The 72,089-nt window shown below is 46.0% G+C and overlaps 2 protein-coding genes, 1 long non-coding RNA gene and 1 pseudogene across 5 annotated transcripts; 2 read left to right on the forward strand and 2 right to left on the reverse strand.

The window, feature by feature from the left end:
• Positions 1-9,530: 9,530 nt before the first annotated feature.
• LOC123110308 (SEC1 family transport protein SLY1) lies at positions 9,531-11,954 on the forward strand. Its single transcript, XM_044530793.1, has 2 exons — positions 9,531-9,704; positions 9,798-11,954. Exons 1-2 carry the CDS (start codon positions 9,674-9,676, stop codon positions 11,627-11,629), a joined length of 1,863 nt encoding a protein of 620 aa, XP_044386728.1. The 5' UTR covers positions 9,531-9,673; the 3' UTR covers positions 11,630-11,954.
• A 2,051-nt stretch (positions 11,955-14,005) lies between these two features.
• LOC123110309 (disease resistance protein RGA5) lies at positions 14,006-18,578 on the reverse strand. Of its 3 annotated transcripts, none has more exons than XM_044530796.1 (5): positions 18,364-18,578; positions 17,800-17,941; positions 16,945-17,602; positions 16,480-16,636; positions 14,006-14,786 (listed from the first exon to the last, which is right to left on the reverse strand). In XM_044530796.1, the coding sequence occupies exons 2-4, from the start codon at positions 17,922-17,924 to the stop codon at positions 16,616-16,618; spliced, it is 804 nt and encodes a 267-aa protein (XP_044386731.1). In that variant the 5' UTR covers positions 17,925-17,941; positions 18,364-18,578; the 3' UTR covers positions 14,006-14,786; positions 16,480-16,615. The 3 variants fall into 3 exon arrangements, with proteins under 3 accessions (XP_044386731.1, XP_044386729.1, XP_044386730.1); XM_044530794.1 differs by having other exon boundaries at positions 17,800-18,151; XM_044530795.1 differs by lacking the exon at positions 18,364-18,578 and having other exon boundaries at positions 16,945-17,108; positions 17,208-17,602; positions 17,800-18,233.
• On the reverse strand, positions 18,258-21,628 carry LOC123114611 (disease resistance protein Pik-2-like; annotated as a pseudogene).
• A 5,585-nt stretch (positions 21,629-27,213) lies between these two features.
• LOC123110311 (uncharacterized) lies at positions 27,214-30,438 on the forward strand. Its single transcript, XR_006453289.1, has 2 exons — positions 27,214-29,858; positions 29,971-30,438. It is a non-coding gene; the product is annotated as an uncharacterized lncRNA (long non-coding RNA).
• The last annotated feature ends 41,651 nt before the right edge of the window (positions 30,439-72,089 follow it).

The following is a 72,089-nucleotide window of genomic DNA, read 5'->3' on the forward strand; positions in this document are numbered from 1 at the left end:
TTATGAAATTTGGCAGATGGATGTCAAAACTGCATTCCTGAATGGATTTCTGGAAGAAGAGTTGTATATGATGCAACCGGAAGGTTTTGTAGATCCAAAGGGAGCTAACAAAGTGTGCAAGCTCCAGCGATCCATTTATGGACTGGTGCAAGAATCTCGGAGTTGGAATATACGCTTTGATAAGTTGATCAAAGCATATAGTTATTGTACAGACTTACAGTGAAGCCTGTATTTACAAGAAAGTGAGTGGGAGCACTACAACATTTCTGATAAGTATATGTGAATGACATATTGTTGATCGGAAATAATGTAGAATTATTCTGCAAAGCATGAAAGGATACTTGAATAAAAGTTTTTCAAAGAAAGACCTTGGTGAAGCTGCTTACACATTGAGCATCAAGATCTATATAGATAGATGAAGACGCTTGATAAGATTTTTTCAATGAATACATACCTTGATAAATTTTTGAAATGGAACAGTCAAAGAAGGAGTTCTTGCCTGTGTTACAAGGTGTTAAGTTGAGTAAGACTCAAAGCCCGACCACGGCAGAAAATAGAAAGAGAATGAAAGTCATTCCCTATGCCTCAATCATAGGTTCTATAAAGTATGCCATGCTGTATACCAGATCTATTGTATGCCATACCACTGAGTTTGGCAAGGGAGTACAATAGTGATCTAGGAGTAGATCACTGGAGAGCGGTCAAAATTGTCCTTAGTGGAATAAGGATATGTTTCTCGATTATGGAAAAAGGTTCGTCGTAAAAGGTTACGCCGATGCAAGTTTGACACTAATCTAGATGACTCTAAGTCTTGATCTAGATACATATTGAAAGTGGGAGCAATTAGCTAGAGTAGCTCCGTGCAGAGCATTGTAGACATAGAATTCGCAAAATACTTACGGATCTGTATATGACATACCCGTTGACTAAGATTCTCTCACAAGCAAAACATGATCACACCTTAGTACTCCTTGGGTGTTAATCACATAGCGATGTGAACTAGATTACTGAATCTAGTAAACCCTTTGGGTGTTGGTCACATAGCGATGTGAACTATGGGTGTTAATCACATGGTGATGTGAACTATTGCTGTTAAATCACATGGCGATGTGAACTAGATTATTGACTCTAGTGCAAGTGGGAGACTGAAGGAAATATGCCCTAGAGGCAATAATAAAGTTATTATTTATTTCCTTATATCATGATAAATGTTTATTATTTATGCTAGAATTGTATTAACCGGAAACATAATACATGTGTGAATACATAGACAAACAGAGTGTCACTAGTATGCCTCTACTTGACTAGCTCGTTAATCAAAGATGGTTATGTTTCCTGACCATGAACAATGAGTTGTTATTTGATTAACGAGGTCACATCATTAGTTGAATGATCTGATTGACATGACCCATTCCATTAGCTTAGCACCTGATCGTTTAGTATGTTGTTATTGCTTTCTTCATGACTTATACATGTTCCTATGACTATGAGATTATGCAACTCCCGTTTGCCGGAGGAACACTTTGGGTGCTACCAAACGTCACAACGTAACTGGGTGATTATAAAGGAGCATTACAGGTGTCTCCAAAGGTAGATGTTGGGTTGGCGTATTTCGAGATTAGGATTTGTCACTCCGATTATCGGAGAGGTATCTCTGGGCCCTCTCGGTAATGCACATCACATAAGCCTTGCAAGCACTGCAACTAATATGTTAGTTGTGAGATGATGTATTACGGAACGAGTAAAGAGACTTGCCGGTAACGAGATTGAACTAGGTATTGGATACCGACGATCGAATCTCGGGCAAGTAACATACCGATGATAAAGGGAACAACGTATGTTGTTATGCGGTCTGACCGATAAAGATCTTCGTAGAATATGTAGGAGCCAATATGGGCATCCAGGTCCCGCTATTGGTTATTGACCAGAGACGTGTCTCGGTCATGTCTACATTGTTCTCGAACCCGTAGGGTCCGCACGCTTAAGGTTACGATGACAGTTATATTATGAGTTTATGCATTTTGATGTACCGAAGGTTGTTCGGAATCCCGGATGTGATCACGGACATGACGAGGAGTCTTGAAATGGTCGAGACATAAAGATTGATATATTGGAAGTCTATGTTTGGACATCGGAAGTGTTCCGGGTGAAATCGGGATTTTACCGGGTTACCGGGAGGTTACCGGAACCCCCCGGGAGCCATATGGGCCATCATGGGCCTTAGTGGAAAGGAGAAAGGGGCAGCCCAAGGGGGCTGCGCGCCTCCCCCCTTCCCCTAGTCCTATTAGGACTAGGAGAGGTGGCCGGCCACCCCTCTCCCTCTTTCCCCCTTGGGAATCCTAGTTGGAATAGGATTGGGGGGGGAGTCCTACTCCCGGTAGGAGTAGGACTCCTCCTGCGCCTCTCCCTCTTGGCCGGCGCACCCTCCCCCCTTGGCTCCTTTATATACGGAGGCAGGGGCACCTCTAAACACACAAGTTGACACAAGTTGATCCCCGTGATCGTTCCTTAGCCGTGTGCGGTGCCCCCCTCCACCATATTCCACCTCGGTCATATTGTTGCAGTGCTTAGGCGAAGCCCTGCGACGGTAGAACATCAAGATCGTCACCACGCCGTCGTGCTGACGGAACTCATCCCCGACACTTTGCTGGATCGGAGTCCGGGGATCGTCATCGAGCTGAACGTGTGCTCGAACTCGGAGGTGCCGTAGTTTCGGTGCTTGATCGGTTGGATCGTGAAGACGTACGACTACTTCCTCTACGTCGTGTCATCGCTTCCGCAGTCGGTCTGCGTTGGGTACGTAGACCACACTCTCCCCTCGTTGCTATGCATCACATGATCTTGCGTGTGCGTAGGAAAATTTTTGAAATTACTACGAAACCCAACACTTGAGTAGGTGAAGGCTCCACTTGAGTGGAGCATTGTCCTTCTCCTTCGGCCACAAGGGGTTCCTCAATGGGTAGAATATGACCAATACCCATTCTTCTTATGGCTTGGGGAGGAATTTCATCACCTACATCACAAGTACCACTTTGCTCCACTTGGGAGCCGTTATTTTTGTCAAACTCCACATTACACGTCTCCTCAATGAGTCCGGTGGACTTGTTGAGAACACGGTAAGCATGAGAGTTTGTAGCATAACCAACAAATATGCCCTCATAAGCTCTAGCCTCGAATTTAGACAAACGAACACCTTTCTTGAGAATGAAACACTTCCACCCGAACACCCGGAAGTACTTGAGATTGGGCTTGTTGCCGGTGAGTATCTCATAAGGAGTCTTGTTCAAGCCTTTGCGAAGATAGAGCCGATTGGATGCATGACATGCTGTGTTGATGGCTTCGGCCCAAAAGTTGTATGGAGACTTGAACTCCGCCATCATGGTCCTTGCCGCATCCATCAACGTCCGGTTCTTCCTCTCCGCAACACCATTTTGTTGAGGGGTATATGGTGCAGCGTATTGATGCTTGATCCCCTCATCACTAAGAAACTCATCCAAGGTGTAGTTCTTGAACTCGGTACCGTTGTCACTTCTTATTGTCAAGATCTTTGCATTATGTTGACGTTGAGCTTCATTTGCAAAGTCGATGACGGTTTGTTGAGTCTCACTCTTCCTCTTGAAGAAGTATACCCAAGTGTATCTTGAATAATCATCCACAATCACCAAGCAATACTTTCTACCTCCAAGACTATCAAATGATGGAGGCCCAAAGAGATCCATGTGAAGGAGCTCCAAGGGTCTCTTCGAGTAGATGATGGTCGTGGGAGGGTGAGCCTTCTCATGGAGCTTTCCTTCAATACAAGCACTGCAAGCACGATCTTTGGCAAAACTAACATTTGTTAGTCCACGAACATGGTCCCCCTTGAGAAGACTTTGCAAAGATCTCATATTGACGTGGGCTAAACGACGATGCCAAAGCCATCCCACGTCAACTTTAGCCATTAGGCATGTCGCGGGCTTAGTGGGTCGCTCCGAAAAGTTAATCACATAGAGACCATTCTCGACATGCCCAACAAAGGCTACTTTAAGAGTCTTGCTCCACAAGAGGGCCATGGTATCAATGTCAAAGAAGGTAGCAAAACCCATGAGTGCAAGTTGACAAACAGAAAGCAAATTGTATGCAACGGACTCAACAAGCATGACTTTCTCGATCGTTAGATCATGAGAAATGACAACCTTGCCAAGACCCAATACCTTAGAATGTGAGGCATCACCCCACTCGACATTGGTGGGCATAGATGGAATCTTTTGCACGTCCACCACCAAGTCCTTGCTCCCGGTCATATGATTTGTTGCTCCACTATCGAGCAACCATGATCCTCCACCGGAAGCAAACACCTACAAGAGATCAATGCTTGGTTTTAGGTACCCATTTAGTAATGGGTCCTTTGATGTTAGTAACAAGGGTCTTAGGAACCCAAATAGACCACTCAATGTACTCATAAGGAGAACCAACAAATTTAGCATAAACGTGTCCATCACTAGCACGGCACAACACATATGATGGGTTAAAGTCGCCGGCCTTGTTGAAGGAGGGGAGGTGTTGTTGCCCTTTTTGACATCAACACCCTTCACATTGTTCTTCTTCTCCTTAGGAACACCCTCTCCCTCTTTCACAAAGGTTTGCTTGAGAGGGGGAGGTCGTTTGGTCTTGTCGTTATTCTTCTTGTTCTTGGACTTGGGTGCGAATCCAATTCCTTCCTTGGCCACAACTTCCTTTTGATTGCTCAAAAGGTCGTTGAGGTTCTTCTCACCTTGAATGCATGTCACAAGGCCTTTCTCAAGTTGATCCTTCAATTTAGCATTCTTCTCCACAAGATGCACATGCTCACAACACGGGTTAGTAGCATATGCATTATCAATTAATACCATATGAGGAAAGGTGGCCTTCTCCTTGGTTAGATTAACTTGGAGTTGAGAATGAGACTCCTTGAGGTTAGCACGAGCACCCTTCAAGACCTTATGGGCCTTGTCAAGCACATCAAACTCCTCCTTGAGTCTAGCATGATCAACCCCAAGTTTAGCCTTCTCGGAAGTTAGCACACGAGACACAACAAGAGCATGGTCAAGATCCTTCTTTAACTTGGCATGGTCATCGTTTTGTGACTCCTCAAGAGTCAAACGATGCCCACGCTCTTCCTCAAGAGCATTAGAGAGATCCAATATCTCATTGGCATAGTCACGACTATGACCTTCCATCTTAGAGATGGTTTCTTCGTGAGCCTCGATCATGTCATTGGCCTCACCAAGTTGTTCCAAGAGAGCAACAAAGTGCTTCTTGGATTTGCCCTTGAGCTTACTCATAAAAGACTCAAATTCATTCACTTCCTCATTAGACCCATCATGTTCATCAATGCAATCCTCCAACGAGGGATTAGTAATGATGGTGGTTTTGATGTTGGGGGTTACCTTGTTGGAAGCTTTAGCCATGAGGCACTTGGAGGTGATGTTCTCGTTGGGTGAATCAAAGAGAGATACCCGAGGAGTGGTAGCAATGGCAACGGACGCCATGGCCATTGCTTCTCCATTTTCATCATCATCGTCATCCTCATGGTATTCTTCTTGAACCACCAACCCACGAGTAGGAGTCTTCTTGGTGAAGTTGTTCTTGTTGGGGAAGGACTTGGCTTTGTCTTTTCGGATGAACTTGCCACCATTATCTTCCCGCTTCTCGTAAGGACAATCCGCAACGAAATGGCTCACATTGCCACAGTTGAAGCAAGTTCTAACTCGTTGCTTGCCCTTGAAGCCACTTGAGTTGTTCTTATTGAAGTTGGGTCTTGTATTCTTCTTGCTCCAAAATTGTCTTGAAGCAAGAGCCATGTGCTCATGATAATCATATTTGGTGTCTTCGGGGTTGCTCTCCTCATCTTACTATTCTTCCTCTTCTTCCACACTAACCTTGGCCTTCAAAGCAAGGTTGGGCTTCTTTGCCCTTTGGGAACTAAGCACCGCATTGTCGGCGGTCTTGTCCAAAATGCTCATTGCAACGAACTCATCCAACACTTCACTCGAGGTCATGGAGTGGAAGTTTGGTCTTTGACGAATGACGGAGGACATGACCTTGTTGTAGGGCATCATGGCCTTGAGGAACTTGCGCTTGATCCAATTGTCATCTGTGTCCTTGCTCCCATGATCTCGGAGTGAGACTGTGAGTTTGGTCACTCTTCAAAAGAACTCACGAGGTTCTTCATCTTCTTCCATTGCAAACTCATCGGCTTCATCTTGTACCACTTCATAGTTGGAGCGTTGAATGCTAGCACTTCCTCGATAGAGAGACACAATGCATTGCCATGCGTCTTTGGCCATGGCATGAGGTCGAAGATGAGGGAGATCTTCGGGAAGGATTGCATCTTGGATGATGAAGAGAGCACTCTCATTGAATTGATTATCCACGGCCTCTCGAGGGGTGAAGTTGCTTGGGTCATGTGGATAGAAACCTTCTTCAATGATTCTCCAAAGATTAGTATTCACATGTTTTAAATGACGCTTGAAACGATACACCCAAGAATCAAAATCCTCATTTTTCACAATCTTAGGAGGAGGACCGGCATGATTTACATGAGTAGAGGGAATAGGTCCTCCATAAATTGGCGGTTCCACATGGGCAAAGATGCCGGTGCCATTTCTACCACTAGTGGAAGGACTCTTTTCACTATTAGCTTCCCCCTTGTCGGAGGTAGCATCACCTTGTTAGTGGGATCACCCACTTTCATCGGCGAGGTGGATAGTTTAAGTCCTTCGAGAAATTTAGTAAACATGCTTTCAACCTTGGTCGTCATGGAGTGTTTCAATGTGTCTAGAGCCACATTGAATTCCTCACGAGAGACCGAGGTTCCCCCATCGGCCGTAGACGAGATAGGATTCACACCGGAGTGCTCCTCCGCACCGTCTGCGGTGTCAACCATACTCTTCGGACGGCAAAGTCCTTAATAAAGAGACGAGGCTCTGATACCAATTGAAAGGATCGATATAGTTGACTAGAGGGGGGGGGGAATAGGGAACTAACAATTTTTAAGCTTTTCTTTATCAATTTAAACTTTGCAACAAAATAGGTTGTCTAGATATGCAACTATGTGAGCAACCTATATGATGCAATAACAACTAGCACATAAGCAAGCAAGGGATAGAACACAAGTAGGCTTGCAAAAGCAAAGGCACGAAATAACCAAGAGTGGAGCCGGTGGAGACGAGGATGTGTTACAAAAGTTCCTTCCTTTTAAAGGGAAGAACGTCTTCGTTAGAGCGGTGTGGAGGCACAATGCTCCCCAAGAAGCCACTAGGGCCACCGTATTCTCCTCACGCCCTCACACAATGCGAGATGCTGTGAATCCACTATTGGTGCCCTTGAAGGCGGCGGCCGAACCTTTATAAACAAGGTTGGGGCAATCTCCACAACTTAATTGGAGGCTCCCAACGACACCACGAAGCTTCACCACAATGGACTATGGCTCCAAGGTGACCTCAACCGTCTAGGGTGCTCAAACACCCAAGAGTAACAAGATCCGCTAGGGATTAGTGGGGGAAATCAAATTTCTTGGTGGAAGTGTAGATCGGGGCCTTCTCAACCAATCCCGAGCAAATCAACAAGTTTGATTGGCTAGGGAGAGAGATCGGGCGAAAATGGAGCTTGGAGCAATAATGAAGCTTTTGGGGGAAGAGGTGGGTCAACTTTGGGGAAGAAGACACCTTTATATAGTGGGGGAAACAATCCAACCGTTATCCCCCCCAAACAGCCACGCACAGAGCGGTACTACCACTTGGGCAGGACGGTACTACCGCTGACAAGCGGTACTACTGCTCCCTCCCAGCGGTACTGCCGCGCTGACGAGGGATGCAGGGTCCTGGCCCCAGAGCGGTACTACCGCGGAAGTATTGGCGGTACTACCGCCTGGAGCGGTACTACCGCCACTACTGCCGCTACTAGTACCGTAAAACCCGACACGAAAAACAGCGGTCTCGAGTCGAGGCGGTAGTAGCCCGAAACCACTGCGGTACTACGACCGAAGACCGCTCGAGGAGCGGTACTACCGCTTGACATGATTCGGCGGTGCTACCGCTGAGGACCGCGGTACTACCGCTGGGACAGGACAGGGCAGGCACAGATAGGAAAGGAAGCTCCAATGAAGCGGAAAGGAACATCGGGTGTGATAAGGATGTGCACGTGTTGATTCCACCCTAGCCTTACCAAAGCGGATCCCCTCTTGATAGTACGGTGACTCCTACGAAACTAGTCCACCAACAGAGAAACGAAGGAGCTACACCGTCTTGAATAAAACACCGAGGGGAGGTAATCGTCTCGTGCCAAATGATGAATCTCTGAAAGAACTCAACGCACACGATTAGTCCGCAAAAGCATTGTCATCAATCATCAAAACATCTTGGGGATAAATATGCCCTTACAACAGTGAAGGTTGAACATCCACCTTGAGCAAATAGCTACACTTCTCCACAACTAAACAATGGACTATACATTGAATTGTCAGTTTGGCGTAAAGAAGTATCACTGATTGTCTTAGCGGTACCAGGCCGCCGAAGGCTAACCCCGCGGGTGGAGCATATTAGTCAAACTCATGGCCCATTCATGAGCCTTACTAGAGATTACACTATCTCATAGAATGTGGCCAGCACTAGGGCTCATATAGGTGTGTTCTTTCAAAGATTACTCTTTATGATAGCATATAGCATCATGCTTATACAAACCTCAGAAGACATTAAGACAAAATCAGCCTGCCAAACAACTCTCGAGAGTACTATATTTTCAACGAAGTGGGTTAGTAAGGTTACTCTCATCAGTTAGCCAGTAGCTTGTCTTCCTAATTCTACTTCATGGGATCTCTGATCACATAGGTTGAGTTACGACATGGCAACTCAGGTGGGTCTCATACCCATCTCATTCAGATTTTTTAAATATATATCTTTAAGAAATCACAAAAATGTATACCCTGATTTAGATATTTCAGTTTTATGACCCCGTCGTCCATGTGTAGATTGCTTCGTTCTTCCGTAGGCTGAAGAGGATCACTCCGTCCAGCGCGTGACCGGAGATACCTTTTCCATCGCCTATGGACCGAGAAGTAGCCGGTCTGGGCCGAAGAGCCGTCTTCGCTGGGCAGTCAGCCGAAGAGATGACTTTCGGCTACGTCAAGACCGAAGTAGTCTTTGCTCAACACACGGACAAAGAATTCGGGATACAGGGCCGCGACCGTCCTCTTCCACCCGATGCTTGCTCATTTCTTCGCGATTTTCGTCTGGCCGCCTCCATTTCGCGACTCAAGATTCTCGTTGCCAACACCATTGAAGAATGATGTTGTAGGTAGTGTTGGAGGATGCCTTTTCAGGTTGGTTCCATTTTAGGTTGAATTTGCTGGTTTGAACTTGGAATGAAGTTGTATGGCTAAACCGTGTTTGTATTCGTCTGGTCAATCACTTAGACTGCTGGCGAGCTCCTTCATGACTACGTTTGCTGTGGTTTCATTCAACAAAATAGGTGGATTTCTCAGAAACAAAAAGAGCTACGAGGCTGCCATGTGGACCCAAAATGAGGTGGCAGCCCACAAAACAATCTCACTCGCCAAACTGCTGGTAGTTCTCTTCTCTGTCCCCGACTTCCCTCCCCTCCCCTCCCCTCCCAGATCCGATCTCCGCCGGCGGTCGCCCGCCGGAGCACCGCCATGGCGCTCAGCCTCCGCAAGAAGCAGCTCGGTAAGCTCCGAAGCATCCCGCGGCGCTCCCCCCTGCCTCATCTCCACCGGTGGCCGTCCCCTGATTGACAACTCTGTTGCGTCTCTGATCCAGATTTGATCACGCGGATGCTCCACCTGAACCAGCAGCAGCCGTCGCCGGACGGCGGCGGCGGGGAGGGCGATGAGGAGGCCTACAAGATCCTGGTGATGGACGGGCCCTGCATCTCGCTCCTCTCGCCGGTGCTCCGCGTCGGCGACCTCCGCAAGCACGGCGTCACCCTCCACCTCAACATCGACAAGGCGCGCCAGCAGGTCGCCGACGCGCCCGCGGTCTACCTCGTCCGCCCCACGCCCGCCAACGCCGACCGCATCGCCGCCGACGCCGCCGCGGGGCTCTACGCCTCCTTCCACGTCAACTTCTCCACCTCCCTCCCGAGGCCCGTCCTCGACCGCCTCGCCGCCGCCACCGCCGCGTCCCGCTCCGCGCACCGCGTCGCCCGCGTCGCCGACCAGTACCTCGACTTCGTCTGCCTCGAGGACGGCCTCTTCTCGCTCGCCCAGCCGCGCGCCTACGTCGCCCTCAACGACCCGGCCGCCGCCGACTCGGACATCACCTCGCTCGTCGAGGCCGTCGCGCTCGGCCTCTTCTGCGTCGTCGCCACGCTCGGCGCCGTGCCCATCATCAGGTGCGCCCGCGGCGGGCCGGCCGAGATGGTCGCCGCCGCGCTGGACGCCCGCCTTCGAGATCACCTCCTGGCCAAGCCAAACCTGTTCACGGAGGCTGCATCCAGTGCCGCCTCGTCGTTCCAGCGCCCGGTCCTCTGCCTGTTTGACAGGAATTTCGAGCTGTCCGTGGGGATACAGCACGATTGGAGCTACCGCCCCTTGGTCCACGACGTGCTGAGCTTCAAGCTGAACAAGCTGAAGTTGCCAACAGAGAAGTATGATCTGGATGACTCGGACCCGTTTTGGGTGGCGAACAGCTGGTCGCCATTCCCCAAAGTGGCCGAGGAGATAGAAGCGCAGCTCGCCAAGTACAAGCAGGATGTGGACGAGGTGAACCAGCGCACGGGTGGTGGTCGGGATGGGGTTGAGTTTGATGGAACAGATCTTATTGGCAACACCAAGCACCTCATGAATGCGGTGAACTCACTCCCGGAGCTGACCGAACGGAAGAAGATGATCGATAAACACACGAATATTGCAACTGCGTTGCTCGGGCACATCAAGGAGAGGTCTCTGGATGGATACTATGAGTGCGAGAATGATATGCTCGTGAATGGTACTGTGGATCGGAACATGCTGCTGAGTCTCCTTAGAGGGAAGGGCACCAAGGAGGACAAGCTCCGGCTGGCCGTCACGTACCTGCTATCCTTTGAGGCACCACCGGCATCTGAACTTGAGCAGGTTGAGGCTGCGCTGCGGGAGTCAGAAGTAGACATGTCTGCATTCCAGTATGTGAAGAGGATAAAGTCGTTGAACACGCAATTTGCTGCCGCGTCAAGCACAGCAAGCAGGAGCAACATTGTTGATTGGGCTGAGAAGCTTTACGGACAGTCCATTAGTGCCGTGACAGCAGGCGTGAAGAATCTCTTATCAGATGGGAGGCAGCTGGCTCTTACCAGGACTGTCGAAGCCCTCATGGAAGGGAAACCAAACCCAGAGGTGGACAACTACCTCTTGTTTGATCCACGGGCCCCTAGATCAGGAACTGGTGGGCAGTTTAGAGGACCCTTCAGAGAAGCAATTGTTTTCATGATTGGTGGTGGAAATTACATCGAGTATAGGAGCTTAGTTGAGCTAGGGCAGCGCTCACAGCCTTCAAAGCATGTCATATATGGAGCAACGGAGATTCTCAATGGGGTGGAGTTTATTCAGCAGCTCGCAGAATTGGGACAGAAAGCGGGATTAGGTGGTGGCAGCAGCAACCTACCACCACAGTAAATATGCTCTTACCAGATGTTTTGATGCTAAGGTGGGATTGAAGCTTCACAGGTTGCAGTAAATAGTCTCTTGCCGACACTTTATGCTAAGGAGTGATCCAGGCTGCATAGACTAATGTGTAATGGTATCAAATTTCTCTGTTGTCGGGTTTATGGTGCTGCTTTGAATGAGTTATCAATACAAAGATTTCTTGCCAGAGTTCCAACTGTTCCAGAAGTCCATGTATGCTCGTTTCTTTTTGTTTCTTTTTTTTCTTTTGGCCCCTTTTGAGAAATGTTAGTGGAATCTTGTTTGAACACCCCTACAATCAGTTCATGGAATCTTAGAACACCTGTTCTCATATTTTTGATAAATTGAGTTTGTTAGCGTTTCTTATGAATATCAGTCAAATTGTTACGTATAGCCATGCTGGAGTACATATCCTTCTGGTCTTATGCAGCTTACACGAATTCCTTCTTGGAACAATATGCATGGTTCACCATTCTGGGGATTTCTGTGTGCCTGTGGCAATAGTAACATATGAATACAAGTTGCTAACGGAGCAGAAGCGCATATTACTTAAAAGAATGTTGCAATGAATTAGTTGCCCCAGAATAGTAAGGCATTAACAATTGTATGTTTCAGGTGAGTTGTGGTGATGTGTGCAGTGCAAATGTACAATATATCTTCTTCTGTGGAGTTAAGGGATTAGCATGTAATGACACATTTTGTGAGGATGTCATCCCTCAGCATGCTATTTTGCTGCATATTTTTAGCTTCTTTGTTTTCAGAACCCTATTACGCTGATTTTACAGATATTCCAGGAGAAAGTGCTAGAAAGATCATCTTATTTTGTGCACAACCTCTGGAATCCAACTCATGGTATGTAAATGAGGGACCACGAGAAATCCTCACTACGGGGATATCTAACTGAAGGACTACATAATATAGGGTCTGTTTCAGTTGTAATTGTGACTGCAAATTGTATGGAAACACATGAATTAGTTCTGTTCTCCGAATGATAATATTACTGAAAGAGCATGTTCCTTCCTGGCTGTTGGCTGATACACCATGCAGACTTCTTTGGTTTTGATCGGCGGATGGTTCTCATGTGGTTGCTGATACACCATATGCTGAAGTGGCGGAAGTCATGAAAATGTGCACGCTACTGTTACTACCGGTCTCTGGTGTCATTCCCTTTGTCATGCCTGAGGGTCAGGTCATGCAGGTTCGTTTCTTCTCTCCCCCTCTTGCTGTCAAGTTCACAGTGCTATATGTACATTCTGATTAAAGTACTTTGTGCTTGTAATATGCATACATCTTGTAAATACAAGCTGAAATGGCTGTCTTTGTGCAGGCGAGTGGCCTGATAGCAAGGTTGGATCTTGATGACCCACCTTCTGTAGGAGGGCTGAACCATTTCATGGCACCTTTCCAAAACTTGGACCTCCTACTGCTATTTCTGGCAAAGTTCACCAAAGTTTTGCTGCAAGTGTGAATTCTGCGCACATTATCCTTGCAGGATATGAACATAATATCAATCATGTAAGGCATATCAAACTTTCAGGATGCAGTTGTTCTTCCACTTTTATTTCCCTTGTCTATCTCGTTGCCACTGTCCTCGTCTACAGAGAGGAACTAACCTCTTAATTTGTGACAAAATACACCATCTTTCTTCAATCGATAGGTTCCTGACTGTACCTTTCTTTCAGGTTGTACCAGATTTGCTAAACTGCCTAGACAACCCTGAGCTCCCTCTTCTACAGTGGCAAGAACTCATGTCCGTTTGGGCAAACCAGACTCCTGAAAGATCTTACGAATGAGGTGATTAAGTATCCTAGTTTCCTTTTACATGTCATTACTCGTTTTTCCCTTTGGTTGCATATCAAATCGGTAACTAATTTGCCTGTACTCAGTTGGATAGTAAGTACAAGGAGTATGAGTTGAATGCTGGCTTCCAGAAGAGCAAGGATTTCCCTGCCAAGTTGCCAAGGGGAGTCATTGAGGTCAGTTTGAGACTGTTACTTGGCATCCCTTTCTTTTTATTTGCCATATGTTGTTTCCTTAGAATTGCAGGCAAATCTTGCATAAAGCGAAAATAAACAGGGGGTGATGCTGGTTGCGTACTTGTCTCCATCTCGACGGTGCATCTCTTATGCCTTGTTGTCTATGACACTGATCTTTACCATTGCTATTTTTGATTCATATCTTGTATTCAGTTCTTGTTTTGATTTGGTGCTGCTCCCGCTCCAGTATATTGTTGACATTCAAGAGAACTTGAACTGTTTTTGTCTAGCAAACAATTTTTGAATGAGGTGCGTAAGCCGCTACCGACTTCGACCGTAGTTGTATTGTTAACTTAGATTTAGTAAACGTCAAAGTAGCATGCAGCAAGAAATAAATGGAGTAATTGTAGTTGTTTTACAAACACACCAGTACTGGGTAGTTCTTAAACTTGAGATTTCTGAGGCACACTTCTATTGCTGTGTGTCCATCAATTCTTCATTCAAACGATCATAATCGCGAACACAAACAATACATAACATTTTCGCATGACGAGGAGATTGATCACACATTTGCAGCGACCTAATTAAATATATGGAAACGAACAATAGCTATGCAGAGGCAGGTGGCACCATGACATCCAATTCTTTTGCTTCTTTCATGAGGGACACGATACTACACCTGACAAGCTTCGATGTGGTTCCAAAACTGTTGGAGGCAGTGCTGAAAACCACAGTGTAGTTGAGTTTTGGAATGTTCGGAGCACTAGAGAGTCCATCTATCAAACTCTTAAGATCCATCTGTTTGATGAACCTGCCGCCACTGTGTTCCATCATTGAGATAACCATCTTTGTGACAGACTTTAACTATGACAAATTTTTGACTGTTTGTGGTCACATGTTTCAGTACCATCTCCTTGATCTTGTTTAAGAAGCTAGATAACCGCAGGTCGCGCCTGGACCTAATTTGTTGACTATCCCACAAAGGGACAAGGATGACAACATTGCGTTTTCCTCCTCGTCCTGCTCATTACTTCCCGGATAAGAGGAGGAAGAAGAGCTAACTCCTTTGCCCTGGCTACTATCAAACTGGTTTTCTATGTTAGTTTCTGGTTTGACAATTTCGTCTTTCCTGTATGTGTTTCATCTCCACAACAAAGAATTGCTCTGATCCTCTGCAACAGCAATGAATTAAACATCCATAATTAGTCTAACGAGAAAGAAATCAAAATTCAAGCCAGGGATATTCATGTATTGACAAAAGGGATTACCCCTGAGATTCATTGCACAATAATTCATTTCTTGGAGATGCTCGAGTATGAGTTTCTGCTTCTGTGCACATCTTGTTTTTATCATGTACTTCTATGAAAAACATCACCATTTCCTACTTGTATGACGACCAACGTTTACGAGTCGAAGAGTCGACGAGTCGTTCCAAGGTTAAGACTCATAGACTAGTCTAGACTAGTGCGAGACTAGTCGACATGGTACTGTAGCACTGAACTTACAGTACATAACTAATAATACCTAGTAGTAGTATGTAGTATTACACTATATAAGTATACAAGTACAGTATACAATACAATCACCGGTGTTGTAGACATTGTAGCTCAGACCTCAGGACCTGGAAATTGAAACACACTCAGTCTAGCAGCACCAGCAACCAGCAGCAAGCAGGGCAGCACCAGCAACCAGCAGCAAGCAGGGCAGCACCAACAGCAAGCAGAGCAGCACGAGCAGTCCTCCAGCAACGAGGCAGAGCAACACCAGCAGCAAGCCAAGAAGAAAGAGGAGGAGAGGAAAGAAAGGATTAGGTCTCGTCTCACGTGGGATGAGCCATCGTATTTATACTCCCCCAGTTTTTTGAGTCGTTCGACTCGAACATGTCGACTAGTCCAGACTAGTCGTCGACTAGTCGATGACTGGCTCGACTCATATTTGTAGTCTACACGAGAAACCGAGTCAACAGCCACTTTGCGACTCATAGACTAGTCGAGCGACTAGTCTAGACTAGTCGTTCGACTCGTAATCGTTGATGACAACTATGGCATCGTCTGTTTCAAAAAAACATACTATGGCATCGTCCGTTTAAAAAAACAAACAAACTATGGCATCACTAATTCCGCCCTGACATAGCATCCACAATGCTCCTCCGGCATATGCTCTGATAGAGAGACTTTCTAATAGAGACTTTCTATCACGAGTGAGTACACCGGCAAGTCATGTATGTTAGTCATAAATTACAATTTTTGGCGTCATATTGTTGTGTTGTCATGGACGATATAAGTGTTGCTTGAGCGTACCTATTTAGTTCATGTTTCATATTTTTGTTAGCAAATGACATCTTGTTAACTGCAATTTAGAAGTTTTTATGTTTTTCTACACCCTTCTGTTATATACTTCATATTTGTATTTTTTTATGTAAGAACCAAGAACAACTTTACATTTGCTTTGTATTACTTTAGTTATCTTTGTAGCACATATCATGCATTTCTTTTTACAATGTTCCTGCAACTAGTTGGGTATGTTCTAGTGATTATTAAATGTCTAGTTAGATTAGGTAACGGCTCGAATACTCGGTTAATTTGTTGGCATGGACAGTAAGCAACTCGTGGGCCACAAAATTAGGAATTATTGGGAATACTCTCATGTACAAAGAGGTAAAAGGAGGTTTAGTTGGGAGTACACATGATCTTAAACAAACCGAAGTTTGGTTTCAACCGGAACCATGTCCCAAGGCATATTTTCCGTGTGGTGGTGTGGATGCGCATCTACTACGAGTTGGGGGTGTTACTCAAAAGAGAAAATGGACGACCAACAGATATAAAACATAATATGATGGAGAGGGAGGGATTACTTGGTAGGTACCTGTAGGGACAACATGGCCATCTTTTTTGGAAGGGAATGCCATTTGGTGTACTTTATTTAACTTGAGTATTGCTATGGGGATCACCACCCACATTACAATATATTTTGAATCATAGACAACCACTTGATCATTAATTCATGCACCCTCCGATTGCAGCTGAGAAACCAAAAGAATTAAAGTTAACACCCTCGATGTGAAGAGATTGACGGCAGATGCAAAATCCTAACTAGGATGAATACCTGTCTACATCAGAATCCAGATTTAGGCTGTGCTTGGCATTGAGGTGAATTGTGATAATCCAGATTATCCAATGAACTTTTGTTCGAATTTAGTGTTTGTTTGACTCATTTAAGCCTATTTATGTAGTTTTTTCACAACAGACTATAAAATAAGCACAACACAACACAAGACAGTTCTGGAACTACAAACTGAACATTTGTCGTAAAAATCTAGCAAGCATATACCTTGTCACAATCAATCTCTACTGGCATGATCATACTTCTATTTATTAGCTCATTGACATAACTCTCGCCAACCTCAAATAAACTCTTCCCTTGTTCTTCATGATGGATAAGACCTTCAGCTATCCACCTCCAAATCAATCTCTCTATCTCAATCTCGCAGTCTTCTGGAAATATACTTAAATATAAGAAACAACTCTTTAGATGGGGAGGCATATCATAATAGCTAAATGATAATATCTTCTTCATGTCCTCCACAACATCACCTCCAATAAGTCCATGCCCAATAGACTCGAGCAAATTGCACCATTGATCCTTTGACTTCATCTGTTGATTACTAGCCAGTAGACTAGCGATAGCAATAACGGCTAATGGTACCCCGCCACATTTCCTCAAGATATCTATGGACACTTCTTCCAACTCAACGGGACATCCATGCTCATTCTGAAATATTCTTCTATAGAAGAGCCTCTGGGAGTTTCTATCGGAAAGAGGTTTCATTCTATGAATTATGTCAACACCAGAAGAGCAGCATGCTTCAGAGACATTGATGCTGCGAGTTGTTGTGATTATTCGACTACCAAGATTGTTGCTAGATAAAGCACACTTGATAATATCCCATATTTTCTCATCCCATATGTCATCAACTACGATGAGGTACCTGTATCAATTTTGTGAAGCGTTAGTGGGTAAGTCAATCAAGATACAACTAAGTTTGGAAGGAAACAAGGAAACCAAATAATAATCGAAATATCAGCAGGGTGCTAATTAAGAAGATGACTGCACAAGAAAAAAAGAAGACGTATATTTAAAGTGAAACATGATCTACATGCAAAAGAGAGGAAGATATAGATGTACCTCTTGTGCTCAAGAAACTCACGGAGTTTGTCAATGAGCAGCTTTTCATCCCTTGATGTGCTATGTATTTCTTCAAACTTGTGCTCGTCAAGTCCATAGAGCATGTCCTTGAAAATTTTCTTCATGTCGGGAGTTCGAGACACTGAAACAAAAGCCCAGCAATCAAACTGAGTTTTGATCTTCTCATACACTGCTCTTACAAGGGTTGTCTTGCCCAGTCCGCCTAGCCCGACGACAGAAATTGTCTTCAGTTGTTGCTTTGACCCCTCGCCACCTTCTGCTAACCTATAAATCAGCGCGTCCCTTTCCTCTTCCATGCCAACAAGCTCGGTTATATCTTTGTACATGTTCACTAGGCGAGGGTCAATGTTAGCACCAGCGTCGGTGCTATGGATATCGAGCTTGTACTCCCTCCGGCCGGAAATACTTGTCATCAAAATGAATAAAAGGGGATGTATCTAGATGTATTTTAGTTCTAGATACATCCCTTTTTGTCCATTTTGATGACAAGTATTTTCGGACGGAGGGAATATCGAGCTTGAGCTATGGATATCGAGCTTGTACCTTTCACGGAGATCGGTCAACTCCTTGGCGAGATCTTGAGCTTCTTGGATGGCGTTGGAGATCTGATGAAGAGCCTTGCCACTACGGAACAGCTTGGAGACCTTCTTGACGAACTTCTTGACTCTGTTCTTCATGTTGGTCGGCTGCTCGAGGTCATGGCCGTCCTCTACGCGCACCATGAAGGCATCAACGGCGTCCTCCATGCCATAGCACAGGTCGCGCACCTTGCCCGCCCACACCTTGACCTTCGCGTGAAGCTGGTTGGGCGGCACCTCGCCCACCTTGATGAGGACGGCGTGCATCAACGCCAGCTCCATCTCAAGGGACGGCGTTTCTCCAGGTTGAATTCTCCAGTAAGCAGCTCACTGAGCTTCCGGAGGAGTGGCCTAATCGCTGGCTTCACCTACAAGCCGGTCGTAGAGCCAGAATAGTATGTATGCCGATGGGATTGGGAGCACAGAAGGAAGGCACCTTGGGCGATTGGTATCGATGAGAACCTAATCAAACGTTGAAAATATATAAATTAACCATCCATGTTGGGTTTCGTGGAGCAATGTACAGCTTAGTTAGCAATGCAACTAATCTCGTTTTAACAAATACTACTAGTAGACTAGTATGAGACTAATGAAATAGCATTATTGGCTAGGCTAGCCAACTAATCTCACCTGCCAAAACGCGACGGATGCATGCACCTCAAAGTCAAATCTCAACCCCAGAGCGACATAGCCAATTTTTCTTTATCAAAACACATTCATTTCAAAATTATGTCGGTTGTTTACCAAGCCTTCCATGATCTCAAGCAATAAGTTCCTCCTGACTGTATACCTTTCTTTCAGGTTGTACTCCCTCCGTTCGGAATTACTTGTCTCGGAAATGGTTGTATCTAGAACTAAAATACATCTAGATACATCCATTTCTACGACAAGTAATTCTGAACGGAGGGAGTACAAGATAAAGTAAACTGCCTAGACAGCCCTGATCAGCTCCCTTTTCTACAGTGGCAAGAACTCATGTCCGTTTGGGCAAACCAGACTCCTGAAAGATCTTACGAATGAGGTGATTAAGTATCCTAGTTTCCTTTTACATGTCATTACTCGTTTTTCCCTTTGGTTGCATATCAAATCGGTAACTAATTTGCCTGTACTCAGTTGGATAGTAAGTACAAGGAGTATGAGTTGAATGCTGGCTTCCAGAAGAGCAAGGATTTCCCTGCCAAGTTGCCAAGGGGAGTCATTGAGGTCAGTTTGAGACTGTTACTTGGCATCCCTTTCTTTCTACTCCCTCCATTCGGAATTACTTGTCTTGAAAATGGACGTATTAAGACGTATTTTAGTTTTAGATACATCCATTTTTGAGATAAGTAATTCCAAACAGAGGGAGTAGTATTTGTCATGTTGTTTCCTTAGAAAACCATCATTGCAGGAAAATCTTGCACAAAGAAAATAAAATAAATAGGGGGTGCTGCTGGTTGTGCACTTGTCTCCATCTCGACGGCGAATCTCTTATGCCTTGTTGTCTATGACCCTGACCTTCACCGTTGTTATTTTTGGTTCATATCTTGTATTCATTTTTTTGTTTCGATTCGGTGCTGCTCCCACAATATGTCCAGTATATTGTTGACATTCAAGAGAACTTCAACTGTTTTTGTCGAGCAAACAATTTTTGAATGAGGTGCGTAAGCCGCTACTGACTTTGACCCTAGTTGTACTCTTAACTTAGATTTAGAAAAAGAGATGTCAGCCAATATATATATAAATAAATAAACGTCGAAGTAGCATGCATCAAGAAATAAACGGAGTAATTGTAGTTGTTTTACAAACACGCCAATACTGGGTAGTTCTTGAACTTGAGATTTCGGAGGCACACTTCTATTGCTGGGTGTCCATCAATTCTTCATTCAAACGACAATTATCACGAACACAAACAATATATAACATTTTCTCACGGCAAGGAGATTCATCACACATTTGCAGTGACCTAATTAAATGTACGCAAATGAACAAAAGCTACCAAGTGAATGAAAATAAACGAGGAGTTTTAGCCGAATCTAAAATCAACCAATCACGGCACCATTATACGAAAATCGCTCCAAAAATCCTAGAGAAACCTAGCGAGTCTTTTTCCTGAGCCCTTGCTTCGCCTTTTTCTCTCTCTCCTGCCGGCTGCCCTAGTGAGTCTTTTTCCCGAGCCCTTGTTCCGGTTTTTTCTCTCTCCCGCCAGTCATCTTGATCGACATTTTCTTTTTGGTTTCCCGATCTAATCTTGGTCGGTTTGCGTTGCCCGCCGCCGCCGCCCTACTCTGACATCGGCGCGACACTCAACCTCTCCTCCGACCCGGCGGCCACACGCGCCGAGGCGGCCCGTCAGGACCAGCCTCCGTCCACGCGTCGGCCCGCCATCGCCCTACGCCGGCCGTCGCCGCCCTGCTCCGACCGGACTCCTGCATCGCCCCGACCCAACGGTCTCACGCGATGCGGCGGCACATCACAGCCGTCGTTCGCACATCGGCCCGCCTGTCGATCCATGCCGTCCATCGCCACCCGCCACGGTCGCGTCTGCTTGGCGGTCCTACAATGTGCCTCGCCAGCCTCATCCCCGGTTGCGTCAGGCTCATCGGCTGCCTCGAGCTCGGGCGCTGCTGCTCCGTTGGTCGCTCGGGCCTCGCAGCCCGGGTGCAGGTGCGGCTTTGGTAGCCCGGGTGCCGGTGCTGACGCACTCATCCGCATGTCATCCCACGCGTTCCGTCATCGCTGGTTTCATCTTAGACTCCGTCGCCACCCCGCCTCAACTGAGTGGCGTCCCCGACCTCGCGCGCAATCGGCTTGATCACCCGCTCGCCGCCGCGATCCGTCCCATCTACGCCGCGCGACCGACCTGGCCCGTCGATTGCGCGCGCCTCCGCAGGTCCCGTGAAGATCGTCACAAGTACAACACGCCTCTCCACCGATCGAGCATCGGGTTGCCGCTGCATCGCCCCGTCGGGCCGTAGCGCCACCGCCCCGTGGTTCTCCTCGCGGTTGCATTGACTCGCGCGTCGCGGCTGCATCGCCCCTTCGGGCCGTAGTGCCGCGATATGCGCCCCCCCGCCGCCCCGAGGCCGTCCCCGCGGTTGCACTGACCCGCGCTCCGCCGCTGCACCGCCCCTTCGGGTTGTAGCACCGCGGCCTGCGGTACCCGCCATCGCCCCGACCTGCCCGCCGCCGCTGCATTGCCCATTCAGGCCGTAGCGCCGCGGCCCGCGGTCCCCTCCGCCGTCACGGCGCATCGACCTTCCATGGTATGCGTCGCGCCATCTCCCTCGGCGAGGGAACGCCACCGTCCACACCGGTCTTCATCACGCTGTTGGGTTCCTCGCCTACTTCGAGCAGCGCCACCGCATTCCTAACCTAGCCGCCGCCGCCGCCAGTCCACCCCCTTCGTCTTCGTCCAGCACCAGCCTGTCGCCAGCGTCGCCGTCATCTTCCTCGACCACTTCGTCTACTCCGACCACCGTTGGTGACATCGGCCTCATGCCGATCGGTGCCACAACCTGAAGGAAATATGCCCTAGAGGCAATAATAAAGTTGTTATTTTATATTTCCTTATTCATGATAAATGTTTATTATTTATGCTAGAATTGTATTAACCGGAAGCTTGATACATGTGTGAATACATAGACAAAACACCGTGTCCCTAGAATGCCTCTACTAGACTAGCTCGTTGATCAAAGATGATTAAGTTTCCTAGCCATGGACATGTGTTGTCATTTGATGAATGGGATCACATCATTAGGAGAATGATGTGATGGACAAGACCCATCCGTTAGCTTAGCATAATGATCGTTTAGTTTTATTGCTACTATTTTCTTCATGTCAAATACATATTCCTCTGACTATGAGATTATGCAACTCCCGGACACCGGAGGAATGCCTTGTTTGCTATCAAGCGTCATAACGTAACTGAGTGATTATAAAGATGCTCTACAGGTATCTTCGAAGGTGTTTGTTGGGTTGGCATAGATCGAGATTAGGATTTGTCATTCCGAGTATCGGAGAGGTATCTCTCAGCCCTCTCGGTAATGCACATCATATGAAGCCTTGCAAGCAATGTGACTAATGAGTTAGTTGCGGGATGATGCATTACAGAACGAGTAAAGAGACTTGTCAGTAACGAGATTGAACTAGGTATGGAGATACCGATGATCGAATCTCGAGCAAGTAACATACCGATGACAAAGGGAATAACATATGTTGACATTGCGGTTCGACCGATAAAGATCTTCGTAGAATATGTGGGAACCAATAGGAGCATCCAGGTTTCGCTATTGGTTATTGACTGGAGAAATGTCTCGGTCATGTCTACATAGTTCTCGAACCCGTAGGGTCCACACGCTTAACGTTCGATGACGATATGTATTATATAAGTTGTGTGTTTTGGTGACCGAAGGTTGTTCGGAGTCTCGGATGAGATCACGGACATGACGAGGAGTCTCGAAATGGTCGAGAGGTAAAGATTGATATATTGGAAGGTGGTATTCGGACACCGGAAGGGTTCCGAAGTGTATCGGGTACAAACCGGAGTACCGGAGGGGTTACCGGAATCCCCCGATGGAAGATATGGGCCATATGGGCCATAGGAGGGAGGCTAACCAGCCCACAAGGGGCTGGTGCGCCCCCACAAGGGAGGAGGCCGAATTGGACTAGGAAAGAGGGCGCCACCCCCTTTCCTTCTCCCTCTCCCTCTCTTTCCCTCTTCCCCTCCATTGGAAAGGAAGGGGGGGGGGGGGGGCGCCATAGGGCCGGCCCTCTCCCCTCTCCTCCTTTATATACGGGGGCAGGGGGCACCCCAAAGCACACCAATTGTTTAGCAGTGCGGTGCCCCCCTCCACCGTTTACTTCTCCGGTTATATTGTCGTAGTGCTTAGGCGAAGCCATGCGCGGATCACATCACCAACACCATCACCACGTCATCGTGCTGACGAAACTCATTGACTCCTTCGTACCTCTACTGGATCAAGAGTTCGAGGGACGTCATCGAGCTGAATGTGTGCAGAAATCAGAGGTGCCGTACATTCGGTACTTGATCAGTTGATTCGAGAAGACGTTCGACTACATCAACCGCGTTAAGTTAACGCTTCCGCTTTTGGTCTACGAGGGTACGTGGAGACACTCTCCCCTCTCGTTGATATGCATCTCCTAGATAGATCTTGTGTGAGCGTAGGAATTTTTTAAAAATTGCAGGCTACGTTTCCCAACACAACCATCGTCGAGTCTCCTTCTCTGCTGGCCCCTCTGAATCCTCGACATGGCGTACAGCTCATGCAGGTCCCTCGTCTATGCATGCTCGGTGCTGGCAACACCGATGCGTGCCTTCGTCCACGACATGTCCCCGGGCCTGACAAGCCTGGTGTGGTGCTTCGTCAATTTCGTCTTCGACCGTCTTCGCATGCCTGGTGCTAGCAACACCGACACGTGCCTTCGTCTATGATGTGTCCCTGGGTTTGGCACACCCGGTGCGACGCCTCATCAACACCATCCTCCTTCCGGCGCACCACTATCTCGACACCACTGCGCCCATGACTAACTCGGCGCCTACTTGCCCCCGCGGCTCCACGGTGACTCCCTTGACACCGGGTACCCCGACCCCGACATCGACCACGACTCTCTTCGCACGGCTACCTCGACCACGGCTACACCACCCTTGATATCGGCACAAAGGGCTATCATCCGCTTGAGCAACTCGTCGGCTTCCTCTACAGTCAATGCGTCCGCGACGCGACACCGTCCACGACACTCCCTCCACGGCTGCTATTCTCTCCAGTCTAGCCATCCGCGATGCTCCTGTTGTCTGCGACGCTACCGCTACGACTGCATGGGGGTGTTAGAGATATATTTGGGTTACCTGTATTTGGTAGTCTAGGATTTGTAATCCTTCTCCTACCTTATCTCTAGGAGAGGCTTCTCGCCATTCAAGTCTTGTACTTAATATATACTTGCCCTCGAGGCTCAACAATTCATCATATTCCGCAACAATCCCTCTCTCTCTCCCTTCTAACACCATCGAACGACCATTGCCGCCGCCGGACCAAGCAACCGACACGCGCTGTCGTTGTTCTGGTATTGAACTGGTTTGACCTTATCGACAACAACCAAGAAGTCTTCGTGCATGTGCCCCTGAAGGGCAGTGTCCTAGAGCAGCAATCGTCACCGTTGAAACTTCGAATCGATATGAAGGAACCTGACACTAAATCTCATCCTCGCGTATGCACGGCGAGAAAACTGACCTCGTCGTCCGAGGAGCAAGCTAAAAGAAATCTACGTGAGAGGTTCGTCTAATTCATCCTGACGTACAAAGTTTAGGAGGATCGAAGCCAGGAAGATTAACTAAAGAAGAAGCACGTCATTCATGCGAGTGCTGTCCCTGTGAGGACTAAAACACTACCTATCCGCTAGCCGGAGTCAAGGCCCCAGGATTCCTCTCCGTGCCATCATCCAACGGAGCGATATTCAAGGAAAGATGAATTCATGGGTTTGCAAACAGATATCGAGAACGTGGTTGTTTTGAGGGAGTTGGAGGCAGGAAATGGGAGTTTCAGCGAAGGGGGACTTAACATCCGTTAATTGGTTAGAGGGCATGGGATTTTAGATGGGAAGGGGAAAGGGAGTTGCCCTATTAAATTCCCACGCTTCTCTTCCCAAGGGACCTCGGGTAATTTACGTGAGGAAAGGGAATTGGCCGCCCAGATCTCATGATAGAGTTGTTATGTGTTTTACTCTCATGACAAAACCCACAAAACAAACTTGGGAAGATAGTCTTCCTGTCAAACTCCCACTAGTAATTCCATCTCACACCAAACAATGGATTGGGATTAATAATCAACTTCCCAAATCAAACCCTTTATCAAATTCCCTCCTCCAAATTCCCATTCCCTTTACCTGAAGTTGCCAAGTGGAAAATACATTCTCCATCCGTTCCTAAATATAAGGGTTTTTATAAATTTCAATAAGAACTACATAAGCGATAAATCACGAGTGGACATGGTGCCACGCGAGGATGTAATCCTGTCCATCAGCTCTCACGTGATTCGTGCAGTTTTAATACACAAAGCTTGTATACTAATATCTCTTGACCGTATACAGGTAGTATAATTTTCTTTTCCGCTCTGAGCGCATTTAGTTTTGTCAGTCTGGATGGGTACCTGCAACATGCATTGAGTTACTCTCCATTTATGTGCTACCAGCTTCAGGCGATAGGGAAAAGTATTAGATGCTATCACACATTACATGCTACCATGCACCCATTTTTCAAAATTCATTTTTAAACGTTTCACAAAATTCCAAAAAAATTGTGAGTGTTCAAATGGCATGTGTCTACAATCTGTAAAAAGGTCGAATCAAAATTTGGAACACACATTGAGAAACAAAAAAGACAAATTTAGTATGAATAGTGCCACAAAAAGACAAAAGCCAGAATGAAAATATTTACGTACGGATTTTGTCCTTTTTGTTTCCCCATGTGTATTTCAAAATTTTGACTTGAACTTTTAACAGGTTGTCGACATATGTCTTATGAACACTCATAATTATTTTCATAATTTTTTGAAACATCTAAATATGTTTTTTGAAAAATTGTATCATGGGAACACCTAATGTGTGGGAGCATAGGATATCCTCCCCTGCGAGAGGAGGAGATGGGTAGGAGTGGCAGTTGTGAAAATAATCCAAAAACTATGTCAGAGACCAGACGTATGCTGGCCTTTCGGCAACAATGATGATACCTGGCCCACATCCCAGTGATCCCACCATAATGATGTTGATTATGGCTCATTATCAAAATCCACACTAGCAGATGTATCACGTTCATGTTAATTTGCTAGTATTATTTGCATCCTTATCATGTTCCTTTAGTAGTAATGAAGACCACAATGTTGCTGCTCCTAAATGTAATACTAGTTTCTTGCAATCCAGTTTTTAAAGCACGGCATATATAGATATTTGTGTTAACATTTTTTATTTCAAGAAAGACTAGTAACTAAATTGTCTTAGACCCCTAACACCATGTATATGACATTTGAAAAAAATAAAACATCATATATATGTCGAACCTTACCGTCTCCACTAGGGGAGGCACTATCACAATCCCGAAAAAAAGTTATCTAGAGTAAGAAAAAGTATTCTGTTTCCGTTCGCCCTACAGTGGCATATGAAATGGATGACGGAAGAAATTTAGCAACACTTTTCCCACAGGATCTCTTGCAAGAACAAGTACTATGGACAACTTAAAAAAAAGTACTATGAACAACGGTTAACCAAAGAAAAAGAAACGAGTCGTTAACCCATGCGGTTTAATTACCAACATTCAAGGTGTGCAGGAAAACCACTGGGCATTAAAGATGCGCATCACCTCACATTGATCTCTCAAGTACCAGCTTCAATTAAGATGCCCAACCACCAGCTCATATACCCGTATTTGCTGAATTAACGTAGCATAGCGTTGGCGTATTCATTTAACCGCTATATAAAGTGTTAATCACATAGCATGCATGGACTGCCCAGATTACATCCTCGCGTAGCACCATGTCCCAAAAATCCGCGTCCCTACATAAGGATGTATACAGACATATTTTAGAGTGTAGATTCACTCATTTTGCTCTGTATGTAGTCTGCATTAGAATATTTAAAAAGACTTATTTATGAACAGATGGAGTAGTTTCTAGACTAAATTAAAGTTTTTTAGACTAAAATTAAAATTAAACACGTTTGATCTATACAAATGACAATGTTAAAATATTAATTTATTTGGAACGGTGGAAGTATATATCTCTCCCTAATCTCTCCTTATCTTTCCCTCTTTCCCTACTAATAAAGCACGGAGTGCTTCTGGTCGTACGTCACGGCAGTTTTGCAGAAAAGCCCTTGTGTTTTTAGATATTCAAGCCGCAGTCCTGACGAGAAGTCCCGAACCGGTACGAGCGAGAGAGAAAAAAACGTACCCGCACAACCCACAACCCAACCTCCCAATCCCATCTCCACCTCCAGCGCTCCTCCACCCCCGCCGCCGCCGCCGGCGGCCCCTGCCGCGCGCCGCCGACCCCCTCCTTGCGGCCAACTCCGCCGGGGCGCTACCCCTACCCCAAGTGCCCCACCCCGCGGCCTTCCACCGCCGACGACACACGACGCCGCGCTGTTGCCGGCTCCCCCTCCCCTGCTACCACGGTGCTGCCGGGACTCCTCCCCGTTGCTTCGACCTCGGCGTTGGTTCCCCCAAACCCGCCGGTTTCGCCACCGGCCACAACTTCCTGGCGCACTCCACCAACCGACAGACCAGTTCGCCCGCCTCCCATGGCTAACATCGCTGCTACCCCAGTGTCGCTTCCCACCCCAGGGGCTCATCTCCTCCACCTGCGCGCCACTCCCCGACCTTCCCTTTTCGCGCCGTATGCGTCCTCCCGCTTCACTGCCTAGCATGTGCCAGGTCCAATCTGGACGAACAGGACAACATAGCCAGCCATATGCGCCCCTCCAATCTGAACGGCTTGCTCTGCATGATGCCACTTGCTTGCTGTGTGTGGGGTATATTTTTGTTGTACTCTTAATTTGCTGTTGATGTCATATGCTACAGATTCATGTTTTTTATGAGATACTTGGAATACGTAAGAGTACTGATATAGTAGAAACAAAGCACGTACAATTAGCAATACAGAAGCCGCAAAATGTTTAAGGGGAGTTGAATGTCAAAAACCACAACCCTGCTACTCTGATAGTTTTCAGGCTCACATTTTATGGGAAATTATTCAGTTTGTCACTTTGTTATGGGATATAATGTCTAACATATCATAATGTTTTGGTGGAAACGGTGGTAGTTTCTAACCTCTTTCAGTGTTTAAACTATTTTCCTGATGACTGAATGAAGTTGAAACTTTGACAACGGATGTAGCAGGGTTAACAGAAAACATGATGCACGATTGAATTAAACATGCAGGGTTCAATACGCATCTCTAATTATTCTTATGTTTATTATTTTTAATAATCTACCACTTCTGGCATCCTGTCGGTGAGTCTTCTTTTGGCCTGCGAACCATAGTCATTGTAGCTTTGCTCCAGTTTGCCAATGTATAGCTGAATATGAGCCATCTACTTGCTGGAAGTGGTCACGTATGGGGTAACTTTTAGTGGCAGGGTGAAGTAATGGTACTGGCATTTGTATTACTGAAAGTACAGTACATACTTTGTGTTATTTTGCATGCTCTCTATGTGTTCTCGTCTTGGCAGGGGATGCTTGGTGATGACTCCTTAAATGCTCTGAGTAATAATTGAGAATACATAGACAATGTCAAATTGAAGTGTGATATTTGTATGTCATATTTACTCCACAATAACTTTTTATGTGTTTTTCTCATTCTTTTTACATAGACGTAATGATTTCTTTATGCCGCAATGTTACTTATGTCATTTGGATTTGGACATGCCGCAGTGTTACTTCGATCTCTGGATGGTTGGTGGCCACCTTAATTAGAATCATTAGGGGTAATGTAGTTGCAATGCAGTATCTATGTGTGGGCTACCGGATGGAGTTGCAACAGCTGTGGTCAAAAGCCGGATGTTTTGGAGATGCCATGTTTGATTAATTAATTAATCATCTTTTGTGGTGCCATTAGTTCTGATCCTGGGCTAGGAGGATTTAATATTCTTAATCATGCTTTCATGCAAATTGACCCAGTTCGTCCGTTGATTGATTACTGGACTCTGAGTTGCATTGCTTATTTTGGTAAGTGAGAACGTATGACTGTAATTCTGCATACATCATCATGCTATTTCCTCCTAATTTATATATGAAGATTAAGTGTCCTTTTTTACCTAAAATTTACTTGAATATTTAACTGAGAATTACTTCATTGTGTGTCATGCCTATCTTATTCCATCCACATGATCTATGGACCACAGATATAGTTCTCAATCCAAGGAGAGTCCGAAAACTAATAATTTGTGCCTTGAATAACGAATGTAATTTTTTTGTTCTAATCTTGAAACTTTGGCTAATGTGATAATATTGGTGTCACGGTGGTCTTCATAGTTGTAGTGAGTACAATCTAACAGAAGCAAAAGTCTCTATTGATTGTTGTAGGAGATCCAGAAAGCGGAGCATTGGGGCACTCTGATTTTTAAGAAGCTCCATGCACGTATTAAGGCCAGTAAATTCAATTTGTTTCTCATCTGCTTCTCTATGGTCTGTTGTCCTTATTCGATCTGTTATTCAGGTATGTGTTGTTAACGCTCCTAATTTTGGGAGAATCAGAAAAAAAATAAGTTTTGCAAGTTACGTCATATTTCCATGTTTTAGTATGAGATTTAGATATATTGTTTCTCCGGTTCCATATTCATTATATGTTTTTCTCCTATAATTGGCCTGCTTATTTACACAAGTCTGAATTCCTAAAGGTTCAAGAGTATTTCAATGTTGCTAAAGAAAGATACAAGGATCAGTGCCGTAACATTGTTGAAAGACAATCAGACACAGTATGCTTTTAACTTGCCATTTCCTTACTGACTAAACCTGAGTACATGACTATTTTCAGTTTTCTAATTCATTGGAGCTGTGCTAATCTCCTCACTCCTTGCCCTGATGTAGGACACCATGCAGCAGCACTGCACCCTGCAGTTCATGCTCTGCTCACCATGACCTGCCTCCTCATCATCAGACATACTCATGTGTACTAGGATCTCCTCACCATCAAAGTTCATGTGTCCTCTAGATCAAGCCTATGCATGTGAGCTGAAGAATTGTTTGCCTGTTCACAATTGGTGATTGAAGGGTGGCCGGTGACTTCCATAATTTTCTTGTAGTTGTTTGTTGGATAATCTTTAAAATTAGGATTGTAGAGAACTTTACATTACTGTAAAACTTCGTCTTCTTGGTGTTGATGCTTACATATTCCATTATGCTAACTCAACAACACTTTTAGCAGAAATTGGTTGTTTATGCAGACACGCGGTGTAGTAAAATTGAAGATTTAGCTCCCGCATTGCATACTTATGCTATGTTGTAGTAATCTTCTATCCATGAATTATATATAGCAGACTGTATGTTCAGCCTCCACGTTCATTTCTTTGATCTCCTCAGGTTTCGCAGAGGATTTAGTTGTACATATGTGCCAATATACCTATGTGAGCCTCCCTGAATTATGTCGATATCTATGAAACTTTGTTGTTCTTCCTCGCCAAGATGTCTATTATAATTTTGGTATATACTTCATATATACGGTGTGATCTATGCTTGGAAATAAGGGTAAAAGGTCAACAGATCAAAGCCTAAGTCCAAATTATGCTACTCCCTCTAATCTATATTACTTGTGTTCTCTAATAAAGGAATTCTGCAATGCATTCCGCTGGAGTTAATAAGCTAATAAAAGGCAATCAACCCCATTTAGTACTGATATTTCATGTCGCATGAACTTTTTAGCTTCTCATTATTTTTGTGCAATTTTTCCTTCAAAAAATGTTCGCGATTTTGTACAAAATATTTTCTTACTCAAAAAATGTTCACATTTTTGAAACCAAATGTTTGGGAAATCAAAAAATGTTCACATTTTTGAAACCAAATGTTTGGGAAATCAAAAAATGTTCATGATTCTTTAAAAAGTTTGTGTATTCAAAAATGTTCATGAAATTGAACAAAAATTTGCCAACTAAAAAAATGTTCATGAATGTAAAAATATCCTACAAATGAAAAAACTGTTCATGACTTACAAAATAGTTTATTCATTCGTAAAATGTTCGCGGATTCAAAAAATAATCATGCATTTAAAAAAATGTTCATTAAATCAAAAAAATGTTCGTAAATTTAAAAAAATCGTCCACCAATTGGGCCAAAAATGTTCGTCGGTTCTAGAAATGTGCGCCGATTCAAGTAAAATCTATAAAAAGATGTTCACCATTTTTTAAAAATGTTTGCAAATAGTATAAACTGTTCATGAATTCAAAAAATGTTCAAAAATTTGAAAAATTTGAAAAAAAATGTCCACGATTTCAAATATATGCACAAGTTTTAAAAAAGGTTCATGATTTTGAAAATTGTTCATAATTTCATGAAATTGAGAGTGATAGTATATCACGGTGATGTCGCAAAATGTGGTCACGGCCGTTGAATATTATGATTTTTTTCTTCCCGTTGCAACGCACGGGCCCTTTTGCTAGTAATAATAATAATAATAATCTCTCCCTAATAATAATAAAGCATGGATTGGGTCTCCGGGTTCACCGTCATGGCATTTTTACACAATAGTCCTTATACTTTTTGATAATGAACCCGCAGTTCTATTAATCTGGTACCCACAAAAAAAAACGGTTCGTTGAAAAAGAAAACGTACGCATCTGCCTCCTCCTCGACCCTGGTATGTGCCCAAGCCTCCCACGCCGCCGCCACCGCACGTCATCCCGCTCGCCGCCACCGCACGTCAGCTCGCTCACTGCCCACGCCCGCCGCGGCCGCACCTCAGCCCGCTCGCCCCCCATGCCGGCGCGGCCGCTCGCCATTCCCCGCCGCAACCCAGCCACCTCTGTCGCTGCTGCTAGCCGATGCGCCACAATATAACTTTTTGCGATGCACTCCTACCTGTAGCCCATCTCAAACCATCGAAACAGTCCAAGGATATTGCAACAGCTGCCGGCTGCTATAAAACCAAGCCACTGTTCGTGCACATCCCACTCTCTCTAATACTACATGGATTTATACAATGGCAGAAGTACTATTCTGATTCTTTAATTTTGGGACGCTCTGTTCATGAGCTTGTGTCCACATAGTGTTTGATTTTATGCATATGAGGGAATGTACTACATTTTTTCTGGTTTCCCTTTGGTGTATGTTTGATTATATATGTTTCGGTTGACAGTTGTTATTGCCTCTGATTTGTCTTCTGGTTACTTCGTTCATGTTTTCAGTTGTAGTGACATCCGGTTCAAAGTTGCTATAGGGGTTGTCTGGGTACGTTTCAGTTTTTAGCAAACGGATTTTAGGAGAAATTATATGAAAACGAGCTTCAGTAAACTTATTGTAAATCTTTGTTTGGATAGAAAATTGTTTTTGCAAAACCATGTTTGGGTTAGATCCATTGATCAGAATGAATTGGATAAGAGACTCAGCCCTCACTGCAGTCTCGGGAGGCAAACACAAGAGCACTCACCCAGCAAGACCTGGAAGCCATGCATGGCCTTCCTCCAAGCTTAGCTGCCTCCCGAAGCTCAACATGTCATGCTGCTTCAACAAATCGTCCCAGCCTCCGTTCAAAGTTCACTTTGCTACTGCTAATGGGAAGCATTCAGCCCTCCTGCACTCGCATGGTGTTGTTTGCGCTCGACGCGTGCATCGTCAACGACACCGGAGGAGTCTGCAGCGCCGGCCCTGCGGGCGCCGGCTCTCGGAAGCACTGTCCCATCGAGTGGCGCTATCTTCCGTGGGTGCATGCCATGCCGCAAGGTGGACCACGCCGTGTGCATCGCATGGCGGAGAAGCGCATTGCAGCTAATCTACGGCGCCACGAGGAGCTATTGGCTGCTGTAGCAGTGTCACGCTAGAGCAAGAGGTTGGACACTAATGATTCTGAGGTACTGTTGTGACCTGCTGTATCGGTTTACACACGACCGCATGTCTAATCTGTTCACGGACATCCTTGCAGAGGACATGCACAAGCTCGCTGACGGCAATGCAGCAAAGTGGTGTTTGTCATACGAAGGCTCCATCCTGCAGTAGGGGTGCTCCGAATGACAAAGGCAACAAGCTATATGGGCATGTGTGCAGTTAAAGAGTAGAGGCGTAGGATTATAGCTAAACAAGTATTCCCTCTTATATTTCAGTTTTTTTCAAACATATGTTGAGATCTATTGCTCAATGAGAAAGGTAGAACCAGTGTAAGATTTTGAGCTGCAATATTAGAAAGGTGAAATTTCATTTAGTCCTAAAAAAATATTGACTGTTCTTTCACAGGACAATCTACCCGCAAATGCATCAACATTCATATGAGGAACAAATGCACTGGCATATCATGTGCAGGGGAAGACATGCGGTATTATGGCAGTTCTTTTTATTTGTTTCTTTCAATGTTGGATAATGTCTACACCACTTATTCATAATTGGTACAGGTAACTTCAGCACATATCACAATGGATGGCAAGTATATGTATAAGCTGAGATTGTTTCCAATCTGTTGTAAATGCGTTGCTATTTGTTTAGTCAGTCTAATTTTCTAACCATTGTAAAAATGCTCAGTTTCCTAGCTCAAATGATGTTGAAGCTGAAAAGCAACAACAGGTAGGATGCATGGTCTGAATTTTTGCACCGAGATTTAAATGAATCACAACTCATATGATGCACAATGTTACTGAAAATCTAGGAGCCTATGATCAAATTTAGTTTATGACTTAGGAGGACCAGAATAAATATCACATATCCTGAACCGGCGTCCCAAAGAACCATACTCTCAATAGGTATGTCGTTTTTGTCATCAGCAGCCTTCCATTTTTGTCATTAGCAACCCGTCATTTTTCTCCCGTTGCAACGCACGGGCATTTGTGCTAGTAATAATAAAGCACGGATTGGGTCCCCGGATTCACCGTCACTTTTCCTTTAATAAAGTGACAAATAATTACCCACCACTGCCATCGATGGGTGGAAGAAACGATTCGCTAAACATCTGAAAAAAGACATTAAAAAATTCGAAAAAGAAAGTGCTGCCCGACCCAACCCTTGTTCCCCAATTCGGACGACCCGGCCTCCCTACGCCGCCGATGTTTCCCACCGCGTCAACCTCCTAGACGCCACCGCCGCTGCCAAGGAGCGCCCCCTCCCCCCCGGTCCCTGCGAGGTCAATTCCCGTTGCTGAGGTTCCCCGTCTCCATCGGCTGCCCACGTGCCCGGCGGTGGAGATGGCTACGGACGACAAGGCGGCCACGGTGCTCGAGCGGGAGGAGGGAGGCCGCCTCCATCTGGCCGCCGCCGTTCGCGTCCATGCAGAGGAGCTGCCGCCATCGGCTGTCGTTTCCCCACGCCGCACAAGATTGGCCATGGCCGCCTCGAGTTCGTCGCGGGAGAAGATGCTCGCCCGCGTTGACAGCTAGCAGTCGTCCGCCTGCTGGGTCGCGCGCGCGCAGAATCAGCTCACGGGTGACTGGGGGCAGCGTCGCTAAGGAACCAGGGGACCATGGCGGCCGAGGCCTGTGATATGGCGATTGAGCATGCGCTGCTCCGACATGTGTAGCTGTCCAGCTTCCCACCACAGCGTCTTCATCCACATCAACGACATGAAAATTAATTGGAAAAGCAAGAACCCAATTGATTTTTTTATTGCCTCTCCCCTCCAGATTTTTCCCATATCGCGAGATAGTGGCTGTGGCATGTTGGGGCTGACACAGCAAACACAGAGACGGAAGCTCGCAGAGAAGTTGTGCAGTGCAGGCGGGCAGGCCGGGGCGACGTCGCCGGGGTGGCGTGGACGGAGGGGCTAGATTGGAATGCCGAGGTGATGAGGACGGTGCAGAGAAATAACAGAACACAAACACAAGGGTGCTTGTGCTGAAGATACAGAACAAAATCGTGTTTGTGTATGTCCGGCCGACAGATGAATCAATCTCCTTTCAAGTTTCAACCCAGCAACCTTCATGTACGTACATGTGTGTATCAAGGACGCACGGATCCATTGGCCTGAGCACGACACATCAATTCACTAATTCCATCAGTGTCATTCCTAACAAGGTAAGTATGATTCCCTAATCCTTGAGTTTCTTAGTCGATCTTTGATCTTTGATCCTTAATGTCGTCATATTTTATTGATTCTATAAAAGATCTCAAACAGGAATACACAGCATGATTTAGATGGAACCATTTTTGAGGCTACAATTCCTATAACTTCCCTTGTCAATTTGATAAAATTACATGTGTGATGGAGATTCAAGCCTATTACGGTTTACATTGTCAGAATTCTTCAAGACCATCTGTCGATCCTCACTATGTTTGAAAACATATTTATGTATTTGTGTGCTGGATTTTCTTATGTAGATGCTATATGAGAGGAAGCTATACGACAATCCTGCTCAACTTGGTACAGATCAGATCGATTTTATTGTAAATATTTATGCTTGATAGATACAAGCCTCCCTCTTCGGCCTTTCTTTTATCCATCCTAAGCAGGTCGCGCAGCACTTGTCAATCGTTGCTGCCTTGACTCGCCGCCGACGTCGCCGGTTGGGCCGAAGGGTACAAGATCATCATGCGGCCCAGTGCATGGGCGCCGAGTATGCTTGATTGCCATGTCGGAGGCGGAGGTCCTAGAGCTTGGTGGCATGTGTTTGATGTTTCTTTTTTCTCCCGTTGCAACACACTGATTGATTTATTCATGCATCCGCTGATTTACTCTGATTTTTTTTTCCAGTCGTCAAACATTAACTGGATTGGTTCGTGGATATGCAGTGTGACAAGTCGTGTGAGATGAAGGTGGTGAACTGTCTCAATGTGAAGCCAAGTATGTGGTGGATTTTCCATGGTTGATGGTAGACCGGTAAGGGTAAAAGTTTGAGCTGTCAATTTTTGTGTGACCGATCTCCTGGATGGTCAAACCTGAAAAGTCAGTGAAGATTCAGATTACAGACGGATGCCTTTTCTGCCTACAATGCTATAATCACGCCAACTATGCGCATGGAGTACCAGAGATGATACAAAAATTGCTTCAGATAGGCAGGTGGGTGCATGCAGAACTGCCGAGGCCGGATGGTGTCCGGGACCAACTATATGATCTGCTCCGAAAGGAACACGATGCAGCCTTGATGTCGGCGTAAGTCTTGATGTAATCCTCAAAAAAGATATTGCTTGCAGGTAGGTTATACACAAACATGCATGTTGTAGGTGTGTTAATTTTCGACAAAGGGGATGTGCTGGACTGAGTGGCCGTTTTATTAAAACAAAGGGATGGAACTTGCAATATTTGAATCAATAGAGGTTATCTTTCATATGAATTTTATTATTAGATACTTGCAGATGTGTGTCAATTCCTTAGATCATGTTTGATTCTTAAAATTGTAGATGTTTCATATATAACCATCAATTATATTTATGCAACTGGCAGTCCCTGTGCATTCTTTTTTATCTGCTCTAAACACACATTTCAGTTTATAAGAATCATACATGTCAGTCTATAAGTAAGATTATGAGTTGATCCAGTGCCGAAAACAAATCAGTTGAACATGTTTGTTCTAGCAGTTTTAGGCAACATTTCATGTGTGTATGAAGTTTCATTCCATGTGAAGTCAATGATTGTTTTTTTTACAGAATTATTCAGGTTTGATTGGTGAAGCTGCGTTGAGCAAAGAAGATATGTTTATTTGTGAGGAATTTTTGTATGTAATATCCGTCCAGCCATACATAAGACTGATATTCTCATTCTTTATCAATGTATACTTGGCCTCTACTCTCATATGTGTTGAGAAATGGCTGGAACATCTATTGTTGTTTGTATAATCTTACACTGAAAAATAATTTGTGATAGCAAACAGGTTAACCAGGGCGCAAGTTTTGTTTATACATAATTTCAGAAGTACTATTAATTTTTTGGCTGATTTCCCAAACTACATAATGGCTAATTTTTTGAACCAATTATTTGTGAGCTATGGAGGAGAACAAATATGATTCACGATATATTGTAATTAAGAAAGAAGAGTGATTTAATGGTAATTTTTTTAAATGATAAGTATTCCACCACTACAATATCTATGTCACTAAGCTTGATTCTCGCACCTTGCATTCTCCCGTTGCAACGCACGGGTATTTTTTGCTAGTAATAATAAAGCAGGAATTGACTTTGTCGGGTTCACCGTTAAAATACGCTTTCTTCTCATGTCATAATACGCTTTCAGTTTGAATTTAAAACATACCCGAGGGTGGTACTAAATTTTGTCTATGCAATATTATCGACTCGATTGACCGCTACGTTCTTTCTTGATCGCTTAGCTGGGCTGCGATCCAGCTGGGCCTTGACCCGTATCTCTATTGACTGTCTCCCGTAGCGTGATGAAGAATAGGAGACCGATACATGCATGTCCCTACTTCTTGTTTTTTGTTTGGACTACATGAAATTCCTCTACGAAACTGAATCGAATATTTATATATGGGTATGGTCGCAACTTTGAGATCCTCACATTTGTCAATCATCAACAAGTCGACTCGATACGGCCATGTAAGCAGGTGGACGGTGGCGTCGTGTGATCGTGTACGACGGCGACACGAACACGGCCAATAGGCCAGGTGGACGGCGACGGCCGTGTGATCGTGTACGACGGCGACCGGAGCGCGGCCAGCAGGTGCTTGCCGATGTTGGCGACAACCACCAGGCGGACTGTGATTGTCTGTGGCGGCGACACGAGCGCGGCCAGCAGGTGCTCGCTGTTGTTGGCCATGACCACCAGGCGGACGGTGACTGTCGTGTGATCATGTACGATGGCTACGTGAGCGCGGTCAACAGGCGCTCACCGATGGTGACGACGACCACTAGGTGGACGGAGACGGCCATGTGATGGTGTACGACGGCTATGCGAGCACGGCCAGTAGGCGCTCGCCGATGTTGACGACGACCACCAGGCTCTCCGCTCTCGACGAGTTGGTCGTGCACTCGAGGACGACATGATCAGCATGGTTGCTTAGCTGCTGCCGCTATGGTTGGCAAGCCTCACGCGGCCACAACCATTTTGTGCTGGGTCGTCGACGCCGTGCCGTGCACATGGCCGGCAAGCCTGATCTCCTTCTTCCTCTATCCAGAGACATCCTCTTTGGTCCAATCCTTCCTGCGCCCGTCGCCCCATCCGACAGAAATTCTCAGCCAATCACGCATCTGGGTCGCCCTACTGATTTTTACGTCGCCCCGTTGTCAGTATGGTGGTCTCGTAGGAGAATCAAGATCGAGGCGCAGAAGTTCGACTTCGGTATGTACTAGTACATCAAGTAGCAGGATTCAAGGCTGCAGATTCATGGTCCTCCCCTGTCTTTCTCCCATCTTCCTCTTTTCTCGTGCCGCTTATTCAATCATGTGTGAGTCTGTTGCTCCCGGTGTTGGTGTCAGCGTGATTCCTTACTCACAAGAGGCCAGTTGAGGGTGCTGGTAGATTTAAACAGTTGATACTTTGAGGCAAGGTGTCATAACTACATACTATATATCTATTTTGTAGACCAAAAGGCAGAAGCTTATGCTCACATATGTCAATAAAATCCACGCTTTGTCGACAAATGCTAACAATGCCCGCCATGTTGCGCCGGTGCATGCACTGACCGCTCCGAGCATTTTTAACATGGTCCTTTTACCTCCTCTTTTCACATAAGAGGTAAGCGTATATAATAGATCTAAACCGTTAATCTCATTAATTAGTGGCGTGGTTAACATTTACCTTCTTACTTCACATGTAAAAAGGAGAGGTAAGAGGAAGCATTTTAAAATTAGCCGCTTCGAGCCATCGCAGCTGCGTGCAGGATTTGTACTCACTGCTCTTCCATATGAGTGTCCTTATGCTGATATCCAGCGAGGTAAGCATCCCCCTCAACCTCCCGTCAGCACTACGTTCACATGGATATCGACTACCTTAACCCGCGCCATAGTGTTTCCCTTGCCATTCCACCCTCAAGCTCGCTAGGAGGTGCATATAATCAAATCATGCGACTTCATGTTTCCTGTCCGGACATAAAATATTTTCCATCTGACTTGGAAGTATCAACTATCATAGCTTGCTTTTAACCCCTTCACGAATTGGCACCGATCACGCAACCGACAACCCTACGAGGGGGGGCGGGGGTAGGGGGAATTTGAGGAAGCGAGCGGAAGTAGAGGATAATCGATAGATAATGGGAGGATGGAGATGGATGTCTGATACGACAGTGTCGCCGCCATCAGCCGGTCCTTCAATGACATCTCCATCGATGGTGAATTAACCCCTTCTTCTACACTGGCATTTTTTTACATGGTGTGGCATTCATGGGTACACTATCATTATAGGTATTGCTATGTTTTTGGTGGATTGATTTAAAGGATGCAATTTTATTACCCCGTTGCAGCGCACGGGCTCTTTTGCTAGTATCCAGACTATCTATATCTATATCTATACCTACTAACTAGCACATATGCCCGTGCGTTGCAACGGAAGAAAAAATTACACGTTGGTCAATATCCGACATATGAATGTCCTCTATTTTAACACGATAGCTCACCATGTTGCCAATTATCTTTCTTCTCACTCTCGTTGATGATGGATGCAATATCCACGTGATCGCAATGCATTCAACGTGGTAAAAAATGGGCTTGTCACTGTACGACACACTTGCCATTGTCTCGCGCAGGGGAATGTTTTGAACTTTGAAAACAAATCTCATCGACCATGGACTACTCGCCAACCCCAAGACATATAAAGAATTTCCAAAATTAATCAAATCCTAGATATAAAATACATCTGAATAGGAAGAGTTTTTTGAATCGACAAACATTCTTTTTAAATTTAGACATTTTTTTAAATTCACAAACATTTGTTTTTTAGACGAACATTTATTGAAATGCATGAATAGTTTTTGATTTCATGATGACTCAGATTCACAAATATGTTTTGAATACACGATCATTTTATCAAGATCATGAACTTGATTTTATTTAACGACATTTCTTTCCAAATTACTTTTATAATTTGCAAATATTTTTGTAAAATCAGTAACATTTTTTGAAACCATGAAAATTTTATGATTTCCTGAACTTTTTTGAATTCACACACATTTTATAATTTCTCAAACAGCCTTTTCAAACTCGCAACTTTTTAATACTTGAAAATCTCAAATTTATTTAAAGAAGGAGAAAACAAAAACAGAAGTGAGAAAAGAGAAGACCAGAAAAAAGAAAAAAAAAACAGGGAATTAAGTCCGCTGGCTGGCCCATGTAGGCCTAAAGTAGGTGGGAATAAGTCATGAGAAAAAGGTGGAGGAAAATATTGGTAGAATCTGGGGTTCGAACCCTGGTCTACAGGGCAGAAGACAATGCATCGAGCCACCGCGCTGCTACTGCGTCACTACTATTTGTTGGATATTAACTATATACAAACTCTGGGAACGACGGCGACTTTGAAAAGAAAAATCGAATCGTTTTCTTCACTTACGGGTGGCATAGCGGGTAATTTCCAGCAACTTCGGGGGGCGATTTTTATGACGTACGGGCAGAAGCAATATCTGCTTTACCCATGGACTACTCGCCGCCGAACTTATTGCTTCTGCCCGTACGTCACAAAAATCGCCCCCCGAAGTTGCTGGAAATTACCCGCTATGCCACCTGTAAGTGAAGAAAACGATTCGATTTTTCTTTTCAAAGTCGCCGTCGTTCCCAGAGTTTGTATAGAGTTAATATCCAACAAATAGCAGTGACGCAGTAGCAGCGCGGTGGCTCGATGCATTGTCTTCTGCCCTGTAGACCAGGGTTCGAACCCCAGATTCTACCAATATTTTCCTCCACCTTTTTCTCATGACTTATTCCCACCTACTTTAGGCCTACATGGGCCAGCCAGCGGACTTAATGCCCTGTTTTTTTTTTCTTTTTTCTGGTCTTCTCTTTTCTCACTTCTGTTTTTGTTTTCTCCTTCTTTAAATCAATTTGAGATTTTCAAGTATTAAAAAGTTGCGAGTTTGAAAAAGCTGTTTGAGAAATTATAAAATGTGTGTGAATTCAAAAAAGTTCAGGAAATCATAAAATTTTCGTGGTTTCAAAAAATGTTACTGATTTTACAAAAATATTTGCAAATTATAAAAATAATTTGGAAAGAAATGTCGTTAAATAAAATCAAGTTCATGATCTTGATAAAATGATCGTGTATTCAAAACATATTTGTGAATCTGAGTCATCATGAAATCAAAAACTATTCATGCATTTCAATAAATGTTCGTCTAAAAAACAAATGTTTGTGAATTTAAAAAAATGTCTAAATTTAAAAAGAATGTTTGTCGATTCAAAAAACTCTTCCTATTCAGATGTATTTTATATCTAGGATTTGATTAATTTTGGAAATTCTTTATATGTCTTGGGGTTGGCGAGTAGTCCATGGTCGATGAGATTTGTTTTCAAAGTTCAAAACATTCCCTTGCGCGAGACAATGACAAGTGTGTCGTATAGTGACAAGCCCATTTTTTACCACGTTGAATGCATTGCGATCACGTGGATATTGCATCCATCATCAACGAGAGTGAGAAGAAAGATAATTGGCAACATGGTGACCATCGTGTTAAAATAGAGGACATTCATATGTCGGATATTGACCAACGTGTAATTTTTTCTTCTGTTGCAACGTACGGGCATATTTGCTAGTTGAGGCAAAAGGCACACCAGTATGGAAAACGTGCTTTTGCAATCCACTATCGACATGTCCCGGGATAAACCGATCGCACAAACAGGAGACGAACTCTGCACGACTCCGATGGTATGCAGAGGAGGGACGAGGCATTGGAGTCGGGGTCTAACACGTACGTCCGTGCAGGTACGCCTCGCTTATTTAAGAGCACGCACCTTCCTGGAGACTCGAGAGAAGTCAATCGATCGCACGACTGACCGACATGGATTTCTCGGTGCCGGTGCCGGTGCCGCTTCCGTGCCTCGTCGTCGACCACGACGGCGCCGGAGGGGAGCCCTGCACAACCCTGCTCGACGTCTCCAAAGGGGAACAGTACCAACACCACACATGCGACGGCGACGCCCACGCGCTGCTACGCAACAGGCGGAGATGGATGACGCCGCACGGGTGGGTGCTCTCGTGTGACCCCTCCACCCTCGCCACCTTCCTGTGGAGCCCTCAGACCTCGGAGAAGATCGACCTGCCGCCCCTCGCGCCGGGGCAGGAGATACCCTTGCAATCCTCCTGCTCCCTGTCCGGCAAGCCCACCACCGCCGGCTTCACCGTGGTCGTCGTCGAGCCGGAGGACACGGTAGTATGGTACTGCCATGTCGGCGGTGATGCCGGAGGACGTGGATGGGTCAGGTACGAGTACGACGTGGGAAGCGTCACGTTCCCGGTGGTCAATGGTCGGAGAATCCAGGGGAAGAAGTTCATCACCCGGCTCACGGCGGTCGGAGGCAAGTTCTACTTCTTCAAATCGCATGACGAGCTCGGCGTGCTCGAATTCTCGCCTGCGCCGCTCCACAGCTCGGTGCCAGTCCGCGCCGTCGAGCGTCCCCCGGGGACCACCTGCATGGCGCCGTCGTTCGTGGAGCTCGGCGGCGAGCTCTATATGGTCTCCGCCTTCTTGCACTACGACAGCGGTGGCGCCACAAGTGTTCTCGGCTGCGGCGTGTACAAGCTGGACTTGGCGGGGAAGAGGTGGTGCAAGGTCAGCGACATCGGCGACCGAGCCTTCCTCATGTGCCCTCTGTATTTCAGTGGCTGCTGCTCTGCGACCGCCTCCGGGCTGAGACCCAACTGCGTCTATTGGATGGGGCTGTGTGACGACGACCTGCTGCGAGTCTTCGATATCGACAGGAACGAGGGATCGCATGAAGTGCACGATCCGTGCAAAGATATCATCACCGGGCCAAACCGTAATGCGGTGTGGATGCTTCCTAGTGATGATCCATAAACATGGAATAAACTACTACTCCCTCCGTTCCATATTACTCGTCGCTGATTTAGTAGGAATTTTTGCCACACACTACGGGTAATATGGAACGGAGGGAGTAGAAGACACTTAATGTATAACTGTATGAATTTGTTGCAGTATATTTTAGTGAGGTTTGATTGTATGGGCATGGATCCGTGCAAAGATATCACCAGGCCAAATCGTAATGCAATGTGGATGCTTTCTACAGATCCGTAAACATGGAATGAACTAGATGGCACAATTTTATTAATTATTCATAAAAACCTTACAAAGTAATACATAGTAAGTCTAAAGTCACCATCTTAGCAACATCTGTCGTTACTCCTATCCAGTTGATGAAAGGTGCCGAAAGTCCGAGCTGAATACCAAACAGACCTCGCTCCAAATCTTAACATCTAAAGTCGGGGGAAACCCTTTGTTCGACCTTCGGACCAGGCGATGGCGGCGTCATGGCGGTGTTTCCTTCTTGGAGGCATTGTCTTGTTGCTCGGGGAGTGCCATTGGTGCTGCTCTGCTCGAGTCGGTGTCGACAATTGTTCTGGGCGTGAACCTCAAGGCGCAATGTACAACATCACTGGCGGTCTCTCGACGACGCCGTCTCTAGGTTTGCCTGGGCCCTGCCTTCCACCCGCCGACTTCTTCTTGGTGCAAATGGGTGGGGGTACGTTGGTTTGTGTTGTCCTTGGGTCTTGGTCGTGTTGTAGAGGTCTTCGGCGTTGGTTGTGACGCGGCTTGGTTGCTCTGTGATTTGCCTCATGGCCATCGGCTTGGGCTTGATCTAGGTGATGCATGTTTCGTAGTTCACATGGGGTGTGTGTGGCTGCGGGAGGCGACAACGGCGTCGAGCGGCGGCGTCGGGGGCGGTGGCGACTCGCGGCACGGCGGCGGCAGCTACGGGTGCGGGGCGGCGCGGTGGTGGGTGGCGGGGAGGCGGCGGGGTGGCAGGGTACTTATAGGAGGCGGGGGCGAGGCCAACTTGGGGGAGGGGGCGGCGCGGCGGCGTGGCTCGGGCGGACTCCGGCGAGTCTGAGCCGGGAACGGGAGGGAGAGGCGGCGCGGCGCTAGGCGGGCCGGCCTGCTCGGCTGGGCTCCGGCCCAGTCGGGCGGGAACAGATTTTTTTTCAATATTCCACCGAACAGAAAGAAAATCCTAGAAAAATAAAATAAAATTCTTAAAATGCCAAAACAAATTTTCACTGTCTAAACAAAATATTTAGAACAAAGTGAACATTTTCTTGGCCTAAAATGCATTTTTGAAAATTATGCATATTTTTCTAATGCAAAAGAAATAGCAATAAAACTCCAAAAAGAACTAAAATTTGATTTTAATATTTTTCTCCAATATTTCTTTTATTTTGGAGAAGTCATATTATCTCCTCTCATTTATATTTGATATGAAATATTTTTGAAGAGAAAAATAATTAAAACCAAATGATCCTTTTTTCAAAATTTGAGAAAACTCAAATATGAAAATACCGAAATCCCCAACTCTCTCCGTGGGTCCTTGAGTTGCTTAGAATTTCTTGGATCAATCAAAATGCAATAAAATATGATATGCAATACTGACCTAATATATAACAGCCAAATTGGAAATTTGGGATGTTAAAAACTTACCCCCTTAAGATGAATCTCGCCCTCGAGATTCGGGTTGGCTAGAAAATAGGTTTGGGTGGTCCTTCTGTAGGTCTTCCTCTCATTCCCAGGTTGCTTCCTCCTTGGTATGATGGCTCCACTGAACTTTGCAAAACTTGATAACCTTACTGCGGGTGACTCGGTTGGCAAACTCGAGAATCTTCATGGGTTTCTCCTCGCAGGTCAAATCGCTATCCAGCTGAATTGCCTCCAGTGGCACTGTGTCTCTCAGAGGAATATCAGCCATCTCCGCGTGGCACTTCTTCAACTGGGAAACGTGGAACACATCGTGAACTCCTGACAATCCATCGGGCAACTCCAACGTGTAAGCAACTTCTCCCATACGTTCCAAAACTGTGTATGGTCCCACAAAATGTGGTGCTAACTTTCTCTTAACTCCAGAACGCTTAACTCCTCGAAGTGGGGACACACGAAGATATACTCTGTCTCCGACTTCATAAGCTGTCTCCTTGCGTTTAGAATCTGCATAACTCTTTTGCCTGGACAGGGCTACTTTGAGTCTATCGCGAATAAGCTTAACCTTCTCTTCCAACTCTTTAATCAAATCTGGTCCAAACAATTGACGGTCTCCAACTTCATCCCACAACAGCGGTGTCCTGCACCTCCTTCCGTACAAGGCTTCGAAAGGGGCAATCTTCAAACTGGCTTGATAACTGTTGTTGTAAGAGAACTCTGCATACGACAAATTATCGTCCCAACTAGATCCATAATCTAGCGCACAAGCTCTCAACATGTCCTCCAGAATCTGATTGACTCTCTCGGTCTGTCCATCTGTCTGTGGATGAAAAGCTATACTAAACTCTAGCCTAGTACCCAAAGTTTCATGCAACTGATTCCAGAACTTTGAGGTAAACCGAGTTCCTCTATCTGATACAATGGTCCTCGGAACTCCATGCAGACATATGATCCTGGTCATATATTTTTTTTGCCAATTTCTCACTTGTATAGGTGGTCTTCACTAGGATGAAATGAGTTACTTTCGTCAATCGATTGACTATAACCCATATCGAGTCATAGCCTGAACGAGTCCTGGGCAATCCAGTGATAAAATCCATGCCTAGCTTATCCCACTTCCATTCGGGTATTGGCAATGGCTATAGCAATCCTGCTGGCTTCTGATGCTCTGCCTTCACTCTCTGACAAACATCACAAACTGCTACATACTCCGCAATATCCTTCTTCATTCTGGTCCACCAGAAACCGTCCTTCAAATCCAGATACATCTTGGTATTTCCTGGGTGAATCGAATATGGCGAATCATGGGCCTCCTGCAGAACCAACTTCCTAATATCGGGGTCATTAGGCACATATACACGGTCCTAAAACCATAAAGTATCGTGCTCATCCTCATGAAATCCTTTGGCCTTTCCTTTGCTCATCCTTTCCTTTATTTTGGCAATCTCCTTGTCAGACTTCTAAGCTTCCCTGATTTTATCCATCAAGGTGGAATGAATTTCCAATGCTGCTACATAGCCTCTCGGAACTATTTCCAAACATAGCTCACGAAGATCCTCTACTAACTCCTTGGGAAATTCTCCGGTCATGAGCATATTGACATGACTCTTGCGACTCAATGCATCTGCTACTACGTTAGCCTTCCCGGGATGATAATGCAACTTCATATCATAATCCTTGATGAGCTCCAACCATCTCCTTTGACTGAGATTCAACTCTTTTTGTGTGAAGATATACTTCAAACTCTTGTGATCCGTGTACACCTCACAGTGGTTTCCGATGAGAAAATGTCTCCATGTTTTCAACGCATGCACTACGACTGCTAACTCCAAATCGTGGGTAGCATAATTCAACTCATGGGGTTTAAGCTGTCGTGAGGCATATGAAACAACTCTTCCATCCCGCATCAGAACTGCTCCAAGTCCTCGACGGGAAGCGTCGCAATACACTTGATAATCCTTCCGTTGGTCTGGAAGAATCAACAATGGGGCTGTAACCAAGCATTTCTTCAACTCCTGAAAACTGGCTTCACATTCCTCAGTCCATTTGAACTTGGTGTCCTTCTTCAACAACTCCGTCATAGGTTTCGCATTCTTAGAGAAATTCTCAATGAACCTCCTGTAGTATCCTGCGAGTCCAAGAAAACTTCGGATCTCTCCAACTGACGTGGGTGCTTCCCAATTTGTCATAGTGACAACCTTGGTGGGGTCTACTGATATCCCTTCTCCAGAGATAACATGTCCGAGGAATCCAACTTCCTTCAACCAAAACTCACATTTGTTGAACTTAGCATACAACTGGTGTTCCCTGAGCTTCTCGAGAACTAAACGCAAATGCTCCTTATGCTCCTCTTCATTCTTCGAGTAGACCAGAATATCATCAATGAACACCATGACGAATTTATCCAAAAACTCCATAAACACCTTGTTCATCATGTTCATGAAATAGGCAGGTGCGTTAGTCAGACCAAATGACATAACAGTATACTCATATAGCCCGTACCTTGTCATAAAAGTTGTCTTAGGTATATCCTGCTCTCGAATCTTCAGTTGGTGATAACCTGATCACAGATCGATCTTGGAAAATACCTTAGCTCCTTGCAACTGGTCAAACAAATCATTGATCATCGGCAGTGGGTACTTATTCTTGATCATTACTTCATTCAATCCGCGATAATCAACAACCATCCTTAACGATCCATCCTTCTTTTCCACTAGAAGCACTGGTGATCCCCAAGGTGACGAACTTGGGCGAATATAGCCTTTATCCAGTAACTCCTTAATTTGCTTCTTAATTTCCTCCAAATCCTTTGCGGGCATCCGATATGGTCTCTTTGATATTGGCCCTGTGCCTGGCAAAAGCTCAATTAAAAACTCAATGTCCCTATCTGGTGGCATGCCTGGCAACTCCTCTGGAAATACTTCGGGGTAATCCTTCACCACTGGTACTTCCTCCTGTACAACTCCTGATAAGGAATTTACTTGAGTCCTCTTCAGCATATGCCGGGATACATACTTAATCCTTCTCCCTTCTGGGGTGGTCAGCATAATCGACTTACTGGTGCAATCGATGTTTCCTCCGAACTTCGATAGCCAATCCATACCCAAAATCACATCCAAACCTTGCGACTCCAGAATTATTTGGTCTGAGGGGAAAACATGCCTACCTATGGTCAATGGCATCTGAAAACATCATTGGCTTGCCATATTCTCTGCTCCTGGTTGATAATCCACAAGTATAGGGGATCGCAACAGTTTTCGAGGGTAGAGTATTCAACCCAAATTTATTGATTCGACACAAGGGGAGCCAAAGAATATTCTTAAGTATTAGCAGTTGAGTTGTCAGTTCAACCACACCTGGATAACTTAGTATCTGCAGCAAAGTATTTAGTAGCAAAGTAGTATGATAGTAATGGTAATAGTGGCAAAAGTAACGACAGCAGTTTTGTAGTAATTATAAGAGTAGCAACGGTAAACTAAATAAGCAAAGCACAATATGTGAAAAGCTCGTAGGCATTGGATCAGTGATGGATGATTATGTTGGATGCAATTCATCATTTAATAGTTATAACATAGGGTGACACAGAAATAGCTCCAATTCATCAATGTAATGTAGGCATGTATTGCGAATATAGTCATACGTGCTTGTGGAAAAGAACTTGCATGACATCTTTTGTCCTACCCTCCCGTGGCAACGGGGTCCTAATGGAAACTAAGGGATATTAAGGCCTCCTTTTAATAGAGTACCGGACCAAAGCATTAACACATAGTGAATACATGAACACCTCAAACTACGGTCATCACCGAGAAGTATCCCGATTATTGTCACTTCGGGGTTGTCGGATCATAACACATAATAGGTGACTATAGACTTGCAAGATAGGATCAAGAACTCACATATATTCATGAAAACATAATAGGTTCAGATCTGAAATCATGGCACTCGGGCCCTATTGACAAGCATTAAGCATAGCAAAGTCATAGCAACATCAATCTCAGAACATAGTGGATACTAGGGATCAAACCCTAACAAAACTAACTTGATTACATGGTAAATCTCATCCAACCCATCACCGTCCAGCAAGCCTACAATGGAATTACTCACGCACGGCGGTGAGCATCATGAAATTGGTGATGGAGGATGGTTGATGACGGCGACGACGACGAATCCCCCTCTCCGGAGCCCCGAACGGACTCCAGATCAGCCCTCCCGAGAGGTATTAGGGCTTGGCGGTGGCTCCGTATCGTAAAACGCGATGAAATTTTCTCCCTGAGTTTTTTCTCCGTGAAACGGAATATATGGAGTTGGAGTTGAGGTCGGTGGAGCATCAGGGGGCCCACGAGACAGGGGGTGTCGGTGTCAAAACCGGCGGATCTCGGGTAGGGGGTCCCGAACTGTGCTTCTAAGGCTAATGGTAACAAGAGGCTGGGGACACAATGTTTATCCAGGTTTGGGCCCTCTCGATGGAGGTAATACCCTACTTCCTGCTTGATTGATCGTGATGATATAAGTATTACAAGAGTTGATCTACCACGAGATCATAGAGGCTAACCCTAGAAGCTAGCCTATGATTATGATTGTTCTTGTCCTACGGACTAAATCCTCCAGTTTAAATAGACACCGGAGGGGGCTAGGGTTACACCGAGTCGGTTACAGAGAAGGATATCTACATATCCGAATCGCCAAGCTTGCCTTCCACGCAAAGGAGAGTCCCATCCGGACACGGGACGAAGTCTTCAATCTTGTATCATCATAGGCCAACAGTCCGGCCAAAGTATATAGTCCGGCTGTCCGAGGACCCCCTAATCCAGGACTCCCTCAGTAGCCCCTGAACCAGGCTTCAATGACGATGAGTCTGGCGCGCAGATTGTCTTCGGCATTGCAAGGCGGGTTCGATCTCCGAATACTCCAAGATAAATTTCGAACACATGAATCGTGTCCGGCTCTGCAAAATAAATTCCACATACCACCATAGAGAGAACAATATTCCACAAATCTAATCTGCTGATAACTTTTCCCAGCGTGACATCACGCCGCTGCCCGGTCACTACAAACCGTTTTTCCCAGCCTGCCACTACACGTGTTGCGAGGCGGTTTTATTGGCACGTCTTGTCACAGCAGAGATCGTGTTCCCCTTATCGCGGGATTCTCATCAATACGGGCGTGGGTGACCCAACTATGCCTATTGATATGACTCCTCGATTTTAGGCAAGTCCCAAATGGTCACGCTGAAGACGCTTGATATTCACCCCCTTTATAGAGGGACCGAGGCCCGTCCCTTTCTTCCACAGTTGCTCCTTCCCCCACCCCAAGTTCCAACACCCAAAGCTCAGGCTTAAGCACTTCAGACCTTCAATCATGTCCGGACCCAACCTTCAAGGTCGGTGGATGGCCTCCTCTGTCACAGAGGAGGACATCGAGAATCTCAGGGAGGCCAGGTATCTGACCGCCGAAATCCAGCATAGGCTTCCTGCCCAAGGGCAGGTCATCCCAACGAGAGCGTCGTATTTGTTTCCTACTTCCTCCAGGGCTTAGGCTTTAGTCTTGATCCCTTCGTTAGAGGGCTCATGTTCTATTACGGGCTAGATTTTCACGATCTAGCTCCAGATTCCATCCTTCACATCTCATCGTTTATCGTTGTGTGCGAAGCCTTCCTCCACATCACCCCACACTTCGGTCTATGGCTCAATACCTTCAATGTAAAGCCGAAGGTGATTGATGGGCGACACGCGGAGTGCGGAGGCGCTATAATAAGCAAAAGCGCCGATGCCCCATGGCCAGAAGGTTCCTTCCCGGAGGTGTCCGATTTATGGCAACAGAGGTGGTTCTATATCACAGCTCCCCGAGGCACAAAGTGGGCGCCGCCCCTGCCTTCCGCTCGGGCCCTCCGCCTCAACTGGCGTCATGGGTCAATGAGGGATTGGACTGGGGGCCTGCTAATGACGTACCGACATTGCAGAGCCGCATTCGGGATCTTCTTGAGAGGGATGTCAGCCTCATCAAAATAATTTAGGTAATGCTAGTCCGTTGGGTCCTGCCCTGCAAACGTCGACCTCTTAGGATGTGGGAGTTCAACCTAGAAGGACCGCGAACTATTCAGCATTTCTTCGGCATGACGCTCGAAGGGATGTATCGGCTATTCTTCGGATCACGAATAAAGTGTCCAGACACCACCGAGGATGCGGGCTTGAACTGCAATCGTCCAGATACCCAAGTAAGTAACTCTGCAACCGAACACGCTGTTCACGTTTATTATAAAATTATTCTGAAAACTATCCGCATCCATGATTGGCTAAATAAAGCGGAGAGGATCAGGTGTCCGACCCCTCTTCCCGAAGGCTTGCCGAATCCTGCATTAACCAGGATGCTTAAACGCGCACCATATCAAGTGCCGTCGGGGAAGGATGAAGGGAAGAGTAGAGAAGCTGAAAGCGAGCTTCATACATTGCACATCCAAACCGGGGGGATTAATGTCTCCATGAAGGAGGATAATCGGGGAGGTGAATCTAAAATTCCCTCCCCCGGCGGGAAGAAAAGGGCTGCCTCCGAAGACTTGGAAACGGAGGTGCCCAAACAAGGGAAGAAACCCTCGCCAGGGAGTCCTGCCCCAGAGAGCGTCCTCACCGCACAACGCCTGCAAATGGGTCAGCCCTCCACCGAGCTGTAAGTGAAAAAGTATTGTGATAAAATATGTCCTGCTTTATCTCTGAGAATAATAACTGAGACCTATCTTGCAGTCCGGATCATAGCCCTTCTCAACAGAGTTCGTCTTCGGGGGATCTTCTTTCAGAGATGATGGAGAGCAAAACGCCTCCTCCTGCCTCCCCGCCCCATGGGGCGGGCGACCCCGAGGTGTCGTCACGGAGGATTTCCCCTGATCCACTAAGGCCAGATGTTAATGCTTTGGCCGCCCGAAGCCCGGAGTATTCGGTTCCCAAGGAGAGTAACAAGAAGAGTCTGGGGTTGTCCGGCACCGAGCCGGACACACTGACGGGCCTTCTGGAGCGAGCGACTATATCAAAGGCGCACCGTACTTTAATGGGTACGGTGTTTGAGTGGATTTCATCTGCCAAAAGTGGGTTGAATGAAGCTTTTACGAGCCTGCTCAAAGTCCTTGAGGTACGCAAAGAAATATGTAAAGTTTTAGCTATACCGCACACGCTAAGTGTGCTCTATATAGATAGTAGCCTCTGAGACTCTGGTTGCCAGCCCGAGGCGGCAAACGGAGAATCATACTCCCAAGTAATGAACGTGCTGTGTTATGTGCAGATGGCTAAGGGTCCGGCGGTTGACCGGACTGCTGAATTCACCAAACTGAGGTGACAGCTTGATGTGGCGGATGCCGACATCGTGCTTGTGAACAAGCGGCTTGACGAGGCATAGGGTATGTGCTGCTTTTTTTTGGATTGTCAGCGGATATTAAGAGGAGCATGATGCTAGTATCTATAATATGCTGTGGCTGCAGATGGTGCTGTTGCCGTGGAGGCCCTTCGGGCGGAACTTGCCCTAGCCAAGGAACAAGCCAGGATAAGTTATGCGGCTGCCCTAAAGGCGGCTGAAGAGTTAAGAGCCGAATAGGCTGCTCATCGCCGGAGCGAAGATAAAATAGCCAAGATGGCTGTTGAGCTCAGAGATGCCGCCGACCGATATGAGCTCCTTGAAAAGGAGAGCCAAGTGAAAGCGGCTGGCCTGAAGAAGGCCTTGGGGGCAGCCAAGGAAACGTGCTCTGAAATCAGAGCTGCACGGGAGGAGCTTCGACAAGCCGGAGATATCATGGCTGGGAAGCCCTTTTTGTTGCGGATGAAGTTCGAAGATCCAAAGTACGCTCCTCTGGATCAGTTATGGAGTGCTGCAGACGCGTATGCAGACCTGGCAAAGAGTATTGCTAATGCGACTGATTTTTTCAAAGATCGGAAAGATCATGAGGTAGAAAGGTTATTTTGGTCGCAGTTTAGTTCCCCGACGTGTCCACTGCCGTTGAATGAAAGGATGGCCGCGTGGGCCGAGCTCCATAGGTTGTCCAGACTTGCCATGAGGTCTGTCATAGACCATCTTTGGCCGAAGGGACCAAGGCCGGACTATTGTTTTGGTTTAGTGCAACAATTCCTTGGTGCTGTGTCACATATTGACGTTGTGAAGAGGTCGGCGTGCATAGAGGGTGCGCGGATGGCACTTGCCTGTGTTAAAACATATTGGGCAAATATGGAGGCCACCAGTATTGCAACCCGGGGTCCAGCGGAGGGCAAGGACCCAGCCGAGCGCTATTTTGAGCAAGTCCTAGAAGGTGTCCGTTTAATAGAGGCTCAATGCTCGAAGAGTATTATGTTTGAGTGACATATATCTCAATTGTAAAAACAATGTTATTTTGATTATAAAGGCTGTATTTATACTTTTTCCCAAAAGTATTGTACTGCCTCCTGTGCGGCTGTTTATGTATGTATATAACCTGAAAGTTTGCAGTCGTCGGCTTCAGCCCCCACGCATACAATGCGGGGGTGTTTGAAAAAGGCACGTAATCACACTTGATCCAATGTCTTGGTCCATTAAGGAGGTGATCGCACGTCGAACTAGGCAATCAGACTATATTGCTTTAACACTTTCACTTAGCCATAGGAGTTTACAGTGGGGCTACTGTATAGCCCCTGGTACATCCGTGTTCATCCGAATTCGGTGCGTGTACGTACATGACACGGAAACCAGTCCTTCGTTAATGCGGTGGAATCCCTAAGATTCCGCTGAGTCATCGAGTGGTTGACCAGTCTCTCGCTGTATCATGACAGCCAGTTTTCGGCTTTTCTACTCGGGTGCTCGTCTGGAATAACCAGGGCACAATCGCAGTAGTTCTCCTTTGTTGATAAAACGAACATAAGGTAGCAAACCCAGGAGCCGGGCAAACCCAACATTTGACCAAAGACATGATTCGGAGCTGATGCATATAAGGCCAAACTCGCGACGCCGAACACTCCTGAAGGTTTTCGGACTTTGATAACATATACTGGGCTGAGTAACGCCCCCGATAATGAACCCCGAATTTCCACGTACGTGCATTCATCTGTCGTGGCAAAATGCCAACAACGCCAGTATCCCTCGTGGGTATATTAAGTACCCGGGGGATGTCAAACAACAAGAGACATTAAAGAAGGTTTACACAGGGGCTTAATCTAAAGAGAAACCTTTGAGCGGGGCCCTGCTATAGATCTGCGCCTTTATCTCCATTGTGCTGTATCCTGGAAGGGTGTAGCACGATGGTCATCTGTAAAAAAGGAAAAATCAGGTAAAAGAGTCTAGTGTAATCGTGTGAGAAGTTGGTTATTCTCGATGAATCATGAAAAGGCAATATATTGTTATATTAATAGGGCCAAGCCGAACTATGGGCTTTTTTACATGCTTGCAGCCCCTAGCACCGCCTATGGGGGTATATCTATAGACCCCAGCTCAGGTTTATCTGGGCTAGTACCACTGGCGGTGCACCGGACTCGTCTAATCGTGTCCGTGGTCTTGACGGCCGATCATGTATTCTGGTTGGAGAGGACGCTTAGTGTTCGGCTGCTAGAGCCGCTACATATTCTTCCGCACATAAGGAACACTCTGTGTTTCCGCTAACTGTGATGATGCTACGTGGACCGGGCATCTTGAGTTTAAGGTAGGCATAGTGCGGTACTGCGTTGAAGCGAGCGAAGGCTGCTCTTCCGAGTAGTGCGTGATAGCCGCTTCAGAATGGAGCGATGTCGAAGATCAATTCTTCGCTTCTGAAGTTGTCGGGAGAACTGAATATAACCTCTAATATGAGGGAGCCCTTGCAGCGGGCCTCAATGCCTGGTATTACTCCTTTAAAGGTAGTGTTACTTTGGCTGATTCTTGACGTGTCTATCCCCATCTTGCGGACAGTGTCCTGATATATCAGATTAAGACTACTAACGCCGTCCATAAGGACTCAAGTGAGATGGTATCCATCAATTATTAGGTCGAGCACCAAGGCAGCCGATCCTTCGTGCCGGATACTAGTCAGATGATCCTTGCGATCAAAAGTGATTGGACAGGCCGACCAAGGGTTGAATTTGGGGGCGACGGGCTCTACAGTGTATACGTCTCTGAGTGCGCGTTTGCGCCTTCTCTTTGGTATATGAGTTGCGTAGATCATATTCACTGTTTTGACTTCTGATGGGAATTTTTTCTGTCCCCCAGTGTTCGGCTGGCGAGGTTCATCCTCGTCTTCACTTGGCGTCTCCCTTCCTTTGTGTTCGGTGTTTAGCTTGCCGGCCTGCTTGAAGACCGAACATTCTCTGTGGGTGTGGTTTGCAGGTTTTTCGGGGGTGTGATGAATTTGACATAATTTGTCTAGAACCTTGTTTAGGCTGGACGGTCCATCTCTGCTGCCTTTAAATGGCTTCTTCCATTGACCGGGTCGAGAGCCCCTGAATCCGGCATTGACCGCCGTGTTGTCCGGACTCTCTTCCTTGTTTCGACGCTTGTTTTTGTTGCGTCGTGGCTTCCCGTTGCCATCCCTAATTTCGGATGTGCCTGGGTCGCTGGTGCCTCTACGGGCCAACCAGCTGTCCTCACCTGCGCAAAAGCGGGTCACAAGGCTTGTTAGGGCCGCCATTGTCCTTGGCTTTTCTTGGCCAAGGGTCTGGTGAGCCATTCATCTTGGATACTGTGCTTGAAGGCCGCTAAGGCTTCGGCGTCCGGACAATCAACGATTTGATTCTTCTTACTGAGAAATTTTTTCCAAAGCTTATGGGCTGACTCTCCGGGTTAATGGATTATGTGACTTAAATCATCTGCATCCCGAGGTCAGACATAGGTACCTTGGAAATTGGCCCTGAAAGCATCCTCAAGTTCCTCCCAACTTCCAATTGAGTTTTCGGGGAGGCTTTTCAACCAATGCCGAGCTGGTCCTTTCAACTTGAGGGACAAATATTTAATGGCGTGGAGATCATCTCCGCGAGCCATGTGGATATGAAGGATAAAGTCCTCAATCCAGACCCCAGGGTCCGTCGACCCGTCGTATGCCTCTATGTTCACGGGCTTGAATCCCTGTGGAAACTCATGACCCAGCACTTCATCGGTGAAGCACAGGGGGTGTGCGGCACCCCTGTAATTGGATTTGTCATGGCGTGCTGTCGACGGTTGTTGTGTTCGGAGTTGATTCCAAACTGGTATTCAATCAATATGATCGTTTTGGTGGCTATTATATTGCGTCGGAGGACGTCCTCTAGATCCATAGATGGACCTAGTCGCACCAGCCTTTTTGTCCAGGAGCTCATGTAAATCATGTGCTGGCTTGTGTGCGGCATCAGTAGCCGCTCTATCGCGACCACCAGGTGGTCGGTCCGGCTGATCGGCCATATTATGCTTCAGCGGAATGAGCTCTATGGCCTCATTGTCGAATTCGGGCAGCAGCTTGCACTTTGGGTAGCTCTTTGTGTGGCGATTGTCGCCATGTTTTTCTTCAGTGTCTAGCACTTTGTTCCATCTGCGGTTGAGCGTATCCTGTGCGGCCTTAAGCCTTTGCTTCTGCTTCTTCAGGCTCCTCGCGGTGGCCATAAGCCTTATGTGGAGGTTCTCTTGTTCCAAATGTTTTTACGGGATGATGAATGAGGCAGGTTGATGAGTTTTACCCTCGGGATCGCCGTGATCGGGCGTCTGCTCCGGGCTATGTTCGGCGTGCCCTGGCTTATCCTGCTCCATCGCTGGGTCCATGGGGTCGTCATTTCCTTCGGAGTCGACCGGGGTGTCAATTTTTCTTGCACTGTTATCGCTATTTTTACTGTGGCTGGACTTAGAGCGGCGCCTGCGTCATTGCTTTGGTTTCTACCCGAGGGGATTATCCTCCGCTGCATCCTTTTTGTCGCCGTTGTTCTCCTTGGGTGTGTCCACCGTGTATATATCATATGATAAGGTGGCTGTCCAGCGCCCCGTGGGCGGTGGTTCGTGATCATCTCCAGCATCGACATCCATACCGTCAATGTCTTCGAAGTCGAAGTCCACTGTGTCAGTTAAGTCATCGATAGTGGCTATTAAGTGGGTGGTGGGTGGGCAGCGAATTTCTTCGTCGTCCGCATCCCACTCGAGCCGGACATAGTTCGACCAAGAGTCTCCTGATAAAGAGAGAGAGCTCAATAAATTTAGCACGTCACCAAAGGGTGAGCGTTGAAAGATATCCGCGGAGGTGAACTCCATGATTGGTGCCCAATCAGATTCGGTGGGCACGAACGCGCGCGGTTCGGAACCTAAGACTGGAGACGAGTCCGGGGGTCCGGTGACACATATTTCTTTGGAGGCGGAGTCTGTGTTCGGCTCCATCACCGATGAGTGTGCGGCCTCCGTGGCGGGGTCCATCCACCCGCCTTTGGATGGCGCAATCTGCTCCAGATTAAGGGCCGGGGCAGTTGTAGGTGCGATAGTCTGAACACCGTTCAAGGGCAGATCTAAGTCATGCTCATCGTGGCTGTTCGGCGCTCCTAACATTGGCCCGAATCCGTCGAAGATCAAGTCCCCGCAGATGTCGGCCATGTAGTTCAAGTTTCCGAACCTGACCTGATGGCCAGGGGCGTAGCTGTCAATCTGCTCTAGATGGCCAAGCGAGTTGGCCCGCAGTGCGAAGCCGCCGAATACGAAGATCTGTCCGGGAAGAAAAGTCTCACCCTGGGTCGCATCGTTGCTGATGATTGAAGGAGCCATCAAGCCTCGTAGCGACGACACAGTGGAACTCTCAATGAAAGCACCAATGTCGGTGTCAAAACCGGGGGATCTCGGGCAGGGGGTCCCAAATTGTGCGCCTAAGGCTAATGGTAACAGGAGGCTGGGGACACAATGTTTACCCAGGTTCGGGCCCTCTCGATGGAGGTAATACCCTACTTCCTACTTGATTGATCTTGATGATATGAGTATTACAAGAGTTGATCTACCACGAGATCGTAGAGGCTAACCCTAGAAGCTAGCCTATGATTATGATTGTTCTTGTCCTACGGACTAAACCCTCTAGTTTATATAGACATTGGAGGGGGCTAGGGTTACACCGAGTCGGTTACAGAGAAGGAGATCTACATATCCGAATCGCCAAGCTTGCCTTCCATGCAAAGGAGAGTCCCATCCAGACATGGGACGAAGTCTTCAATCTTGTATCTTCATAGTCCAATAGTCCGGCCAAAGTATATAGTCCGGCTGTCCGAGACCCCCTAATCTAGGACTCCCTCAGGGGGCACGCCCAGGGGGAAGGGGCGCCCCCCACCCTCGTGGACATGGTGTGGGCCCCCTGGCCTTGATTCTTTCGCCAGTATTTTTTATATTTTCCAAAAGTTATCTCTGTGGATTTGTAGGTCATTCCGAGAACTTTTATTTCTGCACAAAAGTAACACCATGGCAGTTCTGCTGAAAACATCGTCAGTCCGGGTTAGTTTCATTCAAATCATGCAAGTTAGAGTCCAAAACAAGGGCAAAACTGTTTGGTAAAGTAGATACGACAGAGACGTATCAACTCCCCCAAGCTTAAACCTTTGCTTGTCCTCAAGCAATTCAGTTGACAAACTGAAAGTGATAAAGAAAAACTTTTACAAACTCTATTTGCTCTTGTTGTTGTAAATATGTAAAGCCAGCATTCAAGTTTTCAGCAAAGATTATGGACTAACCATATTCACAATAACACTTCGGTCTCATATTTACTCATATCAATGGCATAATCAGCTAGCGAGCAAATAATAATAAATCTCAGATGACAACACTTTCTCAAAATAATCATAATATGATATAACAAGATGGTATCTCGCTAGCCCTTTCTGAGACCGCAAAACAAAAATGCAGAGCACCTTTAAAGATCAAGGACTGACTAAACATTGTAATTCATGGTAAAAGAGATCCAGTCAAGTCATACCCGATATAAACTAATAGTAATGCATGCAAATGACAGTGTGCTCTCCAGCGGGTGCTTTTTAATAAGAGGGTGATGACTCAACATAAAAGTAAATAGATAGGCCCTTCGCATAGGGAAGCAGGGATTTGTAGAGGTGCCAGAGCTCGATTTTGAAATAGAGAGATAAATAACATTTTGAACGATATACTTTCACTGTCAACATAACAACTATGAGATCTTGATATCTTCCATGCTACACATATTATAGGCGGTTCCCAAACAGAATGGTAAAATTTATACTCCCCTCCACCAACAATCATCAATCCATGGCTTGCCCGAAACAACGGGTGCCTCCAACTAACAACAATCCCGGGGGAGTTTTGTTTAATTATTTTGATTTGCTTTGATCTTTTTGATCATTGGGCTGGGGATCCCGGTTACCAGCCATTTTCTCGTGAATGAGGAGCGGAGTCCACTCCTCTTGAGAATAACCCACCTAGCATGGAAGATACAGACAACCCTAGTTGATACATGAGCTGCTCGAGCATACAAAACAGAATTTTATTTGAAGGTTTAGAGTTTGGCACATACAAATTTACTTGGAACGGCAGGTAAATACCGCATATAGGAAGGTATGGTGGACTCATATGGAATAACTTTGGGGTTTATGGAGTTTGGATGCACAAGCAGTATTCCTGCTTAGTACAAGTGAAGGCTAGCAAAAGACTGGGGAGCTACCAACTGAGAGAGCGACAACAGTCATGAACATGCATTAAAATTAATCAACACCGAGTGCAAGCATGAGTAGGATATAATCCACCATGAACATAAATATCGTGAAGGCTATGTTGATTCTTGTTTCAACTACTTGTGTGAACATGTGCCAAGTCGAGTCACTCAATTCATTTAAAGGAAGATACCACCCTATCATACCACATAACAACCATTTTAATAGTATGTTGGCATGCAAGGTAAACCATTATAAGATCCTAGCTAATTAAGCATGGCATAAGCAACTATAATCTCTAATTGTCATTGCAAACATGTTTATTCATAATAGACTGAATCAGGAACGGTGAACTCATCATATTTACAAAAACAAGAGAGGTCGAGTTCATACCGGCTTCTCTCATCTCAATCAGTCCATCGTATATTGTCATTATTGCCTTTCACTTGCACGACCGAACGGTGTGTATAATAATAACAGCGCACGTGCATTGTACTAAGCTGGAATCTGCAAGCATTCAACTCAAGAGAGAAGACAAGGTAATATGGGCTCTAAATTAAATCAACAATCATAAATATAAGAGCCACTAAGCATTTTCATTATGGTCTTCTCCTCTAGATCCCCAAAGGAAAGAAATGAAATAAATCTATTTACACGGGAAAGCTCCCAACAAGCAAAATAAGAATGAGAAATCTTTTTGGGTTTTCTTTTAATTATTACTACTACAGGCATGGAAATTAAACTAACTATTTTTTTGGGTTTTCTTTAAGGTTTATCAAACATACAAGAAGAAAACTAGAAAAAGAAATTAAACTAGCATGGATAGTACAAAGAAAGAGTATGAGCATCGACACTGGAATGAGTGTGTGAACATGAATGTAAAGTCGGTGAGAAATATGTACTCCCCCAAGCTTAGGCTTTTGGCCTAAGTTGGTCTATGGCCAGGGGTAGCCTGGTTGGTATCCGTAGTTGTAACTGGGGTCGTACTGAGATGCAGCAACGATTGCCTCCCGAGCTGCAGCCTGGCGGCGGGCTGCCTCCGCTCTTCCCTCGTACTCGTTTGTCTCCTCCCTGGTGACAACATATCTTCTTTTTGCCTGATAATCAAAAAGGGTAGGAGCAGGGAGAGTAATATGGATAACCCGACGTCTGTCAAAGATTAGTTGATATTGGAGGAATTGTTCATTCCTCTCTAGAAAATGATGACTAACCATGGCATTATAATCTAAATAAGTGGGAAGCAACTCCATATCATTTTCATGTATAGATATATCAAGATAATTAGCCAAACGGGTTGCATAAATTCCTCCAAACAAGTCTCCAGCTAAACCATTATGATGCAACCTACGTGCAACAATTGCCCCAAGTTGTATTGTTTATCACCTAATACAACACTCTTGAGAACACAAAGATCAGGAACACACATGTGGCAGGCTTCATCTTTACCGTTAATGCATCTACCAATGAAGAGAGCAAAATAATGTATAGCAGGAAAATGAATGCTCCCTATGGTAGCTTGTGCTATTTCTCTAGATTCTCCCACAATAATACTAGCAAGAAAGTATTTATATTCAGATTTACTATGTTCATTGACACTTCCCCACTGCGGGAGTTTGCAAGCAGTAGTAAAATCTTCTAGGTCCATGGTATATGATTTATTATAAATATCAAACATGACACTTTGAGAATTGCGCGAGGATGTAAATTTAAAGCTTCTCACAAATGAATCAGTTAAGTATTGGTATTGAGGGCACTTATCTTGCATGAATTCCTCAAGGTCAGCATTACGCACATATGCATCGAATTCATCCTTGATACCCGCTACGACCATAAACGGCTCTGACGACCATTCAGAAGGCCGCAAATCAGCTTCCCTTGGTGGTTTATCGTCCAGCTCACGTATCGCGAGCCTGTGTCCTTTCTTCCTTGAAGAACCACCTTGATACATTTTCCTAAACATATTTCTTTTTCTGCAATATTTTTGAAATTTTTAGTAACTTCAAAATAAAAGTGAACCAAACAAAACAAGATTGATAGCAACTATTCCCATAAGTGCCTAGAGCCTATATCATGCATTAAAATTACTTGGAACCTCATAAATTTAACATGCAAGCTCAAGAACAGGGTTAGCAAGGCAGCAAGAATTTGCAATGAATAAAGCACTAGAACAAAAACTAATTGGATCATTGGAGGAGTCACATACCAAAGAACAATCTCCCAAAGCAGTTTTGTGAATGGAGCTTTGAGCAAGGAGATCGAAAATAGCAGCAAAACGAGTTGGAACTCGTGCTTGAGCTAGATAGTGATTTTTTTGGGAGGAAGAAGGAGTGTGTGGGTGCAGGAATAAGTGAAGGGGAGCCACCATGGGCCCACGAGGCAGGGCGCGCGCCCTGTAGGGGTGGGCGTGCCCAGGACCCTCGTGGCCAGGTGCTTGCTCCCCCTGTTGTGTTCTCAGTGCCAAATATTCTCAAATATTCCAGAAAAAATCATATTAAATTGGCATGGCATTTGGAGAACTTTCATTTTCGAGATATTTTTTATTGCATGGATAATTCAGAAAATAGACAAAATATACTATTTCTACTTTATTTATTCTAAATAACAGAAAGTAAAGAGAGGGTATAGAAGGTTGTGCCTTCTAACTTCATCCATCTCATGTTCATCAAAAGGAATCCACTAACAAGGTTGATCAAGTCTTGTTAACAAACTCATTCCGAATCACATGAAACCGGAGAAATTTCAAAGTGACACTAGGTTACCTCAATGGGGATATGAACATCCCCAATAATAAGAATATCATACTTTTTCTTTGCAGTAGGGAGAGGAAATTCAAAACCTCCAAATATAATTGATGGAATTTTCCCAATAGAATTTATGCTGTGAACTTGAGGTTGTTTCCTTAGAAAGTGTACCATATGCTCATTACCATTAACATGAAAGGTAACATTGCCTTTGTTGCAATCAATAACAACACCTGCAGTATTTAAGAAGGGTCTACCAAGGATAATCGGCATATTGTCGTCCTCAGGTATATCAAGAATGACAAAGTATGTTAAGATAGTAACATTCGCAACAACAACAGGCACGTCCTCACAAATGCCAACAGGTATAGCATTTGATTTATCAACCATTTGCAAGGATATCTCAGTAGGTGTCAACTTACTTAATTAAAGTCTACAATATAAGTAAAGAGGCATAACACTAACACCGACTCCTAAATCACATAAGGCAGTTTTAACATAATTTCTTTTGATGGAGCATGGTATAGTGGGTACTCCGGGATCGCCAAGTTTCTTAGGTATTCAAGCATGGTGGAGATTTCAGCTTCAGGTATCTTTCTTTTATCTGTAATGATATCTTTCATGTATTTAGCACAAGGATTTGTTTTAAGCATATCGGTTAAGCGCATGCGTAAGAAAATAGGTCTAATCATTTTAGCAAAGCGCTCAAAGTCCTCATCATCCTTTTTCTTGGATGGTTTAGGAGGAAATGGCATGGGTTTCTGAACCCATGGTTCTCTTTCCATACCATGTTTCCTAGCAACAAAGTCTCTCTTATCGTAACATTGATTTCTTGATTGCGGGTTATCAAGATCAACAGCAGGTTCATTTTCTATATCGTTGTTATTGCTAGGTTGAGCATCTATATGAACATCATTATTTGCATTATCATTAGGTTCATGTTCATCTCCAGATTGTGTTTTAGCATCGGATATAGAAGTATCATTAGGATTCTTAGGTGTTTCTACATTAGGTTCACTATAAGCATGCAAAGTTCTATCATTTTTCTTTTTCTTCTTTTTAGAAGGACTAGGAGCATCTAAATTATTCCTATGAGAATCTTGTTCAATTCTCTTAGGGTGGCCTTCAGGATACAAAGGTTCCTGAGTCATTTTACCAGTTCTAGTAGCCACTCTAACAGCAAAATCATGTTTATTATTTAATTCATCTAGCAATTCATTCTGAGCCTTAAGTACTTGTTCAGCTTGAGTGGTGACCATAGAAACATGTTTACTCGTGAGTTTAAGTTCACCCTTAACTCTAGACATATAATTACTCAAGCGTTCAATCATATAAGCATTATTTTTCAATTGTCTACTAACATAATCATTGAAATTTGCTTGTTTATCCATAAAGTCATCAAATTCATCTAAGCATTTGCTAGCAAACTTAGTAGACGGGATTTCAATTTTATCGTATCTATAAAGAGAGTTTACCTTCACTACCTGTGTTGGGTTATCAAGACCTTGTATTTCTTTAGGTGGTAAATTGAGGCCATGAATTTCTTCAACATGAGGTAAATTTTTAACATCTTCGGCTTTAATACCTTTCTCTTTCATAGATTTCTTTGCCTCTTGCATATCTTCAGGACTGAGAAATAGAACACCTCTTTTCTTCGGAGTTGGCTTAGGAGTTGGTTCAGGAGGTACCCAATTATTTTCATTTGCCAACATATTATTTAATAGCAATTCAGCTTGGTCGACTGTTCTTTCCCTGAAAACACAACCAACACAACTATCCAAGTGGTCCTTGGAAGCATCGGTATTATAAAAGATATCAAGTATTTCATTTTTCTTAAGAGGATGATCAGGCAAAGCATTAAGTAATCGGAGAAGCCTCCCCCAAGCTTGTGGGAGACTCTCTTCTTTGATTTGCACAAAATTATATATTTCCCTTAAGGCGGCTTGTTTCTTATGAGCAGGGAAATATTTAGCAGAGAAGTAGTAAATCATATCCTGGGGACTACGCACACAACCAGGATCAAGAGAATTAAACCATGTCTTAGCGTCACCCTTTAATGAGAAAGGAAATATTTTAAGGATGTAGTAATAGCGAGATTTCTCATCATTAGTAAAGAGGGTGGCTATATCATTTTAGTAAGATGTGCCACTACAGTTTCAGATTCAGTGCCATAGAAAGGATCAGATTCAACTAGAGTAATAATCTCCGGATCAACAGAGAATTCATAATCCTTATCAGTAACAAAGATAGGGGAAGTAGCAAAAGAAGGGTCATGTTTCATTCTAGCATTCAAAGTCTTTTGTTTCAGCTTAGCTAAAAATTTCTTAAGATCTGATCTATCATTGCAAGCAAGAAAATCTCTAGCAGTTTCTTGATCCATAACATAACCCTCAGGAACAACAGGAAATTCATATTTAGGGGGAGAACCTTCATCATCACTATCATCAATATTAACAGTTTCAATAATTTCATTCTCCCTAGCCCTAGCAAGTTTTCATCAAGAAATTCACCTAATGGCACAGTAGTATCAAGCATAGAAGTAGTTTCATCACAAGTATCATGCATAGCAGAAGTGGTATCATCAATGACATGCGACATATCAGAATTCATAGCAGTAGCAGGTTTAGGTGTTGCAAGTTTACTCATAACGGAAGGAGAATCAAGTGCAGAGCTAGATGGTAGTTCCTTAGCTCCCCTCTTAGTTGAGGGATAAATTTTAGTTCTTTGATCTTTCAAGTTCTTCATAGTGATCAACAGATATAAATCCTGAAAGGAAATATGCCCTAGAGGCAATAATAAAGTTATTATTTATTTCCTTATTTCATGATAAATGTTTATTATTCATGCTAGAATTGTATTAACCGAAAACATAATACATGTGTGAATACATAGATGAACATAGTGTTACTAGTATGCCTCTACTTGACTAGCTCGTTTATCAAAGATGGTTATGTTTCCTAGCCATGGACAAAAGAGTTGTCATTTGATTAACGGGATCACATCATTAGGAGAATGATGTGATTGACTTGACCCATTTTGTTAGCTTAGCACTTGATCGTTTAGTATGTTGCTATTGCTTTCTCCATAACTTATACAAGTTCCTACAACTATGAGATTATGCAACTCCCATTTACCGGAGGAACACTTTGTGTGCTACCAAACGTCACAACGTAACTGGGTGACTATAAAGGAGCTCTACAGGTGTCTCCAAAGGTACATGTTGGGTTGGCATATTTTGAGATTAGGTTTTGTCACTCCGATTGTTGGAGAGGTATCTGTGGGCCCTCTCGGTAATGCACATCACTATAAACCTTGCAAGCAATGTAGCTAATGAGTTAGTTACGAAATGATGCATTACGTAACGAGTAAAGAGACTTGCCGGTAACGATATTGAACTAGGTATTGAGATACCGACGATCAAATCTCGGGCAAGTAACATACTGATGACAAAGGGAACAACGTATGTTGTTATGCGGTTTGACCGATAAAGATCTTCGTAGAATATGTAGGAGCCAATATGAGCATCCAGTTTCCGCTATTGGTTATTGATCAGAAACATGTCTCGGTCATCTCTACATAGTTCTCGAACCTGTAGGGTCCCTGAGGGAGTCCTAGACTAGGGGGTGTCCGGATAGCCGAACTATCATCATCGGCCGGACTCCAAGACTATGAAGATACAAGATTGAAGACTTCGTCCTGTGTCCGGATGGGACTTTCCTTGGCGTGGAAGGCAAGCTTGGCGATACGGATATGTAGATCTCCTACCATTGTAACCGACTCTGTGTAACCCTAGCCCTCTCCGGTGTCTATATAAACCGGATGGCTTTAGTCCGTAGGACGAACAACAATCATACCATAGGCTAGCTTCTAGGGTTTAGCCTCCTTCATCTCGTGGTAGATCTACTCTTGTAATACCCACATCATCAATATCAATCAAGCAGGACGTAGGGTTTTACCTCCATCAAGAGGGCCCGAACCTGGGTAAAACATTGTGTCCCTTGTCTCCTGTTACCATCCGCCTAGACGCACAGTTCGGGACCCCCTACCCGAGATCCGCCGGTTTTGACACCAACATTGGTGCTTTCATTGAGAGTTCCTCTGTGTCGTCACCGATAGGCTCGATGGCTTCTTCGATCATCAACAACGACGCAGTCCAGGGTGAGATCTTCCTCCCCGGACAGATCTTCGTATTCGGCGGCTTTGCACTGCGGGCCAATTCGCTTGGCCATCTGGAGCAGATCGAAAGCTACGCCCCTGGCCGTCAGGTCAGATTTGGAAGTTTGAACTTCACGGCTGACATCCGCAGGGACTTGATCTTCGATGGATTCGAGCCACAGCTGAGCGCGCCGCACTATCATGATGGACATGACTTAGTTCTGCAGCCGGACAGTAACCTAGAGGCCGCACATGAGTCCGCTCCGATCTTCAATTCGGAGCCGGCTGCGCAGATCAAGGATGGGTGGCTAGACACCGCCTCGGGGGATGCAACCTCTACGGAGATAGAGCCGAACACTGACCTTGTCCCTCATGAAGCTTGTGACTCCGAGGTGCCGGACTCCTTGCCGGACTCCGAACCTCCCGCGCCCCCTCCAGTCGAATCTGACTGGGCGCCGGTCATGGAGTTCACCGCTGCGGACATCTTTTAACACTCACCCTTCAGCGACATCTTGAGTTCGCTAAAATACCTCTCGCTATCAGGAGAGCCCTGGACGGACTGCAGTCAGGACGGTTGGGACACGGACAACAAAGAAATTCAAACGCAAGGGGAGCCTGCAAACCATACCCACAGAGATTGTTGGGTCTTCAAGCAGTCCGGCCGACTTAACGCCGAACGCAAGGGGTCCGACACACCAAGCGCAGACGATGAACCCCACAAGCAGCACGCCGAAAAACAGAAGACTTTCCCACTAGAAGTCAAAACAGTGAACTCACTTCATGTGATAACACGGAAACATAGTGCGGCACCTTCTATACCAGGACACCGTCCGCAGAATGGGGATAGACCCTACCGAAATTCACCATAGCAGCACTTCCTTCAAAGGAGTGACGCCTGGCCTTTACGCCAAACGTACAGGCTCTGTACTACTAGAGGTCATGTTCGGTTCATCCGACAACTTCCGTCGCGAAAAGCTCATTTGCCATATCGCCCCATTCAAAAGTAGCTATCAAGCACTACTGGGACGCGAAGCATTCACCCGCTTTAACGCAATACCACATTGCGCGTCTCCTACGCTTAAAATGCCTGGTCCATACGGCATAATCTTAGCAAAGGGTAAATCTGAGTGTTCCTCGACCACGGAAAACGTGAGACTGCGTCGACAGCCGCACACTAAACCGATCTTGCTAGTCAAAGCCCTGAAAACAGGTCATTCAGACCTTGGACACAGTTAGGCAAGTCCGGCATAAATAAACAAGGGGCTTCACCGCCGCATACCCCTTTACAAGGGGCTGCACGTATAAACAATGAGAGCCAATAAAGCTCAAATTCATCATACTTTATTTTAACTACACCTTTTTGCACGATATTTTTCCAAACTAAGTTCTTCTCCTTTACAAATGAAGCACGTGCTACGCCCGTCCAGGATACAGCACAACGGAGACACATGCGCAGACGTGCAGCAGGGACCCGTTACAAGGATTCTTTTTAGATTAAGACCCTGCTTAAACCTTTCTTACTGTCTCTTGTTGATACACATCCCCCGGTTTCTTACCATAACCGAGGAGGAGGCTAGCATTTTGGCATCAGGCTTGTCAGAAGTTCCCGCCCGTACCTGGACACTAGGGGCTTAGGGCATTGTTCTGCCCGGTATCATAAAGACCGAACACCTCAGGGAGTGTTCGGCGTCTCGAGATAGGCCTTATATGCATCAGCTCCGAATCATGTCTTTGGTCAAATGTTGGGTTTGCCCGGCTCCTGTGTTTTGCTACCTTATGTTCCGCTCCATCGGCTAACGCGGCACCAGGAGAACTACTGCGATTGTGCCCCGGTTCGGCCGGGCGAGCACCTCAGTAGAGAAAGCCGAAAACTGACTATCATAATATAGCGAGAGACTGGTCAACCACTCGATCGACTACTGGATTGTTTAGAATTCCTCCGCTTTGACGAAGGACCGCTTCCCGGTCAGGCACATACACGCCCCGAGTTCGAAGAAGCGCGGTGCCTCTAGGGGCTATATAGTAGCCCCACCTTCGAGCTCCTATGGCTAAGTGAAAGTGATAAAGCATTATAGTCCGGTTGCCTAGTTTGCTACGCTATCACCTCCTTCAAAGGACCAAGACGTTGGATTAAGTGTGAAAAAGCGCTTTTCTTTTTGCAAACACTCCCGCACCATGTGCGTGGGGGCTGAAGCCAAAGACTGCCATCTTTCAGGTTATACATACACGGCCGCACAGGAGATAGTTCAATACTTGAACGCACAAGTATAAAAAGCTATTGCATTATAAACATGATCTCACAAATCATACACGTCATTTGAACATAACATCTTTCGAGCACTGCGACTCTATAAACGAGCGCCCTGCAGGACTTCCTCAAAATAGTGCTTGGCGGGTAATCGGCCTTTGTCCGAACCCCGGGATGCAACAGCGGTGGCATCCATCTCCGCCCAGTATGTCTTAACACGGGCGAGAGCCATCCGTGCACCTTCTATGCATGCCGACCGCTTCATCGCCTCGATATGCGGCACCGCCCCAAGGAATCGCTGCAACAAGCCAAAATAACTCTCAGGCTTGGGCCTTTCTGGCCACAGATGAGCGACCACATCCGTCATGGCAAGTACGGACAATCTATTCAGCTCAGCCCACTCAGCCAGCCGATCAGTCAACAGAAGTGGACACTCCGGACTATGGAATTGAGACCAGAAAAGCTCTTCCATTTTGTGATCCTTCTGGCTTCGGAAGTGCACGACCGCGTCCGCCGCACTCGCTGCCAAATCCAGATAAGGATCCTCCGCACCATACAATTGGCCCAACTGAGCATACTTCGGATCCGTGAACTTCCTACGCAGCAGAAAGGGCTTTCCAGCCGCAATATCTCCGGCCCGACGTAGTTCCTCCTTCATAGCCCGCATCGCACTACGGGCATCCTTGGCTTCGGTGGCGGCCTTCTTCAGGTCCTCTTGCCCCGCTCAGCATTCTCTTTCAAGAACCTCATAGCGGTCGGTAGCATCTTTTAATTTCACGGCCATTCCGGTCATCTCCTCCCTGCTTCGGCAGTGAGCAGCCTTTTCGGCTTTTAGCTCTTCCGCTGACTTCGAGGCAGCCGCATCACTTTTCCTGGCTTGCTCCTTGGCTCGAGCAAGCTCTGCTCGAAGGTCTTCCACAGCAGTGGCACCATCTGCATCAAGCATACAAATTGTAAGGAACAGGCATCAGCTCCCTTACTAGGTGACCGCGGAGCAACCACCTACCCTGTGACTCGTTAAGTCGTTTATTGACTAGCGCGATGTCCGCATCCGCAACGTTGAGTTGCCGCTTCAGCTCGGCAACTCCATCAGTCCGGCTGGCCACCGAACGTTCCGCCACCTGCATAGGAAATGTGACATTTTATAACTGAGATTATGATCCTCGGCACGCTGTCTCTTTCGACAGCATACCAAGTCTCAGGGGCTACTATCTATACAGGGTGCACTCTATGTGCAAAACTGTCAAAAGGTATGTCATTTTTTGCGTACCTCAAACCCCGTCAGCAAACTTTTGACGGCCTCATACAACCCGCTCTCGGCGGATCAGATCCTTTCAATCACCATACTCATTAATGTGCGGTGATCTTCTGAGATAGACACCCTCTTGAGCAAATCCTGCAGCTCCACCGGCCGTACTCCAGTGGGTGCCGAACTCCCCGGCCCCGCCGGACTTGGGGAGACCCTCCGTGATGACACCTCAGGGTCGTCCGCCCCGCCCGATGGGGCGGCAGATGGAGGCGTTTTGCTCTCCATCATCTCCGGACGAAGGTCCCCCGAAGATGAGCTCTGCTGAGATGGGCTGACATCCGAACTATAAGGTGAAAACTTCGGTTACCCTTAGAAATAAAGTAGGGGTGTCCCCTATTACAAAATTCCCCCTTTTTTACTTACGGCTCGCTGGAGGGCTGATTCCTATGGGGAGACTGTGCGGCCGGGGCTCTCCCCTGCACAGGACCTTCCAGTGCGGATTTCTTTCCCCGCTTTGAGGCCTTGGCCTCCGGGTCTTCGGAAGCGGTCCTCTTCTCCCCCTGGAAGGAGGGGTTCTTGATTCCCCCCTTACTGAAAGCCTCCTTGGCAGAGGTGGTAGTTTCCCTGTGCCCCCCATCACCCTCCTCCGAAGGTGCAACCTCCAACATTTTGATTAACACGGGATCCGACGTGATCTCAGGGAGGGGGGCCGGACACCGTATCAGCTTTGCTTGCGCTATCCACTCCTGTCCAAGGGATAGCTGGTCAAAAGGCAAAACCCATGATAAATAAATGGACAATATGTCCGGACACAGGGCTACTTACTTGAGTATCCGGGCGATTGCAGCTTAGGCCAGCATCCTCGGTCAAGTCCGGACGCATCTCTTGCGGTCCGAAGAACAGTTCGTACATCTCCATAGGTGTCAGATCCATGAAGTGTTGGAGAGCTCGTGGACCCTCCGGATTAAATTCCCATAGGCGGAGGGGGCGACGTTTGCAGGGCAGAAGGCGCCGAATTAGCATAACCTATGCCACTACGACTAGATTGATCTCCCTTTCCTGGAGGCCTCGAATCCGGTCCTGCAACAGGGGTACGTCTTTGGATGGCCCCCAGTCAAGCCCCTTGTTCACCCATGATGTTAGCCGTTGTGGAGGGCCCGGGCGAAAGACGGGCGGCGGCCTCTGGCTGCTGCCCCTGGGAGCGGTAACCACTCCTGTTGCCACAAGCCGAGCTCCTCCTGAAAAGAGCCCTCGGGCCATGGAGCATCGGCCCTCTTGCTTATAACCGCCCCTCCGCACTCTGCCTGACGCCCCTCAATCATCTTCGGCTCCACGTTGAAGGTTTTGAGCCACAAGCCGAAGTGAGGGGTAGTGCGGAGGAAGGCTTCGCAGACGACAATGAATGATGAGATGTGGAGGATGGACTCCGGAGCCAAGTCATGGAATTCCAGCCCATAGTAAAACATGAGCCCCCTCATGAAGGGATCCATTGGGAAGCCTAAACCCCGACAGAGGTGAGACACAAACACGACGCTCTCGCCTGGCTCGGGAGTAGGAATAACTTGCCCTTGGGCAGGCAACCTATGAGAAATCTCGTAGGTTAAGTACCTGGCATCTCTCAGCTTTAGCACGTCCTCTTCCGTGACGGAGGAGGGCATCCACCGGCCTCATAGGTCGGAGCCAGACATTGTCGAAGGTCGAAAGTACCCGAATCTGGAGCCCTGGGTGTTGGAACTCGGGGCGAGGGGTAGATTCGATTGAGGATTGAAGAAAAAGAACGGGCCTTGCTCTCATTATAAAGAGGGAGAATACCAAGAGCCGTCCCCGTCACCGATTGGAACCCACCCTCGATGGAGGAGGCGTGGCAACAGGCGCGGTTGGGTTACCCACGTCCGTATTAATGAGAATCCCGGAATAAGGGGAACATGATCTCTGCTTTGACAAGACGTGCCAAGGAAACCGCTTCGCTAAACACACTGAGGTGGTACAATAAAAACGATTTGAGTAAAGGCTTGGTAGTGGTGTGACGTCACGCCATGAAATACGTCAGCAGATTGAACTTGTGTAAATATTATTCTCTCTACGATGGTATGTGGAATTTATTTTGCAGAGCCGGACACTATCCTGGTGTTCACAATCTTCAGGAACCCGCCTTGCAATGCCGAAGACAACATGCGCACCGGACTCATCGTCATTGAAGTCTGGTTCAGGGGCTACTGAGGGAGTCCTGGACTAGGGGGTGTCCGGATAGCCGAACTATCATCATCGGCCGGACTCCAAGACTATGAAGATACAAGATTGAAGACTTCGTCCCGTGTCCGGATGGGACTTTCCTTGGCGTGGAAGGCAAGCTTGGCGATACGGATGTGTAGATCTCCTACCATTGTAACCGACTCTATGTAACCCTAGCCCTCTCCGGTGTCTATATAAACCGGATGGCTTTAGTCCGTAGGACGAACAACAATCATACCATAGGCTAGCTTCTAGGGTTTAGCCTCCTTGATCTCGTGGTAGATCTACTCTTGTAA

The sequence above is a fragment of the Triticum aestivum genome, chromosome 5B, assembly GCF_018294505.1.
Source record: "Triticum aestivum cultivar Chinese Spring chromosome 5B, IWGSC CS RefSeq v2.1, whole genome shotgun sequence".
In the NCBI taxonomy this organism is placed as follows: domain Eukaryota; kingdom Viridiplantae; phylum Streptophyta; class Magnoliopsida; order Poales; family Poaceae; genus Triticum; species Triticum aestivum.

What these genes read in the sequence shown, in the direction of transcription:
- LOC123110308 (XM_044530793.1), top strand. Translation starts at nt 9,674, where the DNA reads ATGGCGCTCAGCCTCCGCAAGAAGCAGCTCG. An exon ending in CCTCCGCAAGAAGCAGCTCG is followed by an intron (nt 9,705 to 9,797) that starts GTAAGCTCCGAA and finishes TCTCTGATCCAG; the next exon opens with ATTTGATCACGCGGATGCTC.
- LOC123110309 (XM_044530794.1), bottom strand. Translation starts at nt 18,146, where the DNA reads ATGTACAAAGATATAACCGAGCTTGTTGGCATGGAAGAGGAAAGGGAC. An exon ending in GAGTTTCTTGAGCACAAGAG is followed by an intron (nt 17,603 to 17,799) that starts GTACATCTATAT and finishes AAATTGATACAG; the next exon opens with GTACCTCATCGTAGTTGATG. An exon ending in TAGAGATTGATTGTGACAAG is followed by an intron (nt 16,637 to 16,944) that starts GTATATGCTTGC and finishes TTGGTTTCTCAG; the next exon opens with CTGCAATCGGAGGGTGCATG.